The sequence below is a fragment of the Rhipicephalus microplus genome, unplaced genomic scaffold (assembly GCF_043290135.1).
Source record: "Rhipicephalus microplus isolate Deutch F79 unplaced genomic scaffold, USDA_Rmic scaffold_15, whole genome shotgun sequence".
In the NCBI taxonomy this organism is placed as follows: Eukaryota; Metazoa; Arthropoda; class Arachnida; order Ixodida; family Ixodidae; genus Rhipicephalus; species Rhipicephalus microplus.
Window position 1 is genome coordinate 20,088,296 of NW_027464588.1, and position 72,089 is coordinate 20,160,384.

General features: G+C 45.8%; 2 protein-coding genes across 3 annotated transcripts; both read left to right on the plus strand.

The window, feature by feature from the left end:
* Window positions 1-26,300: 26,300 nt before the first annotated feature.
* Window positions 26,301-29,342, plus strand: LOC142784611 (palmitoyltransferase ZDHHC2-like). The gene is made up of 3 exons (XM_075883036.1): window positions 26,301-27,239; window positions 27,981-28,220; window positions 28,623-29,342. Exons 1-3 carry the CDS (start codon window positions 26,998-27,000, stop codon window positions 29,041-29,043), a joined length of 903 nt encoding a protein of 300 aa, XP_075739151.1. The 5' UTR covers window positions 26,301-26,997; the 3' UTR covers window positions 29,044-29,342.
* A 19,030-nt stretch (window positions 29,343-48,372) lies between these two features.
* On the plus strand, window positions 48,373-68,773 carry LOC142784645 (uncharacterized). Of its 2 annotated transcripts, none has more exons than XM_075883074.1 (5): window positions 48,373-48,499; window positions 55,557-55,727; window positions 59,367-59,435; window positions 60,799-60,859; window positions 68,616-68,773. In XM_075883074.1, the coding sequence occupies exons 2-5, from the start codon at window positions 55,621-55,623 to the stop codon at window positions 68,718-68,720; spliced, it is 342 nt and encodes a 113-aa protein (XP_075739189.1). In that variant the 5' UTR covers window positions 48,373-48,499; window positions 55,557-55,620; the 3' UTR covers window positions 68,721-68,773. The 2 variants fall into 2 exon arrangements, with proteins under 2 accessions (XP_075739189.1, XP_075739190.1); XM_075883075.1 differs by lacking the exon at window positions 68,616-68,773 and adding an exon at window positions 65,455-65,560.
* The last annotated feature ends 3,316 nt before the right edge of the window (window positions 68,774-72,089 follow it).

The window sequence follows — 72,089 nt, forward strand, 5'->3', positions numbered from 1 at the left end:
AGCAGTACCCTAAAAGCAACTTTCACGGCAAATCCATACATTGGACTACGAGCGCAAATTCTGCTCGTGGTCCAATGTTTACCGAGCTTTACAGAGCTACCAGTGGCTTAAAACTAACAAGTGGAATCAATAGGTTCATGCAGTCTGGAAGATATTTCATCACGGGAAATAAGTGAAATAGTAACAAGTAGCATACTGAGAAAAAAGATGGAAAAAGCATCCTGCATGAAAAAAAATGAAAACGATGGCGTTGCAATTGCGTGCCTAACTATAGGTGCGCGATTTTGACTCGTTGAGAAGATGGGGAGCATTGCCTACGCGGCACCGGTGAGCACATTGGGGAGTCGTTCCAAATGACCATTGCCCAAACTGCGCAAACGAGAGACGGCACAACTTGTGCTGTTTTAGTGCTCAGTGGCGAAAGGCGTCTGGCACATGGTACAACGCCTCTTTAGCTTTCGCACAGTGCACATGGGTACAGAACGCGGGCTGTTTGCAAGACTGTTCTTTGCAGTGACCTTACGCGTACTGTGGCGGCGATGCTGCTTAGTGGAAGTACGGGACAAGCCTCCTAGAGGCGCCTACCCCTTACTCCAGAATATATGGCTCATTGTGTCGAATTGCCTAGATGAGCCGCTGAAAATGCACCACGAAGAGGCTTTCCTTCGACGATGGCACACGCGTTTCTTCAGAGTAAGAAAGTGACAGCTGAAGTTTCCAGTTCCCTACTAGTCATGCGCCCACTCTAGTACACATGCATACGTGGTACTCCGTTAAATGTGATTACCTTAATTTATTTTATTTGCCTTCGACTTGTAACATTTGGGTAAGCAGTGATCAGTTAGATCTTGGGGCTCATTTGTAAGATGTATACACTGTTTTACTAGTTTTCGATGTTTAGTTTGTGTGCGTTCAAGTTAAGTGTACAGAAAAACTCCCCTTTCTCAATTGCTGAACGCCAATAGTTCACCGTGCGCCTAGTAAGATGGCTGCAGTAGCCGCCTTCTTACGGTTGGGACGGCTTCACTCCTTGGCAAAACTTTTCACTCCAGCTTTTTTTTTTAATCTCCTTGGAAACAATACTTTGTTTCTTGGCTGGGAGTCATTGGAAGCAAAACAAGCGCATGAACTCATACCGACAGCGTAATATTCTATGAATGGTTTTATGTAAAGTCGGACATCACAGCTTTACAAAAAAGCATTCTTAAAACCTCGTGAACCTGCTGTCCTGAGCCGTTTAGCCTCATTAGGTTTGTGATTTACCGTTTCTCTTACGCAGCCTAATATTCTAGCATTTTTGTCAACAGCATTGACCTCCCTTGTTATATATTAGAACTTCTTCTCCGTGGTCAGCCTTGCATTCACTTTTTATTCTAGCCAATAAATACACAAAGCCAAAGGGGCTGGGAGACTAGGAGAATGAGGAGGAATAAATTTTATTATTCGAAACCAGCAGCTTTAGGTGACCGAGCCTAGGCCTCTCTTGAAAAGACGTCAAGGGCTTGCATGGGAGACTAAATTGTCAGACTTTTTGAAATGCTCTTTATTTTGTTTTTGTTTTTTATGTCTTTGAAAACCTACCCTGCAAGTCATGGCAAGAGAACTAAAACAATCAGGATGGCCACAATACTTATTTCTACGTGTATTTCTGAAAAGGTAAGTTTCTTTTCGGACAGTCAAGTCCTGTCAAAACTCTGGACGAGCGGCGAAATGAAAAGTGAAGACCTCGCTAGAACGTTCCGCACATTGTTTTGGTTGTACTTCGTATGTTTTTGAATGCGGTAAAAAGGCAGCCCCGGCAATCTTGTCCTTCGACAGTGCTTGAAAATCACTTTCCCAACAGAAATAAAACTAGAGGGTAGTTTCACATCTACTTCCATGTTGATGTTCGTTGTTATTGTACGACTTACAAATGAGAGTTTTGCTCTAGTATGATTTAGCAACGACTCACTCAAGCCAAGATTCCGAGTTTCGCTCCAAGCAACCATTTTTTAAATTTAGCACAAAGCGAGTTTTGACGATATTGTTGTGCAACGCTTGGTACTCCTCCCTTTCAACCCTGTTATCCAATTAGTCGCTCTCCGTGAAAATGCTTTCCTGGCAGCATATGCACAAACTACAGCTCATTCGTCATATGCTGTATTTCTATTCCCACATACCTCTTCTCAAAGCTACTTATCAGGACAGGAACCATAAAATATAATCAGGCAACCAACAATACAAACTGCTGCATTGCGGGGAATGACTTGAACTGGTATAGTGCATTACGGGGAAGAAGAAACGGCCGCGCAGACCGACACAAGAGGACAGAGTGCTAACTTCCAACTGGAAGTTAGCGCTAGAAGTTAGCGCAGTTGGAAGTTAGCGCTCTGCCCTCTTGTGTCGGTCTGCTCGGCCGTTTCTTCTTCCCCGCAATGCGCTATACCAGTTCAAGTACGACGAACCAACTCGCCCAATCTTCAACACTCGCAGGGAATGACCGTTTAGGTGATTTGTATCGGACAAAATACAACTAAAAGGTAATAAAGTATTAACCTAGTCAGGCACATTTTGTATTTTACTATTAAGTTTTACCAACATAGTAGTCGATTCGTACAACTCATTACATCGCTACATCTCGTGAACTTCAGTACATATCAACGCCTTCTATGTGCGCTTAAGTGATTATTTACTGTCATAGCCTTTTCAGTCCCGGTGTCTTCATTTGAAGACGTGAACTTCGAAGGCATGTCACATGCCACGTGTTTCTTTAATGGCTTGAAACTCAGTCTGTACACTCCTGCAAGCTTCCTGAGTGGACAACTATTGGTCATTTATTTCATTGCGCTGCATTTTGCTGCAGCGCAATGAAATTTGCTGGAATTTGCACTTTGAAAATGAAAATTGCTGAAATTTGCACTTTGATAAAGAAACTATTATGTTCAACGATCGTTCGACGCGTCGTGGTCGAGGAACAACGTGAGAAGTATTTTTCTTCCCAGTTCTAAACAAATACAACCAGAAAGCAAGGTGCAGTATGCATGCATTTTGGGCCTAACATTCGATTCCGTTTATGCAAGTATTGAAACTGGCTGATAGCAGCATAATTAGATAATTAGCTCCACACTCAATAACAATAATTACTGACACTCACACTAAACACATTCATTTGTATTTTTTGTCGTAATGTAATACTGAGTGTCTTGAAATTATGCCTGGTAAAGTTTGAAACATTTTCAACGGTGCACCATATTCTTGACTGAAATCTGAAGATGATAAAGAAGACATTGGTTATCTTGGGTCTTAAGACTTGGGGAAAATTGTAAGCACTCATGGTTGCTTTCCACGTAACCTTTGTCGTATATAGGGAGCACTTCAATTTCATGAAATAAATCTCCCGCAATCAACCATTGGAAGACTGAGAGGGTGCCTGGCTTGCCTATAGATGCGTGACGAGACATTTCGCCAAATTTGAATCTGGCGGACAGACTCAGGTCTTACTGAGAATGGCAGCGTGAAATCAAAAGAAACATCCATGCACAAACAAACAATTCCCACAGCATAGGCACTGTGGCATGTGCATGGTGGTTTTTATTTGTTGCTACTTACTAAAATTTATCTTGAATGAGAATCATCACTTTCGGATCGCTTTCGAACCATAAGTTATTAAGCCTCCGGAAGCGCTCGTAAAAGAAACAAGGGTGGCGCTCCTTGCTCAAGCCGCTAAAAACTGTCATACTCTAATAAGCACGTGGCTAATAAACACTGAACCATGCCTGTGTATTCAGGCATGTGGGACGGCTTTAAGCTCTCCCCTAGTAGAGTACCCTGTGCTCTAAATCGTTACCCCCTTTTTCTAACCCCCCCCCACCCCCCCAAACACTGTCTGAGAGCGCTGTCTCACCAGACATAGAGTTTTTAGCGGGACGGCTCAGTCCCTTGAATGCGACTCAGTGCTCTCCCATAGTGTACGAAGTACTCGAAATCGCTAAACATTTTTTCTGAACAGCAGTCAGTTAACAGCCCCACCTTAGGAAGGAGGGATTTGTCCACAGTGGTGGGCTCTTCGACCGTGGCGCCCAGCCGGGGTGGTCTACTGGTTAAGGTACTGAGCTGCTGACCCGCAGGTCGTGGTGTCGAATCCCGGCTGCGGCGGCTGCATTTCCGATGGAGGCGGGAATGTTGTAGGCTCGGGTGCTCAGATTTGGGTACACTACCCAGCAGACCATCTCACAAATCAGCGTCCAGATTTAAGCGATGTGCAAACGGGTATCTACATTTTATTCGAATCCTCTGACACCAATTATCCTTCAAAATTGTCAAGTATAGGGAATATAAAAAAGTTCTAGCCTTTATTTCCAAGACTTAGTGTTCAATCCTACTCGTCCGCCTCTGGTACCATGCTAACTTTCTTGGGTGTCCTGGCCCTTGCGCGGATTTATTTGCTAGACTGTGGTCCATTAGCTGAGCCGAGTTCGCGATCCCAACTGTGCACGCGTAGTCGCAGCTCTTGCATTACGCACTACAGATGTTTCGCTGCGGGCTTTCCATTATGGTGTGCTCAATGTGAACCCATAGGATGCTTGTATCACAGTCTTTATTATTAATTTTAGAGGCTGACGGTGAATCGCGAAAGGAACGTCAAAGGCAATCTTTACATGAAAAGCCAGTTTAAAGCGAAGATTAGTGGTGTTAGCGGAAATGCAAACGTGTCGCAGTGGTCGTGCTTGAACAAAGTCTACTCGCCATCGTCTGCATACCGTTCGTAAGCTTGCGGCCAGCCGTCGTCCAAGCATGGCGCCTAAAAAAAAGAAGAATGCTTTTCAACAACCTGGTGGTAATTCACTTTGTGGTGGTTCCACGGTTGACATGGTAACAGACATAGATAATCACGTTATTTCTGGCAGTCATTGTATTGTAAGCAGTCTAGAAGTGTGCACGTGACGGTCAGATATGATACCGTATTTACTTGAATGTGACGCAAGGCTTTTTTTTCTTTCAAATTTTTTCAATAATGTCGACCATTGCGTACAGAGTACCGGAATTATATATATATTTTTAGGGATAAAGCCCCTTACGCCGTGGGTCTTATGTCCCGTGTCATCGTAGTCGTCGTAGTAGCCAGTTGTATTGCATTTCATATCAATAAAAATGGTGTTACCGCTTAACCACGGAGTGAATAACGATAAGTGAGGCGAAGCGTCCGTCAGCCTGTCCGTCCATCTGTCCGTGCGTCTGTTCCGTGCATCCATCTGTCCATGCGTCCATCCATCCATCCATGCGTAAGTGTGTCCGTTCATACGTCCATCATTCCATACGTCCGTGCGTCCACCCATATGCGTCTGTCCATACATCAGTCCGCTTCAACCCCCTCGTCACCATTCACCTCGAGGGTATGCTGTGATTTTTTTCTTCCTAAGGTAATGAAATATGTGTATATATATATATGTGTGTGTGTGTGTGTGTGTGCGCGTGCGTGTGCGCGTGCGTGCGTGCATGTGTGTGCAAAAATAGGTAGCACGGATAGGTGGCTGAAATTACTCTTAATAGGCTTTTTTCTTTCTCTGCCAAGTGTGAAGGCAGCAAAATATTACCGTCATTAACGACATCTCTGCCACACGAATTCCGCAAATATCAATTTCTGCTGTGTTTTTTACTACTCCACTTTAATATGCATCGTACTTATACTGTGTGACAATTTCAATATTAACATAACACCGGAAGAGTGTATTATGACACCAGAGTAGGTAATAAAGTTCTGCTTATTACATCCAAAAAAGAGGGGACGAGTTCAATGGCGGGTTAAGCATCTCCGCCGACAAGGGTAGAGCCTAATGGAAGAATGTCATGAATTCGTTTAAGCCAGCCGTATATGTACAATGCACTAACCCAATTCGCTGGTGGGGAAGACAACCATGTAATTAAGCCGAATGCTTTTTGCCGCTTGACCTACCATCTGTTTCCCACCAACAGCTGCGCTGCAGTGAATGCACACCTGCGTTGAGCTGTTAGAATTCCTACACCACACACGCAGGCTGAAACCTCAGGCACGCGTTAAGAAATTTCTCCCGGCGCAATTAAGTCTCGTATAATCCCGTTCGCTGAACCGCGTGGCCTGATAAGCACTGTGTTTAACGTGTTTCTCTATTTGTCGGAGTTTCAGGCACGATTTCTGCATTACTCTGCCGCATACCTGTTTACCTAAGCATCCTTACTTGCTCAAGTAGGATCGGGCTCTCACGGGGTCATTTAATTCGCGGTGCCAGTTCGGAATGCCCACGGCATTCCTTGACAAAGCTGTCTATTGCAAGTGGTGTGTAAAAGCAGTTAGCCTGTCGACTGACCTATCGTCAGTTTACGGAAGCTTGATGCACGCTGTCGATGCGAACGGCATCGTGTGTACTTCGCTGTAAAGCCGTGCCACTTGCGGCGTCGTGCTGGGTAGATACCACAGAGTCAGTACGAAAACCCTGAAGTGATCCGGAAGGTAAAAGGAAAAAAAACTACAAATATGTGTCTGCGTGCGTGAGTGTTTTGGGCATTCCTCTTTCCGTGCCTGTCTTTTTTTTCGCTCAAACAGTCAAACTATGAAAAAACAAGCCCACATAGCCACACATGTGCTGCCATGTCATTGTAACAGCTCATGCTAGCTTCAGCGCTGACGTTTTCTTCATTACTTCGGTTAAATTCATATTCCTGTTGTCGTGTCTCGTCTACTGTTTCTATCAACACCCACAGCAATGTTTGAGTTTACAGCAACTTTATTCCTCGTGTTCTTTCAGTCTTTTTTGCGTTGTTATTTTTTTTCGGGAAAGATAGGTTTGTTTAAAGAAATAGAAAGGCGGAGGGGTTAGTCTGAGCAATAGCATGCTCTAGCCGGCTACTCTACACCGGGCAGAAAACATGGGTGGAAAAAGAGTAATGGTTGATAATTGTAAGACAGAGAGGTGAATATATGCAATATGTTTCAGCTGAGAAAAATGTTTTAGCCACGCATATAGCCCAATTTCTTTTCGTTCTTAAACGTTCATAATTGTTCATAACCGTTCATAACCATTCTTATGACCACAGTTGCACTGTTGGAGTCAAGCTAAAAGCCCAACAACGTCTCGTCAGTTACATAATGACCTATTGTGAAATTTTTCAATAAAGAAGAAATCTGTGTTTGTAGTTCACCTACGTATGCTGAACAATCACCAAATGTGTGCTGAAGTGTTTCTGGCACATTACAACGTTCACAATTGGGACCTGTGTCACTGTAGGCGTAGTTGTTTCTTTTATTGTTAAACTCTCCAAATGAAACTTGTGCTGAAAGAGCAAGATATCGAAGAAAGCCATTCATACAACGCTGGTGAAAATATTCTGTTTGTTTCCATACATGGATTGTTTGTTTGGGTATACTTGTTTCACGTGCCATGGCGAATCACTCATTTCGAACCATATTGTACACCTGACTACACTCTGAAATACAAGTTCACAGCGGCTAAAGTATTTTTTCACTATGTGTGACGTTTTCGTGTGACGATTTTTAATGGGTTCATGTGGTCATCTGGTGGGGCTTCACACATATATAGCAACATAAAAATTACAAGAGTGGACACTCGAGCCAAAAGCCGTGGAGCTACGCAAGTTCACCTCAACCGTAAGGTGACAACACATCACTCACTGCTTCAAGAAAACATGCGTACTTTTCATTTACTACAGTACCCTTTATAGTGCATTATCTATCTACGTATCAGGGGCCATATTCACGTTAGCCTAAGCTGCCATTCTGTAACCACCAAAACAGCTATTCTCCCACTCCTTTTTTGTTATTGTCACTTTCGACGTGCTGTACAAGAACTTTGAAAAAAAAAACTATTCCTGGCACCATAGCACGGCTGCCTAGAGTCAGGACCAATGATTAGACATACCATATAAATAAGCTAACAGTATACAACAGGGACAAACGTAACAGCTCAAAATAAATATATTAATTGGTCTCTTAGAGATAAGCTAATATGCATTCAGTGAATTGATTAGTCTTCACACATGCACTACTTTTACAAGTAAAGTAGGAGTCAGCTCAGCAGCATGGCCCACCCTTTCTGTTTCGCTCCCTGAGTCACACCACATTTTTATTATCCGGTAGCAGACATGTCTCGTCACAAATACTTCGTTTTAAAATTAAAAAAAAATTATGTTCTATGATTTACATCTAATTGCTTAGCCATTAATTTTCGCGTCTGCAACCATGCGAGTTGTACGGCCCTTGCGTACACTGCTGGTAGAGGACATACACACCCCGACACGGGCATGTATTACAGGTAACTATTGTGAATTATAGGATTAGACACAATAATATTGAGATCTAACAGACAACTATGCCAAGGACAGTATAAGGGGAGGTACTATAAGTAAATGTAATGTAATTTTGAAGACAAAAAAGTGGACGAGAAGATAGCTTGCTGGGGGCAGGAACCCCACGGCGGTCATTGGTTGTCGCTGTTTGGTGAAAGAAGTGCTGTCGTACTGTTACGAAGGACTATGTTCCCAAATGTTTCTGCTACCATTTTCCCATCAGTTTTCCTAGTGAAGCTGTCCTTTGTCGACACTTGCACACCCGGGATCCGTGGTTGTGTTGCGTCATGAACGACTATGTGCCACAGCCATTGAATAAATACCACTACTCATCACTGCATGGTCCGCCAAAAATGGAAGTGACAGTTAGCACAACAAAACGAGTATGTGCCACAGAAATATGTTGGGTTCATCGGAAAACTATCATCGTCATGAACTTGCATGTACCATAGATGTGGCGAACTAGAAGGCTAATTCAATACAATCACAGAAATTGGGTGCACGCAACTTCCAAAAAAATAATAAGAAGAGAACAGCTACAGCCTAACAGGTGTTGTGCTCGATACTACAGTCACACCAGAACTACGTGATCCTATGTGGTTATAAAAGGAGGTGACTATACGACCCTTTCAAAGCTCAACAAATGGCGTTTATTAAAGAGCAGCTTTGCAACATATTGGAGCATCTTAAACGAAAGCTTCTTCGTGAACCTGTGTATAAGAGTGGTATGGTCACGATACAATGAAATGATACTACTCCCATCAATATGTATTAACGAGACTTCAATTAGGAATACTTATACAACATATCTGAAAGACTTGGAAAAATCAAAAAGCGTTAGCTTCCAGCTTCGCTGTTGCATTGGTGTCCGCGAAAAGGACCTGGTTGAATTTTTTCCTGCTATGTTTGAGCCCTTACAACCGCCTAAAGCTGCGGACATTGGCCATAGGAAGCGCCCAATTTTGCTGAAACGCATAATATAGCAGTTGAAGTGGCTCCCAGGCTACCCATACTTTCACTTTGTCTATCTTTTCATCACACGTTCCTTTTAGAGCGCTTTTATACGAAAGGCCTTGGAAAAACTAATTAAGTTTGCATTTCCTTATGTTTCGCCATATTCACAAGTATGATCACTTTTCCTTGGAAGTATGTGCCGTTTGTGAGCAATCACCATCAAGGAACTGCCGCTCGTGCACGCCCACGACCCTGTAGAAACCGAGGTTTCAGATCATCTTAGGCCGCTACACCATAAGGTGAATTTGCAGGGCCGTTTTTATCTGCAGTTACCACTGCTAGAGCATGCAGGGCATCAACCGGAAGATTGACGACACGGATGGCCAGAAGCAAATAGACCCGCCGCAATACATGTGGCCAGTACAAAACGCTTATCTGACACCAGACAACGTCCAGGGTTGGAGCCAGAACCCATTTCAAGGGACGAGTCAAAGCCAGTGGCCTGCTTCAGGTGTTGTTTACGGACCTTCCAAGAGTGGCCTTCAGCCACCCCGTGGAATCGGGCCGCAGTTCACGCGCTCTGCTCTACAAGCAACGACGATGCAGCAGAAAGAGGCGAACAACAAACAATACACGACCATAGACCCAGCCCTGTCGCCAGTGGGACAACCGACGCGTTCGGGTCACAGCTCAGCGTCTTTCTCTTTCCGAGGGCAACACTCCCACCTGGGCGACGGCAGCTGTTGTGAGTCGACGTCCAGCTCCACGTCCAGCAGTGGCCACTGCTGCATCTGCAACGCGATGATTGACAGCGACTTGATTCCTCCTCGCAGTAAGCGCCGCCTTGCAAAGTCGGGAGGTGACAAACGAAAAAAGAAGTTTTCCTGGACAACCTGCGCCCCCGTGGTAGGTCTAGCGTTTGTCGCCGCTTCTTTGTTCCTGCTCGGCATGTCAACCCGGTTACGATCACACCGCGTGGCGTTCTCTTTCGCCGTCACGCAGCAAATGCGAGAAGCTGCCAATGAAATGCATAAAGAAACGTCTCCGGCTAGCGACTCACCAGCAACGAGCAAGTTGACTGAAGAAATAGGAAACAAAGGCACTGCAAAAACTGACCTGAGCACGACGACAGAGGGCGCAACGGAGCTAATCGAAAGATCTGCACCAACGGCCAGGGCTAAAACTCTGGCTCCAGGTCTGAAGAGGAAACACACCAAGCATGCTCTGAAGACGCATTCTTCACCCAAGCGGACTTCCAGAAACGGCAAGAAGAGCGGCCGGAAAGAACGCAAAAAAACTCGGGCCATTTCATTACGGCAAGCAGTGAGTAATTACATTTTTCCATTTTTAACGTTACATCTGTGAAAATTACGGCATCAAAACTTCGATTTAAATGAACGCTGGCATACTTCTAGGGGTCGTGGTCGAGTGTTGTCCACATTTATGTTGTATTTTTTGTGTACTACATGTAGAGAACATTGCAAGAGGCTACGCAAAATGAGGTATCTTGAAATAATTTCGCAAGTGTTTGTTAATACACAAAGACCTATACTTCAAAAATACGTGATCAATTACTGCCATTTTTACATCTTGAAGTGACCGACAAAACGCCAGAACGTGTGTATGTATCGTAGTAAAAATCAAGAAAAACATAAAATACTGTGACTTATTCCAGCATTCTTCTTGTGTTTTTATTAAGATTTATATTCTTAAGTCATGCTTAAAATTATCAAAAACCTCCTTGTTGCGCAGCCTAGCGAAAGAGCCTTGAAGCTGGAGTACGGAATATAGAGTCGATTTCTTTGCTGAAGCGGGTGCGTAGTCGGATGCTGTCGTGCGTCGCAGTACTCAAACTTAAAATATGTATAATATTATACGGCCCCACTCAGTTTTGTGCCGCTTATGACGTAAGAGGAACATCACCGTGAGGATCGGTGCTGCCGTCGCGGCCGCAGTGGACACAGTCGGGCCGTGGCACATCCGCGCGGAGTGCACGCATGCGCGGTAAACCACCACGCGCTCACTGTTTGCAGAATGTGAGCATAGAAGTTCGTATTCACTGCAGATAGAAAAAAAATCTTACAAATCTTTTGTGGCGTTTACCAATTTATCATTTCGGTATCAGACACATTGACGGGTAAAGGCCTGACCCCACGTACACGTCGCATCACGTCGGCGCGTGTCGTTTTGGCGCGCCTTCGAGCCTTCTCTCATATGGAGAGAGAGCGCGTTGCTTCGTGTAGCCACGTGCCCACTTCCTCTACAGAGAGATGAAGTGAGATTGACTTTATTAAACACATCCTGATGAGGCTGATAAGGGGCAATTTCGCCCCTAATTCAGCCTGGAGGCTCTACCAAGGATGGCGCTTGTAGCCGAAGGCTTGAAGCGATGTCCTGGGCTCTCTGGACCATCTTTAGTTGCTGCTTGTATTCGTTGCTCTTGGGGGCTTCCCGCCGAGCCTCATGGATACTTAGTTGTGCTGCGCTGTGGGTAGGGCACAGCCAAAGCATGTGTTCGAAGTTGCAATAGGGATGGTTGCAAAGGAAGCATGTGGGTGGTGTGTCGTGGTCGACTCTATGTAAGGGTCGACTCTTAGAGTTAGCGCTCGTGCTTTCTTAAGTTTTGGGTGTGGTGCTGGGATGGCACGTCTTTGTCCACGGTAATGTGAAGTAATCTCGTGGTATGTTGTTACCCTGTTATTACCCTTCTTTCAAGTGCCGTGTCATGCCCACCCCTCATGTAATGTCCCTATGGGACCTTTTGAGGAATCAATAAATAAATAAATAAATAAAGTATGTGAGTGTTTTGTCGTAGCTGCAGAGATTACCGAACCGCCCACCCCTCGACGGGTCGTTGTCCGAGTTCACGCGCCATGCGGATGACCTTTTCGTTGGGATTGCAGTGGTCGAGTCTCGGTAACTGTCCTAAATGGGCTGCTAACCAGGATACGTGACTTTGAGCTTTATCTTCTTCAATAAAATTTTTTTGCTCTTGTACTCTCTCATTGCTTTGACGGTGAGTTTTTCAGTGCTTCTAGCAACTATAGGCCAACCGCGAACGTTCGTGCCGTGGTCTTGGAGTCTCTGTATATTGTGGAATGGGCTTGGCGGCTCTGCAAGGCTAGCGCGCTCGTTATTTCTTCCACTTCCTTTGGACGGCTGCCGCGTTTCTGAGGTTTCCGTCTACATCAACGACCACTATTGCAAACGCCTCCCTGCTGTGGTTGCGGGTGGCATCTACGAATAGCGCGTGCGTGTCGTGTTTTTGCCTTGTTTACGAGCGCCCTCACTCTGTCCTTCCTTCGGCCTTTGTCGATCGTTAGATGAACGTTGCGGGGGATCGGCTCAACCCTAATGTGTTTCCTCACGTCATTTCTAAGTTTGGTTATTTTCTCTAGTTGTAAAATTGGGCAAATGCCCGCGTCTCGGCGGTTGAGATGGCCTGCCTGCGTCAATGACAGGCGTGTGATTTGTGCCCCTCTCTTAGCCTCAAAACTTTCTTTGACCGTGTTGTGCGGACCGAGTTGCTCGATTTTCTCGTTGCTCGTGCTATTAGGCAAGCCGAGTGCCGTTTTCAGTCTCTTACGGACCATGGAGTCGACCTTTTTGATTTCAGCCTTCGTAAGTTTCAGAAACGGGAAAGCGTATGCTACGTTACTTACGAGAAAGGCGTGATACGCCTTCATGATGTTGTCTTCTAGGAGGCCTGCCCTGTTGTTGGTGATTCTAGCAACGCCTCTTGCAAAACTGTTCATGCTTTTTTTTGCAAGGTGCTTGAGTGCTTCCGTGTTGTGGCCATCTTTGGCGCTTAACCATGGCCTTAGAACCTTAACCGTATATACTTGCGGTATCGTTTGGTTGTTCTCAGCTTTGAGAACTACTTACTACTCCTCTTTTTTGCGAATTTGGTTGAGGGTGAAAGAGGGTTAGTGTAGAATTGGGGGGGGGGGGCGCAAGTCCAGTTAGCCTAAGAAATGTTTCGGTTGAAGTCAGTGCTTGTTGAAGGATTCTTTCCAAGGCAACCTATGAGTGGCCACATGGGACCCATATTGTTATATCATCTGCGTATATGACATGAAGCACAGATGGTATTGGAGCGAGCTTCTCCGACATGTCCTTCGTTACATTAAAGATCAGTGACGAGAGCACTGACCCTTGTGGGGTGCCAATATCTCCGAGTCGTTCGGGTTCGCCGCATTACTCTCCTGTATGTATGGTGGCGGTACTGTTCTCTAGGAAAGCTTTGATGTAGTTGTACAATTTTTCACCTGAGTTCATGCGTGATATTTCTTGTAGTATGTCTTCATGTTTTACGATGTCAAAGCACTTGGCCAGATCCAGGGGTAATATGGGTTTGGGCGTGTGAAGGAGCCCGTAACGTCATCATCATCATCATCATCATCATCATGATCATCATCATCAGCCTGACTACGTCCACTGCAGGACAGAGGCCTCTCCCATGTTCCGCCAGTTAACCCGGTCCTGTGCTTGCTGCTGCCAATTTATACCCGCAAACTTCTTAAGCTCAAATGCCCACCTAACCTTCTGTCTCCCCCTAACCTGCTTCCCTTCTCTGGGAATTCAGTTAGTTACCCTTAACGGCCAGCGGTTATCCTGTCTACGCGCTACATGCCCGGCCCATGTCCATTTCTTCTTCTTGACTTCAGCTATGATATCCTTAACCCCCGTTTGTTCCCTAATTCACTCTGCTCTCTTCTTTTCTCTTAAGGTTACACCTACCATTTTTCTTTCCATTGCCCATAACGTATGTGCTCTCCTAACATCAACATGGAGTCCTGTTTGAACAGTGCCCTGCAGAATCCAATAATGTGTTATCGAAAGAGCACATTGCTCTCAATGTGGTCCGTTATGCAATTGAGTATTGCATACTCAGCTACTTTTCCAATGAAAGATGTGAGTGATATCGGTTTTAAGTTATCGATGCTCAGCGGTTTTCCGGGTTTCGGGATGAGCGAAACCTTGGCACTACGTCATTCTTGTGGCACTGTACCCTTTTTCCATGCCTCATTCATCTTCTTAGAAATGATCATGATTGCTTTATCGTCTAAATTTTATAGCAGTTTATTGCCGATGCCATCTGGCCTTGGCACCAATGTGCCATTGAGTTGCTGTAGAGCACCGTATTTCAGCTTCGCTGAATGGTTCATCTAGCTTTTCTTGCGGTCGACCTCCATATTGAGGGATTTTCATTTTCCCGGGCTACGGCTTTGCTTTCCAGAGGGAGACATTTCTTGCCTAGCGTTTTGAGGAGAGCTTGGGATCCACCACTGTCCTGGGCGGGCTTGTGCAACAATTGTTCAATTCGCAGCTGGGTGCCTCCTCTGGTGGGTTTGTCGCTGTCTGCCAAAATGTGTTTGAGCAGCCCCCATTTGCTTCCCCTCCGCATTTTGTCATCTGCTTCGTGACATGTGTTGTTCCACTCATGGGCGCAGGGCGTTTTGGAGTGAGAGTCGATTTCGCGGCCAAGGTCCGCGATTATCGTGCGCGTCTCTTGAGCTTGTTTTTACGCCATGCTTTTTCTGCAGCAAACTGGTCAGGTGAGAGTTCATGGCCTGGATGAATTCATCAGTCTCGACTTCTTTGGTGGCCTGATTTGCTGCCAATTTTTATTCATTAGGAAGGCTTAATACAATTGTTCTGTACTGCCTTTCTGCTCCTTTATTTTACGGAACTGGTTCCCGTCCGTGATTTGAATTTTCTTGGCGCTTTGACCTCGTTCTCAATGGTAATTTTCAGGATGCAGTGGTCGCTACCTAGGTACTCGGCGAGGTTATCCCAGGTAGCTCTGACGTTCTTGGTGAAGGTTAAGTCAGGCATTGTGTCCCACTGTACCGAATTACCTCTTCTTGAAAAGAGAGCAAAGTTGTTTATAAGCTGCAGGTTCAGTGCATTTGCGCTTTATGCTAACTTTGTGACTTTGCCTTCGTTTTTGTAAGTGTGTCACTCGGTTCCCCTGGCATTAAAATCACCCGCTACTATGAGCAGTTTGTCACCCACCATTTTTGCCGTGGAGGTAGGCAGTCTGTTGAAGTCTCTTTTTTTATGTGATGAAGAACTGTGAAGTTTGAGCACAAAGATGCTTGTTTTAACAGCCCAGTGCAGTAAGATTGCGCCAGAACCAATTCCAGGCTTTTTTTATGCGGGGGTGTCTCTTTCGGCGAACATCATGTCCTTCTGGATGAAGGTAGCCACCCTCGCACGTTGTTCTGCTCGGGGTGCAGGGTTGGCCTGGCTACGCCTGTATGCCAATGCTTTTAGCAGTTTTGCTTTCTCCGCATGCCTGTAGCAATATTATATGTGGCTTTTTTGTAGGCTAGCAATAGTTGTGTAAGTGGTGCTTTGCGTTTCTGAAGTGAGTTACAGTTTCACTGGGAGATCTTAATATTTTTACGGTCAGCGGCCATTTTTACTTGGTAGCTTATGTGCGTCGCGGCTCGTTACCTCCGCGAAATAGCGTGCTTTGACTGGTCACACTTTAGCTCTAGAAGTGATGCTCGGCACGCTTGCCGTCCCGCTGGTTTTTCCATGATTAGGTTCTCAAGAGCAGCCGCCACAGGTCGGTTGGCTACATCTTCTTAAGGCTCACGAACCTCTGGTCAGCTTTGTCAATGGAAGTCTTGAAGATTTCCATGAAGTTGGCAAGCGTGTTCGCCAACGTGTCAATTTTGTCATTGATTTTAGTTATCGCAGACTGTGTTTGTCAGTAGGGCTTTTTTATCACTCGAGACCACCTCGACCTCCTTCGTCGTATCGCTGTCGCTGTGTATGGCTTTGCCTTTGTGCGTGTTGTGGATCGTTTGTTGTATGGGTGTTGCCGGTGGTGCCGGTTAGCTCAACTGGTTAATTCTGTGGCCGCTCTCTATTCTAGCTATTGAGGCCCGGAGCTCTTCAAGCTCTTTCTTGATCACCTTGTTTTCTTGTTCAAGCGCTAGTATGCGAGAATCGGGAGCATACTCTGGCTGTGCCTTACCTTTCCACTGGCTACTTGTGCTTCGTGATGCACCTCCAACCCTGCTGACCCAGGCGTCATTGTTCGGCAGGTGCTAATGCTGCGTGGCTGCTGGTCTCGTTCTCGATCGGAATCTCGAGCACTCTTGAGATGGCAGGTAGTTGTCAGATCCCGACAGGGTCGAGGGGCACCCTCCGGAACGAGAACGCCCTCTGGATCGGAAACGCCTTCTAGATCAGGATATCCCCCTGGAAGGGGAACGGTCATGGACACTCGAGGCGTTCTCCCGTCCCGGCACCTGGTTGTGGCAGGGTTCCTTGAACGTGACGGATAATGGCGCGTCTTGACGTTGTTGTGCTTGCCGCTCTTGCTTTCTGCGACTTATCCTCCTTTTCACTTTGTATGGAATGTGCAAGCGTTTTTTGCATTCGCAATCTCCAGTGGGTTGACTGCCATTGCAAAGCTTGCATTTCGGCTCGCAGTCATGCACGCCGTTTTCTTGTACGTTTCACAGCAGTTGTGACATTTCTTGCTCGTTGCGTATGTGTGCCGGCAAACATCGGCGCGATGACCGACTCCTGCGCACGTTCTGCAAACATCGACTTGTCGCTTGTAGAGCGAGCAGGGAACCATGGCAGTACCGCACATCACTATGCTCAGAGCGTGCTACCCGTCGAAGAGGATTGTGATAACTTTGGTCTTTTCGAAGCGTCCTGCCTCGATGGCAGTAGAATTTCGGCCGTGCACAGTCATGCGTTTGAGCGTTGCATCGTCAAGGGAGAGGTCAACGTTCTTAATGACGCCCTTGCATGTATTTGGGGTGCGGCCACGATTGTGGCAACTTGAAGGAGCCTTGGTTTGTGTGGAGTTTCTGCAGATTCACGTATGATGTGGCATAATTTTGGTTCGGTGTAGAAATAACGATGATGTTTTGCATCTTGTTGGGGCAGATCGTGTCCTCCCGTGCTTGTTAGTCGGTGATCTTGGCGGCCATGATGATGGCTCTCGCCAGCAGAACGAGGTCGACTTTGGCTACGTCAAACTTGGTCTCGTGATTACCTTGATCTAGTCATTGGGTAGGCGGGGTAGCCTGGAAGCGGATACCACCCGGTGTAGAGCCGATTGACTCTTTTTGGATCCCCTGGGGTGCTTCGATTGGTTGTGGTGCTCGACCATCCCAGTGGCTAGCTCCTCGTTCAGTGGATTCGTCTGTCTTCGGCGTCGCATGGCGGTGGCCCATCCTGGTCCGTCGACGATCTCCGCGCTTACTTCTATTCCCTCCATGGTTATAGTGGAAGACATTTTCTGTGCCTGGTTGTCGTCTGTGGCGTGCGGGAGATGATCCAGCAGCTGCAGCGCCTGGCCGTGCCCTTGGCTACGTGTAATAACCGTACTCCTCGCCAACCCTAGGCATGGTTAGGGTAAGCAAGGACACTCGGCGCTTCGCAACTCTAAAGTCCTAAAAGATGTCCAAGAGTTCACTCACCGCCAAAAATGGCGTCTCCACTGAAACCGCAAAGCTTACTTGTCCGAATAAGCAGAAAGTCAAGTATCTTGGAGAATAAAAAACGACCAAAAAGATTGCCCGCAGCTTCCCTCGGGGGAACACTGAGGAGGATGCGGAGCATATATTTGGTTAACGGGGTGTTAAAGTGCGACTTACTTGGGTCGATGGCTAAATTGGTTAACGTGGTTGTGAAATGGGGTGTTAAATTGCGACTTATTTGGGTCGATAGCTAAATTGGTTAACGTGGTTGTAGGAGGCGGTGTTAAATGAGTGAACAAGTACACACGTATGCGAAAGGGCGGCGCTGGTCGAAGGGACGTCGATCATTGTGTTTGTGGATTCGTTGGAATTCATTTCACCGCGACCTTGGACGTCGACGCGCCGTACAAACCAACCGACGAGCGGCAACTGAGCGAGCGAGCGCCGACCTTGAGTATATATACAGCGCGACGGCGCATGCACTGTCAGCTGTTGAATGTTTTCGAAGCGCGACGGCGCATGCGCGTCCACTGGAGAATCAGGAGAATTGTAGAATGTTCTCGAAGAGGAGAAGCGCGCGTGGCACAGATGGTGGGTGACGGTGCATGCGCGCGTCAGCTGTCGAATGTTCGAGAAGGGGGAGAAGCGCAACGGCGCATGCGCGCGCGTCAGCTGCCGATGTTCTCGAAGCGTGACGGCGCATGCGCGCTACAATATACACCTAGCGAATGTTCCTGAAGAGGAGAAGCGCACGCGGTGTGTAGAGGAGGAAGGGTGCACAGATGGTGGAGGAGTGAAGCGCGCGCGGTGTGTAGAGGAGGAAGGGTTGCACAGATGGTGGAAGGAGGAGGAGGAAGCTTGCGGACGGCGCCGCACTACAAGCCTCGAGTATTAGATGCTCCGCATCTAAAACATTTAGGGAAGCGGGAGCAGACGTTTTCACGTCCACGCTCTTCGACGCCACCTAACGGTCCCCCCTTTCCTCAGAGAGAGGGCGCGGCGCCGCGTCAAAAGGCTTTGCGCTGGCGCGCTGCGACGAATACGTGTAATTAGGCTTCAAAGAAACACTAAAGGCAAATAATAAATCGACGTTGATAGTTGAAATGGCAGTCCAGAAACCTTGTAGTGTTACTTTTGTGCCACGGAACGGCCTGTTTGTAAATAAAATCCCGTTTGATAGTCCGCATCGGGTTAGCACGCTTCAAATTACCCGCCTCAAGAAGCAGACCGGCCGGACTGATTCACGTCACTGTTGCCATGGACAACCTTGCCAGTCTTTACTGCGCTAGTAGAAGCAGGCCGAAAGCAGCGGGAGCCACAGCAGCAACAACGGCCATTGATCAATTTCCCGCCATTGGCTCCGAGCATGCAGACGTTTTTTTTGTTGTTGTTGTTGTTTCAACTGCGCCCCGCTAGATAACACCGCCTGTCCCGTGTAACAACGTGAAACTTGAATTTTTGAACCACTCGCGTGATTCTCCATAGTAGCGTCAGGCGGTCCTTTCTTCCATGAATCAAGCAAAAGCGAACTCGCTACATTCTATTGCGTCTGTTGATGTACGGAAGGTTCTTTATTTATTGCAGTTAGATCAATTACTAATGATTAATTTTAGGCGGTCCTTCTGATGTCATCCGGATCATTTTCAAAATGTCCTTTTGCGGTGCTTGGGCTCTTGTGCGTTTACTTTAATTTCTCGGTAAGTAGGTTATTGTTGTTGATAATATTGTCGTTTTAGGTGTCATACATTGAGCTTTCACTCTGACGTAAATTGTTATTTGATTTAGGGTTCCTTTAAGATTTACTTTGCACCAAAAATAAGCACCATGAAAATGGCTGTTGCTCCCTTTACCGCAAATGGCCATTGCTTTCTTGCGTGCAGATCCTTCCTAAGTGTAGCCATGCGTTCTACACGTATTGTCGGCATGCTCGGCGCGAATTTTTCTACCTACCCAATACCAACATGTGTTACGAGTCCAATGGGGTGAACGTCTGCACCAGAGGAACAAACAGGTTCGCCACCCTGGAACACTGCGTTCACAGTTGCGTTTCTACCACGCACCCGGCTGGCAAGTGCTTCGGCAAGCCGATGTTCACGCGTTGCGCAAGGTATGTGTAGGACATCTTACGATATGTCTCGAACTGTGTTTTTACTACAGACCTGAACTGTGAAGGGAGAGCAGAACAGGAAAGGAATCTATTTGGTACTGTCAGGTTCTAAATACCATTTGCATTCATGATCAACACGTCGTCCAGCAATGTTAAGTTCTGATCGTACAGTATGGTTAGTGGTGGCGTGTTGCAGTTCTTGCTAGGTGTCATGCAGCCACGGAGTACTACTCGAGACCCCACAAGCATATATGGAAGCCACCATAACAATTAGAATACGTCTTATTTAATATTCCTGTGGACTCCATAAAACTCTCTAACCAATTACTGCAAAAACCACCTTATTTTATCTTGTTTAGCCCGTTGTTCAGCATTCGTTATTGCTCATCTAACCAGCCACCCGCATGATACCATTTCTGAAACCTCTAGCGTCAATGAAATGTGAGGATGGCATCTCAAGCAGAAGTGGATTTAGCATGCGATAAATACAAAAATACCACGTCGTCGTGGTCGCAACGTTGCTGTCTTATCCTACACCACCTCTACTGATATGCTACAAGTATCTCATCACTCTGCCGCACGCTGAGGACAACTCGCACAGATAATGTGTTTCCCTATAGTACATTTAGCACGATATGGTAATACCGTAGCGTAAACGGTACAATGTATGCAGCCCTGCTTCTGAATTCCGCCGTGTCATTCGCTGTGTATAGGCGAGATGTCGTGTCCGACTGGTGGTACTACGTTCACAGCAAGTGCGTGCCCTGGTCCTTTTCTTCTGGTGGCTGCCCGGCCAACGGAAGTATGATGTTTGCAACGGTCAAAGAGTGCGAGAGGCGTTGCCGAGATCCACACCATGAACCCCGCTGCGCAAAACCTGACCTAGTGGCCTGCGGTCGACGCCACCTCAAGTACCCGTACTTCGCCCACGTGTCGCCCGAAGACGGCCGCATGAGATGTTACCGCTCTTCGTCGGCCACACTGCGGCAGCACCAGTGCCTCGTTGGTGAAAAACGGTTTCCTAACTTCGGAACTTGCGCAGTCACCTGCCGGCAGAAGCCGCCATCTTACTAGCAAAGGCGACAGTGTGCACCATTGTCGTGCTCTTGATCATGTTTCTCCCAGTTCTTGCGCAGCCCGAAACCCCAGTTTTTCGCTCGGCGTTCGTGTACACGATGTTCAAGAGCCATTTTTTCATGCAAATTGGTGTTCATGAACGATGTCACATCCACTTGGCAATCGTTTTTTTTTCACTCTTCTAAGCTGAAAATATATTTAATCTTCAATAGATACAACTGTATTATGGTTTTCAGATAAGGAACATGTAAAAATCGATGGTTCAGATGTCCGCACAAATGAAATATATCAATGTATTTCACTATATCCTAAAAGCAGGTAAACATGACATGTACATTTCTACTGCAAATCACAAATATTCGAAAATTGAGAAAGTCGTCAGGAATTGCCAGCTTGCCATGGCTAATCACCTACTGTAGTTTTTTATTGTTGGGAACATCGCTACACATAAGACATTTAAATATCGACAACAATGAGGTGATGAGCAGTGTGGTGGAAAAAAAATAGATGGTAAGCTTGCCTTTTTTACGCATATTGCGCTGATTTGGGCTTCTAGGCTGAGGACTGGAATGGCAACTGTTAATGGCTACATTTCAGTGAACTTAAATAAAAACTGCAGGCTACATAAAGGGCGAGGCAAAGCTTCATGTAAGTCTGTTTCAAATAAATCAAGATGCGTTATTGAGTCTCATGCTTGCATGTGGACCCGAAAAGTGTATAGCACACCTTGATATAAACGGAAATGGTAGTCATTGAATGAGGCAAACAATTCGCTATATACTCTAGAAGCTTTCATCACTCTAAGAGTGTATTAAGTTAATTAAGAAAACATTCAGAATAATACAGTGGCAATAGCACAATTTCCTTTTTGCATTACCAATTTTGGATACGTCTCTGTAAACATCTAGGTTTATTAACACATCAATTGTAAATATAATGAAGGTTCGCATCGCTACTTTCTCTTGTTAACACACGCACATCTGTGACAGCTTCTGAACCCAGTAACATCCGCATTCTACCACGGTTATAAACAGCATTAATAATTAAACGCACACACTTCCTTAACAGAAATGAACGAAATAGTTTTTGTTAGTTTTGGGTTAATGGCAGGTTGCGGTGGGATAAAGGATAAAATGAGGAAGTAGATAATCAAAGGTGGCCTTCTTTGCCTTTTAAAGATAATTTCAAAAGGCCTCCTGAATGTCGGATCCCGAGCTGCGGAAGGCAGCCTACGAATGCTCCTTGGCCTCACTATAGGCATTGAAATATTGAGGAAAGGCTGAACACCGCTTGATGCCGTTTGTCTGCACTGGAAGCGAGCGAGTGGAACAACACTATTAGGTTCACAATAGACGCGAGTTAACTCAGCGTCACCTGACTAGGCCCATTCGGGGACGGTCAGGTCTCGCGGGCCCTCTGGACGGCCAGGATTTGACGCAGGTTCTTCTAGACGGGAAACTGGAGCCCAGAGAGAGGGAGGAACGTTAATGTGTGTCCGCCCGGTACTAAAAAAAGACGCGGAAGTAGCGACGTGCTCGTGGCTCAGGAGACGGAATACAGCGATGAGAAAGTGCTACTTCTATAACTCTACAATGCAGCATGTCATGGCGCCTCTAGAAAACCTGTCAAGTTGTAGAGAATGAAAGATGGGGGGAAAAAGGCGTCCCTGGTCCAGCATGTAGTGAGGGACAGGTGTCACGTCCAAAAGGATATTCAGCCCAGTGTATCAACTTAATGCAGCACCCACGTGAAAACGGCTGTGCTTATGGGCACGAAGAAGTAGATCTGCATGTGTCGTCACTGGCAGCGAATATCGTTGAACATGGTGGCTCGCTGTGATTGTAGCACAGGTCAGTGACACAAAGCAGGTAGCACTGTATACGTCCGGAAGGACCCGGTAAGACCAGGGCAGTGCACAAAGCTAACAAAGCAAAGCATGACATCGGAACTTCATGAGGACAAGATTTTACTAACAACTTACTGCAACAACTTCTAATTACTCGAGATAAGCACCTTCTCAGGGTTGCCGTTAGCGGGTACTATGCGCCGAATTGGCTGCTTTGCGACTCCGTCTTGTGACGGGAGTTCAGGTTGACCCCATGTCTAGTTTTTGACTACTTTCAAAGTTATGCCTTGGTACATTAACAAGGCAATATTCATTGTTTCCTGGTAAAATTCACTCTTTCGAAGATATTCTGTCCTGTCAGCCGACGTGCGAAAGCGTCCTCACTGCAGCAGGCTCAATGAGCATCAATGCAGTGTGTGGTGTGCATGTATATACGGAGTGGCGAAGTTGTGTGCGCCTTGGAAAATGCGTGGACGCAGCCCAACATCTTTGCAGGTGCAAGTTTGTCGCATTCCTGTATACACGCCGTGCCTGTTCAAGAGTGAAATTGATAAAAGCACTCATGCGTAACAATGTGAAGCTGGGCTGTTCATCTTGAATCATAGTGTTACGTGAAGGATAGTCGCTTGCACTGTTGACCATTTAAAAGGTATCTTTACAACAGCGGTCGCACTGCTAACCAGTTCAGGTCAGAGCGGGAAGCGAGAGATCTTCGTTCTCTTTGTCGGGCGCACGCGCGCATGGTTCAAGAGGCTATAATTATGCATGCAGCAATAGTATTTGAGGACGGACGGTTGTTGCGTAAACTCCACTAATCAAATTCAGTCTCCTGCTTTAATGTTGAACTTTCGTAATAACTTTTTGTGTGCAATGAATTACTCCATCTTGAAGAAACTCTTTTTTTGCATAAACCACATATACGCACGCACACTGAATTTAGGACAATATCAATTCACTTCTTTGAAACCTATTTGCGCCTTGAAGACCGAAGTAGAGAGAAAATGTTGATATAGTTTTGCTTAATGGAAGGTATGTTTTTATTCTTAAATAATAAAAAATTTGTACTGATAGTACTGTTCTTGTTCTATCTGGCTATATATTTGACGATAAAATTTTATTAGTTGCCTACTTTGGCTTTAGCATTACCTCTGATTTTAAAGTCTAGCCAAGGCTAGACTTTGTAGTGACATGACGTCCAAGGCTTGGACGTCATGTCACTACAAATCTGGGCACTAGAGACAATGTTGGCTGTGATGGAAGTGTGCGAAAGCGGCTAGAAGGGGAGATGATGGAAACGACATGGCGCGCATAATTAAGCATTAAGTGTATTGAGCACTGTACGTTCCAGAACTTAAAAGAGCACCAGCGATTTCGCTGTATTTTATAGCCTAGCATGTATACGAGCCAAGATGTTCAACCAAATGGTCACTTTTCGGCAATCTTCGGCTGCAGGCAAAGCTATTGTTGTACTGTGAGCGTTCTTACTCTTGATCTGCTCAAGTTCTGCTTCGAAATAAATATATTTATTTCGATAGTTATGTATTTATTGACTGAGCTGATGCATTCTTCGGCATCACACCAACATGACACCTCATGGAGCTGTTTAGGCGTCCGCGAACCAAATACACACATGAAGTTGTGAAGCAAATTTCAAATGTGAACAGAGTACTAACGTTGCCTCGGACTACAAAAGCACCCTTAATCAATCAAAGTTTCATCCTGAGGATGGGTTACAACCTGAAAAAAAAAACAGCGGGACGATTGCAGCTGTCGTGCTTGGGCATTCTATAGGAAACCACGAACATACCACTAGTTAGCATTCCAAAACGCAGAAGTATCCATTTTCAAAGTAGAAGTTTCACGGCCGGACTATAGCTGTGCCACGCTCACTCTTCAGAGAAAGGTAGCGCAAAGACATGTTTGGAAAAGCGAGGGTCGATTCTTTCAGCGTATATCCAGTCTCGGCTGTGGACCTTATTGTATTGCCCTGATGCACACATTCCAAGATTTCACCCCGACTTTTCAATGCAGCCCACACGCACACTTCCGGAACAGCTTGGGTATAAAATACACATGCACATGCGTCCGGTACACATAATACCAGCGTCACTAGCGCAGCTGAAACTTTTGTACAGTGTTATCGCTTTTGAAAAAAAAGTACTTGCCGAGCAGCAGGTTTTACGGCAGCACAACTGCAGCTTGCAGTGGGAGTTCGCAAAAAACTGGCGTCCCCGTTCATTAACATTACGGAAAGCGAGAAAGGACACTGCACAAATGAAGGTTACACCATTTGTTTTCTCTAGCACTTCTTAACAATGTCATTGCGCACAAGCTAGGCCCTCTAAACCTAATTTTATAAATTGAGCCTATTCAACGTCAACTGGATACGCATGACGCAAGTCAATCGTGCCAGCTGTGCGTCTTACCCTATTCGGCCATAAGAGGATGCAAAAATCACATTTTAGCAAACAGGAACAGGCATACGGGGCGGGCAACACCCACATTACTAACAACTTACTGCAACAACTTCTAATTACTCGAGATAAGCACCTTCTCAGGGTTGCCGTTAGCGGGTACTATGCGCCGAATTGGCTGCTTTGCGACTCCGTCTTGTGACGGGAGTTCAGGTTGACCCCATGTCTAGTTTTTGACTACTTTCAAACTTATGCCTTGGTACATTAACAAGGCAATATTCATTGTTTCCTGGTAAAATTCACTCTTTCGAAGATATTCTCTCCTGTCAGCTGACGTGCGAAAGCGGCTAGAAGGGGAGATGATAGAAACGACATGGCGCGCATAATTAAGCATTAAGTTTATTGAGCACTGTACGTTCCAGAACTTAAAAGAGCACCAGCGATTTCGCTGTATTTTATAGCCTAGCATGTATACGAGCCAAGATGTTCAACCAAATGGTCATTTTTCGGCAATGTTCGGCTGCAAAAATCCCATTTTAGAAAACAGGAACAAGCATACGGGGCGGGCAACACCCACATTTTTTTAACTTGGTCAAAGTGACGCATTAAATGCCCTTTACGAGTCCAGTCTTGCAAGAGACTTCATTGCGAAAGACTTCTGAATCCCAGCAAGGTCGGCTACCTTCGTGGCTTCTTTGCCCGATGGGAGCTCCTGCAGCAACGCATCCGGCAAAGTGCGCGCACTTTTGCGGCGTCGGACACAGGCCAACGACGACTGCTTTCAGAGAGATCGGTGCCGTGCCTGCGTCAATGTTTGTCGCATACTACCGGAGCACCTGCAAACGTTACAGCGGTGCCTGCGCTTTTTCCTCGGCTCTCCAGGTAAGACGTTTGCTCGTTATTTCTGTCCGACGAAGCGCCAATGCTTCAGCACGTTTCGGCTATCAGTCTAAAGGATTAATCTGATCACTCTTAGTCAGATTTGATTGTTATCGCTAAGCTAAATTATTGACGTGCTTTAGTGCAGACAACAAAATAGATCACAGCGTGGCGTATGTATTCCGAGTGATTAGAGATTTCAAAATATAAAATAAATATTTTAAAATATTTGTCAGCTGTCAGGCAGATAGCTTTCTCTAAGCCAACCACCGGGGATGGAAATACGAGTAAAATGAACCACAAAGCTCGACGCCATCCTGAAACTAAGGAGAAGCAGCGTGAGTTTCATGCTTGCTTTTGCATGTTCTTTTCAAATGAGAGCGAAAATGTGTTGACCCTGTTTACTACGAACTAAAAAAGAAAGAAAGGAATGGTCGCACGTAAACATTCTAGGGACTGCGAAGTTTTCGCGATTTATTCAAGTGGTTTAGGTGGCCAATCTTCATGGACTTAATAGACGCGGCTAGCACATAGTGAGCTCTTCCAACGTAGGGACGTGCAGACTTAAGCAACACTGCCGAATCGTGGGCAGTTCTGGATTGCCCATAGCTAATCTCCGTGGCTGATAGCTGATCCTCGTTGTTGGAGTTTCTGATAGCGGAGCAACACTTCACTTGGTTGGCTTGATTGCCACCCAGTTAAGAAATACATGGCCAGAGTACTCCACTTTTCAAAATTTAAGTGGAGGTCTAACTTCATCTGCATTTTCTGGTTGCATGATGGCAAACTATTAGTATATATTTTGTTATACTAATATATTTTCAGTTTCTTTTTTTAGTTATAATACATCAAGAGAGTGAATAAATCTTCCCCATGTCACGTTCTTGGTAAACTCTTTCACGTAAATAGGAACATCATCATCATCACCATCATCCATAACAACGCATGCTGCCATCGGTCGACCGGCCGGTTACTCTCATCGAGGACGGTAGCAACGCCCGTCGGGGCAGCTTCTCAAAGCCCCGTCCGCTCGCCTGGCTTCCCGTGTTGCTGGTGTCGGCGCTGATTTCCTGTGCCTACTACGCCTATGTTCTGGTTTTCTGCCGGCTTATTGTCGCAGAAGAGAGCACAGCCAAGGCCGTAACGTTCGGCGCGAGATTTCATCTGCTTCTGTTCATGTGCATCTGGTGAGTCGCAGAGTGCCTAACCAGGACGTTCGTTTCTCTGGATCTGTGCACATGTTCTGGGTGTCACTCCTATACGTCTTCTTGCGCTTTGTTTTGCGCGTGCATGTTTCTACGGGAGTGAGAATATTCGAAATAAATAAATACTGAACGCAATATATTTACAAATGTACACAGGGAGTCCTCCAGCCGAGAGGGTGGAACACCGCAACCAACAACAACACGAGTAAAATTGCAATCATTATCTTCAAAGCCTCGATTGATGGAGCATAATTCCTTCTTGTTCGTCTCGACTTTTAACAATGTTAACAAGCTTATGGCATCTGATATCAAGGTAACTTGAGGAAGAATGTCATTGCCAACGTCACATAGCTCATTTTCTTTGCTATACAAGAACGTTGAGATCAACTACACAGATCCTGGGAAACGTGGTGCGATCGCTTTCGCATCAGGCTGATCACCTGCGCTCGTACCATCACTGCGTTCGTACGGAGCAAAAGCTTAACTTCGTAACAAACTTTAATTTGCTGCATCTCACCACCACCGTTTGGCATGCGCTTCAACTTCTTTCTTAGGAATTCAAATGAACGTCATGTTAGTTTCCATAGTCGCTGTAATCCAAACAGCCACCTCATATATCATCTTTCCCACCCTCAGTCATCTATACTCTGCACAAGTGTTTTGCGCTGTTGAATTTAGTATAATTTATTGTTTACGTCGTACTGTTCACGTGTCGTTTTACAGGTCGTACGCGAAGACGACGGCGACGGCGATTCCCGACGTTCCACCAGCGTACATGTTGTGCGTGGACCAGGAGCAGGTTCTGGCCAACTGTCAAAACGAGCGCACGCGGCATGGTCTGCTCGAGATGCTGGCATCACAGAAAGGCGTGTTCACTAGGGGGCCAGACGGTTCCGCGCGTCACTGCGTGTTATGCCATTTCCTCAAGCCGGACAGATGCCACCACTGCTCCACGTGCCGAAGGTGAGCCCGCGTACACTGTGCACTTTAACATAAGACGTCATCTGGTGCCTATAAAAAAGATTACTGCATCAATAAATGATTTTGTTAGCGATGCATGTTGACGCTGCTTAAAAAAAAGTCAAGAACCTACCCTTCGTTTGAGTCTCGTGCTCCTTTGATGTGTGATCTTTCTGTTCATAAAGTTTTCTCGTTCTGAGTGGCGTGTCAACTTTTTAGTCCTACAGTAAATGTGTATATGGACGCGTGCGTGAAATTAGTGACCCTGATAGAGCGGTTTTCCTCTTTGTCTGTCATTCCTAAAGTGCCTACAGTACACAGAACTGAGGATTAAAATGTTTTACGACCTCTCTCGCAGTTTATCAATATTCCACAAACGCAGACCTGCTATAAATATTTTCGCAGATGCATCAGGAAGATGGACCATCACTGCCCGTGGTTCAACAACTGCGTCTGCTTCAGCACCTACAAGTTCTTCTTGCTCACTCTCTTCTACATGGTTGCACTGTGCCTATACGGCTTGGCCACCCTGACAACCCACTTGGTTGAATGGTGGTCGGACGCGTGGCTTCGGAAGCCGTACGCTTTCCACGTGGGCTTCCTCCTGGTCGTGGGCACCGTGCTGGCCATCGCTCTCGGCTCCTTTCTCGCCATGCACCTTTTCATGGTGTCAAAGAACAAGACGACGCTCGAGAGGCTGAGCGACGCGACGTTTCAAGAACTCGGGGACTCGTTCGATCTCGGGAACCACTACGAAAACTTCGTAGAGGTGTTCGGTCCGCGAAAAATCACTTTGGATGATTCCAGTATTCACGTGTGTTGGTGACGGCGTCCGTTTCCCGACCAAGCTGCACCCCACGCGAGACACGGTCGAGCCTCGGGCGTCTGCCGTCGTGGTGAACTATTCTGCGGCTAACTACTGGATGGGGTCATCCGGTTTCGATAGCAGAGCTGACATCGTGATTATAGAACGATAATCGATTGAGGCCTCTAGAGACTCTTCTAAGAAACGTAACACGACTGAATTTTGATGGTTTTTTCTTTTGAATTACGTTCTCATATGACTCACAATAAGCGCATCGCATGCTCTTTGTTGCCAGAGCGTGGCGCTCCGTCTCCTTTTGTGCCAAGCTACACCACTTCTGTTCATTATATTTATCTTTGTTATATTATTTTGGTACATCTGCGAATCGAATAAAGGTCTTTCATAACCTTTCACGCCCCCCCCCTCTTCCCCCTTCTACCACTTTCCCCACCCCGAGCTTCGCACAGAACCAACTGAGCACAAATAAGGATTAATTTCATTTAGTAAAAATGACACCTCTTTTAGGATTCCCAAGATAGCCACACCGCTATCTCGACTCCACCTCATATGTCAAACAGGTACCATGCTGTGATCCAACGACATGCGCAGACCACTACCCTTCTCGTACGTAAAACCGCCTTTATGATAGGCCGAAATGAATACAGAAATGCTTCAAACGTGGAACGCACCCACTTTTGAGAAATGCACAATGAACTTATATGAAGTGACTAACAAAACTTTGTATATATATATAAATATATATATATATATTTATATATATATAGTAGATTCTAGTGAAGAGGAATGCCCACTACCCAAGCGACATGACACGTTCGCGCGAGGCGCGAGCTGGGCCTGCCTGGTTGCTGCTGCGACGACGCCCGTATATTCGGCCAGCTCTTGCTGCTTCTGTCCTGACGCTGCTACCTCTTATCGTCTTGCATTTACATTATATTTTGGCTGCTGCGGTTTACCCCGACCCTGAATTTGCGTAGCCGAAAGCTGCCGTCCGTCATGCCTGACGACGCTGTCTCCAGTCCCCCCCCCCGTGCTTCGCCACCCAGGGGCTGTCCCGGTGCTCAGCTCCTGCGTGAACCCGACATCTTCAGCGGCACAGACGAGAAAGACGTTGAGTATTGGCTGGAATCCTACGAACGAGCCAGCGCTACCAACAAATGGGATGATGCCATGAAACTGGGTACCGTGATGTTTTATTTAACGGATGTCGCCAAGCTGTGGTACAGAAACCACGAGACGGACATTCCTACGTGTACGACCTTCAAGACCTGCATCACAGCTGCTTTTGGACGCCCTGGGGTGCGCAAATTTCGCACAGAACAATGCCTACGAAGCCGGTCCCAACAAACTGGTGAGACATTCACCAGCTACATCGAGGACATCCTCGACCTCTGCCAGCGTGTTGACCCGACGATGCTGGAAACTGACAAGGTACGACACATTATGAAAGGCATTTCCGACGACACCTTTCAAATGCTCCTCTCGAAAAACCCGGCCAGTGTCTCGGAGCTCATCGAGCTGTGTCAGAGTTTCAACGAACTCCGACGACAGCGTCTTCTCACGCGACACCCTAACGTCCCGGATGACACCCTCTCAAGCTTGACAACCACCTCTGACCATCACTCGCTGCTATCGCAGATCAAGGAGTTTGTTCGCGCTGAGGTCGCTCGTCAGCTGTCGCTGCTATCAACAGCCGGCCAACCACCATCACATCTGCCAGCGAACATTCGTGAGGTCATCAAGGAGCAAGTTTGCGCGGCTCTGCCACCTGCCCGTGCCACTTCGCCGTGGTCGACCCCTGTGGCCTGTGCCGAGGTGAATGCACCTCTAAGCTATGCTGAGGTTGCCGCAAGGCCACCTCTCCGGACATTTAGGTCACTACCATCGGCTGTGCCCACTCCTCGGTTCACTCAGCCAAGGTCCCTCCAGAGTAGTGGACAATGGCTTACACCCGACAATCGGCCGATATGCTTTGCCTGTGGGTTGCCTGGCCACATTGCGCGATACTGCCACCGGCGTGTCCCTGCCTATCACCAGAACTATCACCACAGCTTCGAACCTGTCTCTTATGTGCCACAGTGCCCTTCGTTCGCAGGCTCTCAGCAACCCGACCAGATGTCATCATACGCCGACCACCACCCACCTGTTATCTGTCGCTTGCCATCACCTCGACGCCGCTCGCCATCGCCGATGCGTCGTTGCCCTTCATCGCCGGAGCGGGAAAACTGATTGCCGCAGTTCCACAGGCTGGAACTGCGACACCCGCGAAAAACCAAGGCCTCTCTCTTCACCGACGAATGTACTGGACGTATATGTGGACGGCGTCGCTGCACTCGCTCTCGTCGACACTGGTGCCGCAGTTTCAGTGATCAATGCCAGACTCTGCCACTTGCTCAAAAAAGTTATGACGCCACAAGCAAGTACATCGCTTCGTACAGCAAGCGCAGAGCACGTCACGCCGGCCGCTGCCTGTACTGCTCGCATTGCGATTGATGGCCTTATCTATGTCGTCGAATTACTGGTGTTAGATTCCTGCTCCCATGACCTCATTTTGGGCTGGAACTTTCTCTCCGCTAATAAGGCCGTCATCGACTGTTCGCGCGCTGAGGTGGCATTTGAAGTGTTTAGCGACGCTACTTTACACGACGCTGTTGAAACCGGAGACAAACTATTTGTTGCTGAAGACGTTACGATACCGCCGCACTCTTTCGCCCTTGCCATGGTGTCTTGCAACGTGCTCGCCGAGTCAAGTGCCCTTTTCACGCCATCTGCCGTTTTCGTTCGTCGCAAATGTTCCCCGCTACCTCATGCCCTTTTGGAACTTCATGACGGTGTCAGCAGAATGCTCATCTCAAATCTGCTGTCATCTCCTGTAACACTACTTCGGGGCGAGTGCGTCGGGCGTGTTTACAGTCTCGACCCTTCTGCAATTATTGACATGCCAACTGGTTCTTTCGCCAAACAAGAAGTCGCTGGATTAACGTGTGCCTCTACGCCGCAGAACACTAGACCTGACATACTGAGCAGCTCCATCGCCGACACGTTAACAGTTTCGCAACGTGCTCAGCTTCTACGACTCCTGAACAAGTTCCGTTCTTCCTTTGACTGCCAGCATAGTCCCCTCGGCCGCACATCGGCTGTGTGTCACCGCATCGACACGGGCACCAATGCACCACTGCGTCAAAGACCCTATCGCGTGTACGCGACAGAGTGCCACGTTATCAGTGACCAAGAAGCTGACATGCTCAAGAGTGGCGTCATCCAGCCTTCGAATAGCCCCTGGGCATCTCCAGTCGTCCTCGTTAAGAAGGACGGGTCAATTCGCTTCTGTGTTGACTACCGTCGTCTTAACAAAATAACTCGAAAGGACGTCTACCCCTTACCGAGAATCGACGATGCACTTGACAGCCTCCAAGGTGCGGAGTTCTTTTCTTCTATTGACTTACGGAGCGGCTACTGGCAAGTCCCTATGGCGCCTGAAGATCAGCCTAAAACGGCCTTTTTCACACCTGATGGCCTTTATGAATTCCGCGTCATGCCTTTCGGTCTTTGCAATGCGCCCGCAACATTCGAGCGGATGATGGACAATCTTTTGCGTGGCCTTAAGTGGAAAACATGCCTGTACTACTTAGACGACGTGGTTATATTTTCGCAAGATTTTCCCACGCATCTCTGCAGGCTAGATGAAGTACTACAGTGCCTAACTAACGCCGGCCTTCAGCTCAACCTGAAAAAATGCCGCTTCGGTGCAAGTCAGCTAACGATCCTCGGCCATTATGTCTCTAAAGACGGTAATCTTCCTGACGCCACCAAGCTTCAGGCAGTGGCAGAGTTCCCTAAACCCTCACCTCTGAAGGATCTGCGAAGCTTCCTTGGCCTCTGCTCATATTTCCGCCGCTTTATTTGGAATTTTGCGATGATCACCGCCCCCTTGACTGAACTTTTAGGGATTGACTCGAAAAGTTACACTTGGTCACCCGCCTGTGATGATGCCTTCAAAAAGTTGCGCCACCTGTTAACCTCACCGCCAATCTTGCGTCACTTCGACCCGACTGCTCCGATTGAGCTGCACACCGATGCAAGCGGTGTTGGACTCGGCGCCGTTCTCGCGCAGCGCAAATTGGGATTCCAGGAGTACGTAGTTGCTTATGCAAGCCGTACCCTTACCAAAGCGCAAAATTATTCTGTAACAGAGAAGGAGTGTATGGCAATTATTTGGGCTCTAGGTAAATTAAGACCGTACTTACATGGTAACTCTTTCGACGTTCACCGATCACCATGCACTTTGTTGGTTATCCACATTGAAGGACCCCTCCGGCCGTTTAGCTCGCTGGGCTTTGCGGTTGCAAGAGTTTGACATGCGCGTTGTCTACAGGTCTGGCCGACGTCACACTGATGCCGACGCGCTATCGCGTTCACCTGTATCATTGGAAAGCTCTGCTTGCCTATCTGCCGTGGACGAAACGGTTGCGTTTCCAGCAAACTGCGACATGGCGTCTGAGCAACGTAAGGATAACTGGATCAACGCTCTTCGGCGATTTCTATCAGACCCATCGACTTCTCCATCTTCTCGAACATTGCGCCGTCAAGCGGTTCTTTTTGAGATCCGCGATGACCTCCTTTACCGCAGGAATTACAAGTCTGACGGCCAAAAGTGGTTGCTGGTCATACCTCGCCATCTTCGTGCTGCAATATGTTCAGCTTTCCACGCTGACCCTCAGTGCGCACATGCGGGCATCTTCAAAACATACGCTCGGCTTTGCTTCCGGTTTTATTGGCGAGGCATGTACACCTTTCTGCGCAAGTACATTCAGTCATGCCCGCAGTGCCAACGACGGAAAGCTCTGCCTCATCACACCTCTGGTCCGATCCAGCCAATCCCTTGCCCAGCCAGGCCTTTCGACCGTATTGGAATCGATCTGTACAGACCTCTTCCATTCACGGCTTCCGGTAACCGTTGGATCGTTGTCGCTGTTGACTACTTGACGCGATACGCAGAAACAGCCACTTTGCCTGCTGCCACAGCACGCGACGTATCATCTTTCCTCCTGCGGAACTTCATTCTCCGTCATGGCGCACCGCGTGAACTTTTCAGCGACAGAGGACGTGTGTTCCTCTCTAAAGTCGTCAACGCACTCCTTGACGAATGCTGTATCATTCACCGGACTTCCACCGCCTACCATCCCCCAAAAAATGGCTTGACGGAAAGATTCAACCGTGCCCTTGGCGACAAGATATCTAAGTATGTTGCCTCAGACCACTCCGATTGGGACCTGATTTTGCCTTTTGTGACATACGCCTACAATACTGCTCCACAGGCGACTACGGGCTTTTTACCATTTTTTCTGTTATATGGCCGAGACCCTTCCACCACATTAGATACCATTCTGCCCTACCACCCCGATTCCTCCGAGTCTACGCCAATCTCTGAAGCTGCCCGCCGCGCCGAGGAATGCCGTAAGCTCGCCCAGTCGTTCACAACCATCGACCAATGGAGACAAAAATCTCGGCGTGACGATAACCACCCGTACCCTAATTTCATTCCGGACACCCTTGTGTGGCTTTGGGTTCCAGCTGTCCCTACAGGTCTTTCTTCGAAAATTGTTTCAAAATACCAGGGACCCTACCGCGTTGTCTCGCAGACTTCACCTGTTAATTACATCATCGAACCCGTGACACCATCCACAGACCAGCGCTTTCGGGGTCGTGAAACTGTTCACGTACAGCGGTTGAAACCATATTACGATCCGCTCGTACTCTGTTCTCCTTGAGTTGCCAAAATGGCTCTTTTTCTGACGGGGAGGATATGTAGTGAAGAGGAATGCCCACTACCCAAGCGACATCGACACGTTCGCGCGAGGCGCGAGCTGGGACTGCCTGGTTGCTGCTGCGACGACGCCCGTAGATTCGGCCAGCTCTTGCTGCTGCTTCTGTCCTGACGCTGCTACCTATTATCGTCTCGCATCTATATTATAATATATATATACAGACTCTTTGAGCGTCATTCACGCTGGATCCGACGTATTGTACGCAAGAAGTGTCTTATTTTCAGCTGGTGGAGCAGCAGGCTGGTCAGTGAATCTACAAGCTGAAAACGTTAAGTAAAGATGCTGCCGTAAAAAATGTCTCTCGCATATATATATATATATATATATATATATATATATATATACTTTGAAACTTTTAACCATTTCGTCTGCGGGACAAAGCCCCAAATATCCAACAGCAGCCACAGACAGTGCGTCTAAGATCTACCCCTGCGCGCATACCCTCTGCATGCGCCATCTTTACCAGGACAGCAGGACAGCGAACAAAGCCCACACCAGTCTTGCCAGTTCTCCTATCATAAAAATGGCGATGAAAATCTGCCTAAACCGTACACGTTTTGGGTCAATAAAGAATGTTACACGTCAGGGGCGGTAGCCTGCAGCCCGGGGGCGGAATGCGGCCCGTGGAGCGGTAATATGTGGTCCTCAGCACGACGTCAAAACTTGCTATCTTCTTGTCACAGGCCGAAATCATTATCCACTTTATTTCTAACACGCTTGTTGGGCATGCCCCAGGAAATAAGCTGTGCAGATGAAGCCGTAGCAGTTCTGACATCAAGTGGGATTTTGATAAGTAACCTATCTTTGTAACCAACCCTTCTGAACGGTCGTAGCCAGAACGCCCTTCCTGTGTGCGTTTTTGCTTTCTTCTGAGTGCACGTGCGTTTTTTTTTCTCTCTCTCTCTACACCCTCTTTCTTGACCCTATTTCTCCAACCCCAGTACTGGGTAGCAAACCGGATGCCAATATCTGGTCAATCTCCCGGCCTTCCTTTTCTCTCTCCCTTTCTCTCTCTCTCTCCCTCTTTGCAACCTTTTGACATGTATCCTTAAAGTTAACATGATATCTGTTCCAGCTTAGATGCATAATTGTCTACTCCCTAAATTTTTCTCTTCAGCAACAAAGCCCCTTCTCTCACACCCCGGACCACACAATGTCACCTTGATTCGACCCGGCCTTACGCCTCAAAACGTTTTTGACCCCTGCTATAAGTTCCGTCGTCGGTGAAGTTTGACTACGCGAGTGGACGCAATGCCATTGGAGGGTGGAGTTCATGCATCATTTTATTAACTTACAATTGGCCGAATCGTACCTCTGATCAGCATTATTTTTTTACCATGGCCTGTAGCTCCAGCCCGTGTGCTTCTCGGACAGTTAAAACAAGCATCGAGGAATTGAATGATTTCCCTTCCGGCTATTCATGCGTGAACTTTAGGCCTTTTGAACAAAAACTAAACAACATTGAAATACTCCAGGCGCATTTATTTCACTCGTGAGGCTCTACGCCCCCTTAGCACCACCAGGCAATCGTTCACATATCTAAACAATTTTTGCTCAAAAATTCTGATTAATAGGCACTGCAATGCTTCTTTCACAGTTTGCTAAAATCATTGTGCTTAAAATGGGAGCTATGCTGCCCATACACTTTGCATCTGACTTTAGAACTGGTCTTTAGAAAAGTGTCTTGGCAAGATAAGAGTTACCTAATGGTCACGTGATTGTGGAGGAATATAAACAGGTAGTGGGGATAATAATTACTTAGGGGGGGCATTTGTACTCAGGAAAACTCCGAATACAGATAGGCTCTAAAAACATTCTAGAAAAAGCAATTCTAAAAAACTTCCAGTCAAATGCCCGGAAGAGCTGCAAAAGTTCGGAGGGTCTGACTCCTCGATAGCATGCTTTACGTTCCTGAGAATGTCAGGCTGAAGAATAAAACTTAGAACTTATGCCAGAACAATAAGATGAAATACGCAATCACTTCAGGGCGATCCACAAGTTTCTACGTCAGTCACGCGTCCAAGGGCTTTGTAGGGAAAAAGCGACGCTGCTTCACCGGTGAAGAATTGACTCCGCATACACGCCGGCTTGGTCATTCAAGACTGTGTGAGGCGCCTCCCCGTTTTGTGTCTTTTGTGGTGACATTGGCGGCATCGAACATTCTATTTGACTGCGCTCGAAGTTTGACAGAGAAAGAACAAAGATGGTACACAACCTGCAGAAAGGTTCTCACAAGCACAGGACATTTGAAGATGTCATTTTTCCCGGAAGGACCCATGGCGGCGAGGAGGAGTGTGTAATGGATCCTGATGTCGTTCCATCAGGACATTTGGTGATGGACCCCTATAATTCAAGAGATGTTCAGGCGGAACCATTGCCGGTAATTAATGCTAGGCTAACCTCGCCTTTGCAGCATATCACAACCACCACCTCCTCTATTACATCATACCGCTACCCGCGAGCACGTCAGCCGCGCTGCCTTCAGGCCCCAGGATACCCAACCCATGGGCGAAGAGATGGAGGTTGTACAAAACGCCTATTTGTCACTACCTCAATACTAAAGACTGGACTAACAGGTGTAACCTCCAACCCACCCAAAACCACCTGAAGAAGGAAGCGTGTCAGACGCCCGAAAGTAACATACACGAAACATTGATGCACCACCTCTATCCAACAAAATGTGGACAAATGTGCCCGCTCTGCAACGTACCGGATGTCTCGCACTTGCTCTTGGAATGTCAATGCCATGCAAACAACACAATGCGACCGAAGAAGAGAGTGAACTAAGCACCAAAAACGAATCACGACCACCTAATCGTAACATATGGGAGGCCAAGCTCATCCTCGAGGACCCGGAAGATCAGTGACAACTCGTCGCCAGGGCCAAGAGGGCAGTCAAAGCCAGAGGTTTCCGGGACTATAGGGAACCCGTAGGGTGGCAGGCAACACTGCGGGTTGGCGCAACTATGTACTCCGTTCTGTCGAGCAATAGGCCAGAAGTGCGACTGTACTTGTTTAACCAGTGCCTGGCGGCCGAACATCTCTGCCTGCCACAGCAGCGGCAGATGCTCAACTATTTCACCAAGGCTGTGGTTGATTAAGGTACGCCCCGGGGCCTTCGCAGAACCTTATGGGGCTACATTTCCGGATGAGTAACCAGAAACAACCGAAAACCACGTTGATGTACTCCTCTACCCATTGAGAAAAACGGGTGGGTTCTGCGGTCGGCACTGGGAATCGAGCACGGTTCCTCCCGCATTGGTAGCGGCGCTCTAACCTGTAGCCACCGCTGAGGGGAATGACATCGGGCTCGGAACACTGTTTCGGCATTAGATGCTTATTTCTCTCTGTCTCTCGGCATCAATGGAAAATGCAAAATCTGACTTCGAGGGATTTTCATTTTTCCGAAAAAATTCAAGCACTTCATCAGAGTTCCGAACCACAAAAGGATCAGTGACATTTATTGCCACACAAATGTCGCTGGAGTAATCCAGAAGTTTCATTGTGCCGCTTAACCTCCTCTGTGACATTGTGACAATTTAACGGTCGGGAACATGGTCTTTATGAATTTTTACCGTGAAAAAAAACACATAGGAGTCTTTGTTAGCAGCAAGTACTTTTTTTCAGACAACACGAATTGATCTCATAGCACTAAGCAGCGGTCTCGTGCCAGCGGCAAGTTACATATTTATCAAGTTTTGTCCACATTTACATTACATTTACTTCTGGTATCATCCCCTATACTTTCCCTGGCATCATTATCTGTTCTCATTATTAATATGTGTTTGACAGAGAAAGCGAGCCCTTAAATTTACACTTCTTTCTTACGATGCCAGCGCCTGCTTTTTATTCTTGGCTTAGGCAATGTTTGCAGCTTTGAAGTGCTTCGGACTCGCTTCTTTTGCTTTCTCACAGTATATTGACATATATATAACGACAAATGCACCTTTTTAACGCCTAGCATCCGGGAAAGCAAATATTTGCAACTGTAAAATTTGTTCCGACGCTTTAATGATGCATAAAAAAACCGTGATGTGCACTTACCACAAATTTGACAAAATTTGACAGTACTGTGGCCTGGCGACCCTTTACGGAGTAGAAATGTCCAAAGAAATGCAGCAGAATTTGACATTGAGTGTTACCTTTTTTTCTATCACAAAACATGCTGAGTGAGCGCTCTTTTTTCCTGGTGCAGGTGAAGTATCAGGAGAGAAAGAGAAAGAAAGAACTATTTACTGAAAAGCAGAGAGTTTAATCGGGATATGCGAACGGCTGACTCGGTGTGGCGAAGGGAATTGAAAGTAGGGAGATAGAGAAAATCACATAAGGTGTTGAAATAGAATAAAAGATGATAGAAGACGTCCTCGTCGCATGTGGACGCAGCTGTTGTTACCTTTCAGGCCTCCCTGGGCGTTTTTTTTCACAACTGCAACAGCAAGAGAAATGTATAAGCATATAATGAAGAGAGAAGGGCCTTATTGATGCCTTTTTTTGCTGTCAAAACGGTACGTATGCAGACTTTTCGGGATACGACTAAGATAGGAAGTGTGCAAGCTTAGACGATGTATAAGCAGCTTTATTTCTTGCAGTAATGCACCCAAATGCATTGTGACATTCACTTCAAGAAGATAGTTTTTGTTTAAAACGTCTTATGTGACCATTTTACTCAAAACCGAGTTTCGCTCTACACATTTGAATTTCGCGCGTAAGGAACACTGGTCTGGAGGGCATCATTGCATGAAAGACCGCGGTTTTCCCTTTGGCTTGCGACAAAGTAGACTCGCTGCTTTATTTTAGGCACTGTATTATTTTATTGGTACGCATTTTTGAGTACGGCGTAGCGGGCGGAACAGGTGCTTAGAGGACAGTTGATTGAAAGACAAGGCCTTTGAGATTTGTATTTTTATACAGGACACCGCAGAGAACACAGAGTTTCATACAATAATACCTAGAGGGGAATCTGGCGATAGTGTCTACGCTGGCGCCTTCAGCAGCGCTTGTACCCTCATGGGAGTACAGTGTACTAGAATATTCTAGTACACTATAATGGGTCTTATGGGAAGTACAGGCTTCGGATCTGCTTCGAGTGGATCACGTTCTTGAAATTCCCGACACTTGTTTGCTGTATGTAAAACAAAGTAATTTGAATGCATGTCTAACTGAAACTCGCTAAATTTTTTCTACACAAACTTTATTGCAAAATGTTCTTGTGACTAGGTGGTAAAAAGTAAAACCTGGACAAATTTAACCACTACGGTGCGCATTGCTCTGCCATAGCGTTCGAGATTTGGCATCAACAAGTGTAAATAATTATTCTTCAAAACATTTCAAAACGAACACTTATGTTTTGCCTTCGAAAGTACGTAATAATTATTTATGTAAATAACAGTGCAGTATTAATTGAGAAACACTTCACGTTTCTTTCTGCTGCGATGTCAAGTGGTCTGCCCCCAGCGCACCTCTCGTTTTGTTGTGAAGTCGAATCGGAAGAGAGTGGTGATGCGTCCACTTCATGTCGCCATTGTTTTGCAGTTTATTTCAACGAGTTTTGACCAGACGCACTAACAACAAACGTGAACGCGATGTAATACCCTGCACTAGCATGGGACGCTACATCTATGCACAGCAGTGAGTAGACGACGCTTCACTCATACTGTCAATCCAGCGTTGCAATAAATTGAGAGGCCTAGCAGTTTTCAGCTTCTTTTAACAACAAAGGCGCAGCTTCAGTCAATCGCACCCACACCACTACCAACTCCACACAAAGAACGAAACTGAAACTGTTGAAAAAGATTCGCAGACAGTTTGCTGGCTAATATGATCCTATTCGAAGCCTGTAAATAATTCCTCTGAGGCACGCAGGAAGAAAAGGTTCCTTTCCTTCCTTCGTGCTCTGAGGGTACACGATTGCAGCGCCAGATTCCTCTCTAGGTATCATTGTATGAAACTCTATGGCGGAGAACGCTGTCTCATTGAAAAAAAAACATTAGAATAGAAAGTACAACTTTTGAAGTGTGCACCTTCTATTATAAAAATATTGGTATTGTAGGCACATACACAATCTCACTTTTTTTTAAAACTAAGAGAAGTTTTGGTTTCAAAGACGACAGCTAGCGCCAACATAACGTCACGGTAAACAATTATAGTACCGCAGGGGCGCCTGCGCAAGTAGGCGTTTGGTGTGTAGCGACACCACGAACCCGAGCTAACGGGGGAGTTTCGACTCCCTCCCACGCCTAGCCGTGCGTGGCTTTGCCGTGTCCGAGGAAAAGGGGATCCTGGGGGTTGAGCCGACGTTGGGTGATTGGACCGTTAAGGCCCCCCGGCAGAGGCAACACACCCCTTTGGCCCCGGCTTCACGTAGACGGCACCCCTGAGCTGACCCACCCAGGGGAATCGGCAGTCGCCTTTTCCTATCTCTCTCTCTCTACATCTTCGTCTTTATCTTTTACTATTTATCTGTCCTGTCTTCTACTCTCTTCCGTTTACTTCCAAACTTCCTGGCGGCTAGGGTTAACCCTGTGCAAATAGCCTACCTTGGTCTAGGCGCATTGGGTTATAGTGGCGTTGTACGGCTGGCGTCAGCAGGTTTCAGCATTTGTAACCTTGTAGCGTCCCCTCGTTGGGCTCTGTGGTGGGCGGCCGCCAACGCTGCTGAACAACAATAAGGAAGACATGCATGGAGCATTCCCACTACTGTCTGATCGTACCGGCTTAAAGCCGGTACGCACCGATGATCTCACCAGAGAAGGATTGGCCACCCTGGTGCAGTATCTGGCCACCCCCTCCCGTAGGCATTCGTCAATTAACTCACGGCCCTCAGTCCCCACCAGCTGCGGAGCAACTGACCACGGCGGCGGTCAGATCTGCAAAGCAGCAGAGGGTGCTAGGAATCTCTGGATACGGACAGGCCACCATTGGAACTTGAACTTAGCAACGTTTAACGTTAGAACGTTATCTAGTGACGGAAGTCTAGCTGTATTATTCAAAGAGCTAGAAGGCATTAAATGGGATATAATAGGGCTGAGTGAGGTTAGGAGGACAGATGAGGCCTATACTGTGCTAGAGAATGGGCACGTCATTTGCTATCGGGGCTTGGCAGACAGAAGAGAACTGGCAGTAGGGTTCCTAATTCACAGAAACATAGCTGGCAACATAGAGGATTACTATAGCATTAATGAAAGGGTGGTAGGCATTGTAATTAAACTGAATAAAAGATACAAAATGAAGGTAGTACAGGCTTACGCGCCTACATCCAGCCATGATGACGCTTCAGTTGAAAGCTTCTATGAAGACGTGGAATCGGCAATGAGTAAGGTGAAAACACAGTATACTATAGTAATGGGCGACTTTAATGCAAAGGTAGGGAAGAAGCAGGCTGGAGACCAGGCAGTAGGAGATTATGGCATCGGCACTAGAAACGCCAGAGGAGAGCTACTAGTAGAATTCGCAGAACGCAATAATCTGCGTATTTTGAATACCTTCTACCGAAAACGAGAAAACCGCAAGTGGACATGGAGGAGCCCTAATGGCGTAAATAGGAACGAAATAGACTTTATAATGACTGCACACCCAGGAGTCGTGCAGGATGTGGAAGTGGTTGGCAAGGTAAGATGCAGTGACCATAGAATGGTACGGGCTCGAATCCGCCTAGACTTGAAGAAGGAACGACAGAAACTGATACGCAAGAAGCAAATCAATAAGGTAGCACTGAGAGGGAAAGTACAGGAATTCAGAGTGTCACTGCAGAACAGGTACTCTGCTCTTAGCGAGGAAACCAACCTTAGCGTAGATACAATGAATGATAATCTGACGAGTATCATCACGGAGTGTGCAGTGGAAGTTGGAGGCAGGGTAGCTAGACAGGACACCGGCAAGCTTTCCCAGGAAACGAAGAACCTAATTAAGAAGCGTCAAATCATGAAAATGTCAAGTACAACAGACAAAATAGAACTGGCAGAGCTTTCGAAGCTGATTAATAGACGTAAAGTATGCGATGTAAGAAGGTATAACATGGAGAGAATTGAGCACGCTCTGAAAAACGGAGGAAGCGTGAAAGCAGTGAAGAGGAAACTTGGGATAGGCAAAAGACGGATGTATGCACTAAGGGACAAAGAAGGCAAATTAACTACCAATATTGATAGGATAGTTAAAATAGCAGAGGAGTTTTACAGAGATCTGTACAGTAGCCGAGACAACCACGACCTTAATACTATAAGAACTAGCAGTAACCCAGACGACACCCCCCCCGGTAATGATAGAAGAAGTCAGAAAAGCTTTGGAGAGCATGCACAGAGGCAAAGCTGCTGGTGAGGATCAAGTAACATCAGATCTGCTGAAAGATGGAGGACAGATTGTGTTAGAAAAACTAGCTACTCTATTTACGAGGTGTCTCCTGACGGGAAAAGTACCAGAGTCTTGGAAGAACGCTAACATCATCTTAATACATAAGAAAGGAGATGACAAGGACTTGAAAAATTACAGGCCGATCAGCTTGTTCTCTGTAGTATACAAGCTATTTACAAAGGTAATTGCTAGCAGAGTAAAGAAAACATTAGAATTCAATCAACCAAAGGAACAAGCAGGATTTAGAACAGGCTACTCAACAATTGACCACATTCATACTATCAATCAGGTAATGGAGAAATGCTCAGAGTATAACCAAGCACTATACATAGCCTTCATAGATTACGAGAAGGCGTTTGATTCAGTAGAAATATCAGCTGTCATGCACACACTGCGGAATCAGGGCGTAGATGAAATATATATAAACATTCTGGAAGAAATCTACAGGGGATCAACTGCTACCATAGTGCTTCATAAAAAAAGCAACAGAATACCAATAAAGAAGGGTGTAAGGCAGGGGGACACAATCTCCCCAATGCTATTCACGGCGTGCTTACAGGACGTTTTCAGAAGCCTAGAATGGGAACAGTTAGGGATAAGAGTTAATGGAGAAAACCTCAGTAACCTGCGCTTCGCCGATGACATTGCATTGCTGAGTAACTCAGGGGACGAATTGCAACTCATGATTACGGAGTTAGACAAGGAGAGCAGAAAGGTGGGTCTTAAAATTAATCTGCAGAAAACGAAAGTAATGTACAACAACCTCGGAAAGGAGCAGCGCTTTGCGATAGGTAATAGTGCACTTGAAGTTGTAAAAGACTATGTCTACTTAGGGCAGGTAATAACCGCAGAGCCTAACCACGAGCTTGAAGTAACTAGAAGAATAAGAATGGGGTGGAGCACGTTCGGCAGGCACTTTAAATTATGACAAGTAGATTGCCACTGTCCCGCAAGAGGAAGGTATATAACAGCTGTATCTTTCCGGTACTTAGCTACGGAGCAGAAACCTGGAGACTCACAAAGAGGGTTCAACTTAAATTGAGGACGACGCAGCGAGCAATGGAAAGAAAAATGGTAGGTGTAACCTTAAGAGACAAGAAGAGAGCAGAGTGGATTAGGGGACAAACGGGAGTTAAGGATATCATAGCTGCAATAAAGAAGAGGAAATGGACATGGGCCGGGCATGTAGCACGTAGACAGGATAACCGCTGGTCATTAAGGGTCACCAACTGGATTCCCAGAGAAGGGAAGCGGGATAAGGGGAGACAGAAGGTTAGGTGGGCAGATGAGATTAAGAAGTTTGCGGGTATAAATTGGCAACAGCAAGCACAGGACCGGGTTAACTGGCGGAACATGGGAGAGGCCTTTGTCCTGCAGTGGACGTAGACAGGCTGATGATGATGATGATGATGATGATGATGAAACAATTATAGAGGGCGACACCTGCGCCTTGTGGGCCACAGCGCGCGCGCGCTGCAAAAACGGAAGTGTGGTCGCCGGAAGTATCGCTGTTCGAACGAAATATAAATCAGCTGCTGGCTTCCGCGGGAAATACCTCGGTACCTCAGAAGTTACTAGGTAGCCCACAAACTCCTAATTCTCGTTTAGGTGCTTCAGCATTCGATTTCGTTGTTGCGTTGCTCCTTGGGCCAATGAAACCAAAAAGCGAGCATAAGTGGTAGTGTATAGGTGTTCTGTGGCGAGCAGTGAGCGACCACTTTGCAGCGGCTACGGTGCAAGGTTTGTCAGCTTTCTTTTCTCTTTTAGTTCATTGTTTTTTCATCAATTGATTGATTGATATTTGGAGTTTGTTCTGCCAAAACCACCATATGATTATAAGAGACGCCGTAGTGGAGAGCTCCGGAAATTTTGACCACCTGGGCTTTAACGTGCGCCCAATTCTCAGCACACGGGCCTAGAGCATTTCCGCCTCCATCGGAAATGCAGCCGCCGCAGCCGGTATTCGATCCCGTGACATGCGGTGCTTTTTCACCAATCGGCAAGCGTTTTGCTGCGCGCGAATTTGCTCTCATTAGACATTGCTCGGAGTATGATGCCCCACAAAATTATCTTTGCCGGCCAAAGCCGAGTACGTACGGCAAAACCCGTCTTAGCTGTACGTACTCGGCTCTCCAGAGCGGAGAGAGAGACTAGTTGGGCTAGATCACTTCGTACTTTTCAGAGAGTGCTCTACAAAGTGCTCTCCGGCACTGAGTCCCTGTCGAGCTCGAAGGAGCGACCTCGACAACCTCGTAGCTCACTCGGCCGCTGTACTTAGTAACCTTTCCTGTGCTCACTGGTGCTTGTTTTCTTGGTGTCTGTTGGTGCAGTGACCTGGCTGTACTCGGACCATTTCGGGCTTGCAGCGTGCCTTGGTCGCGACTTGATCTGCCAGTGATGCCGTGGACACACCAGGTGAGCTGCTTGAAAATTCCAACTTTTCTTGCTCGGTTGTGGTAAGCATCGCCGGTTGGACCCTATGGCGAAATGTTTGCATAATAGTGGATCTCTTTGTTTTCGTTTTTCTAACACAACATGAGAAATTAAATCAGTATACGATTTCAACTGTGTTACTCATTCGACAGTAGTATGCAAAGCATGCAGCACATTAGGGCACCGAATGTGAGAGTGGAACAAAATTTGCTTTAGGAAATATGGTATGGTACGAAGAATTAGTAATGACCATTACGTAAACATGAAATAGATATGTTCCCATTCAACGTGAACTTGGTTTACAGCGCGACACCAGAAACACGGACACAAGGAAGCAGGCAGTCAAAAGAGAAAGAAAGAGACTCCGGAGCCCTCCACTATGCCGTCTCCCATGATCGCATGGTGGTTTTTGGATGTTAAACCCGACATATCAATCAATCTATCGTGAAAGAAAAGACAGCATTTTGCACTAACGAGCTCCTACCAGTGCCGTCCTGTCTTTTATTTTTCTTTTTTCTCTTTTGCTCCTCCCTTGTGTCTGTGTTTCTGTTGTTTCACTATAAACCAAGTTCACGATAATTCCCAACCAACTGGCCCAACATTCTGTCTTGCCAAGATATGTGCCTAAATGGACTGATTTTCTGTGGCTGGTATATCTTTGCTTATATGTTGCTTTGTTGCACATTGTTCTGTGTATACTTTATGTGTACTTTCTTCTTAACTATTAGCATTCTTAATTGTATCTTGAGATGCGCAACATTACTGCCTCCACTGTAAATGGGTTCTTCGGAAGCTCACAAGGCCAGAAGAGGCTCATTTTAGGCTAAAATGAATTTTCTTAACACCGAAGCTGCTTAAGCCTGCCATAAAAGCTTTGGACGGCACAAAAAGCTATCGTCCTCGTTAACCATTGCCTCACCCAAAGATAAATACCGTGGAGGCACGTTTCAACATTGCTGAAGCATCTGTGCGGAGCGCTTCAGCGGTGCATACGAGAGAATAACTTGGGAAGAACTGGAAAGGCAGTGGCCACTGTGTGAAAACATCTCCCACTCCCCCCCCCCCCCCCCGAAATGACGGAAGTCCTGAGCGAACGACAACATGCCCATAGATTAATGGGAGGTGCGAACACTGTATTTCAGTGAGAGTTTCTGTCCCTGGAGCTAGGGCATCCGTTTTGTGTCTGTGACTCACTGTGGTTTAACTCGCTCAAGCCTCTCTTCGTGGAGAAGCAGCCAACAACACCTAGCCTTGCAACTACCTACAAGGAAGCAGATCAAACTTAAAAATCAGCCAGATTCACTGTTTCAGGCCTTGCATGACTTAGCGGTAGCTTTGCCACTTTTTTACACTTCGAACTTTTATTTTTCTGATGGTGGTCATCGTAGCTTCATGCTGCGAGTGGTAGGCCACAATCTTATCGTTTCTGGTTGAAATGTTCTGACGAACATTCCACAGAGGAACTTCTGTACTCTGCCACCTGAGCCTTGGTTTAATTGAAAAGTCCTGCTTGAGACGGTTTTAAATACTCGCGGTGGCTGGTGATCTTCATATAGTCTGCTAGAACATGTTTGTCATGCGACAAACCTTTAGTAATGGCAATGCGAGATGGATTTGTTTAGTATGTGTAGCTTCTACACTTAAAATGTTGACAAATAATGATTTCTTGTAAATACTTACTTCATTCTCTCTGTGGTATTTTTTTTGTGATGCAACGCTGCACATTAATTTTTTCCTCTTGACTGTGGAAAAAATCTTTGTACTCGGCTGTGATTGGGGACAAGATTCTTGAAGTCAAGTTTAATAAATGTTCAGCCTGAGGATTTCTCGTAGCACCGATATTAGCATGTTCATCCATTAGGCTTGCCTCTAATGACGCCAAATATATGTGATGTATTAATGTAGTTTACCAGCAGCTTTGCAAGTTGAGAGTAAACTTTGCAAGTTGAAAGCAAATCAGCCACCGAGACAACCTTGTGACTTGTGCGCACTTTCACTGCAGTCTGAGAAGCTTAATACATTAAATTTGTTTAATTCGTTATTGGTGCTAAATTCATAATTGGCCATCACAAATATTCTGTAGAGTGTGGAAAAAAGGCTTCAAGCACAGTAGAACTTCCTATTCACAAGTAGAACAAGAGAGATAGCATGATGAGTCTCTCTTTGCATAGTTTCCTTTGGCCTTGGCTTTGCTTCTCATTTTACGCCACAGTTGTTGCTACTAGAAAAGGAACATATGTGTCCTTAACATTGGCTGTAAGTCATAAAATTGCAAACAAATTTAAGGAATTTCTGTGGGCTTTTGTAGGTACAAGCTTGACTGCTGACCCGAACGTGGCGGGATCGTAGCCTGGCCGCGGCTGCTGCATTTCTGATGGAGGCAAAATTGTTTGCGGCTTGTGTACTTCAATTTAGGTGCAGTTTAAAGAAACATAGGTGGTCGAAATTTGCGGAGCCTTCCACTACGACACCCCTCATAATCGTATAGATTAATATTCTATGCACAGATGCACTTCTAGCTGATTTAAGTGCATTGTCATCAAGGACTGCTATAACGAGTGTCTAGCCACTCCGGGTTAGACCTGACACCCTCAGTTCTGAACTGATTCACCACCTTCTGAGGGCACGTTCCTGAACATTAAGGACATGCCATGCCCTCTCAATCGCTGCAGGCTCCCCAAGGTGCTGCTGCCTCCAGCTCTGCTTCAAAGACGGCCGACTGCCAGCAGAGCCTCGCACATCGTGGTCACCTGGCAAACGAGCCAGTTAATTTGTACGTTGCTTCAGCATGGCTACTGCCGAATGGCTCACCTCATGGCCTGGAAGACTCTGAAAAAGACAGGCTAGGTCACGTAAACTAAACGCAGTTTGCACTAACAGCTTCTGTTCAGGTACTACCAGTTGGCTTTGCTTTATGAGGTTTCTCATGTCTGCATCTGCTAGTTGGCAGTGTCGACATGAGGACTTAGTTCGTTTCTTTATTCATGAAGTCAAAGCTTTTCCTAAGGGAATCTATTTAGTTTGTTTTAACTTTCAATGAGTGTGTAAAAAAACTCTCTCAGGCAGTAGAATAACTGCGGCATTCCAGAATTCTTGTTTAGATTGGTTAAGAGAAGTTGCTACTGGGGGAGTGTTGCAGTATGTGAATGTGCACAAGCTGCTAACCTACAGAGTAATGCATGAGACCCAGGTTATTGAGAGGTTCTTTTTATGGCAAGTTAGTTAATGTGTGATGTCTGTGATCCTACAAAGCAAATGGGTGTCCAATATGATGATCGTTTGAGAATGCTTTTTTTATACCGCACAATACTTTTGAATGAACTAGCGGGGGTTTTCCTTTATGCTGTTCAATACTCTGATATTTGTGGTGCATTAAATTTTCTCTGCTTAGAACTACAGTATATTCATTTTATTTGTAGCATCTCTTTATTGTCCACTCTGCTGCATTCTAATAAACTCTGTATCTTGAGTTTTGTATTTATTATTAACCTTTCTTTGTTCTGTGGGCTTTAATACTCGGACTGTGTGCTACTATATTATGGGAACAATGCACATAAATCTATCATATCCTTGCAAAGCAGTTCTCCTTGGTGTAAATGAAACGTTATTTTTAGGCTTGTGCAAATTTTCAAAATGCTTCGAATATTCGAACGAATAGTAGAGTATTTGAATTCACTTCGATTTGAATTTAAATATAGAATGTTTCTAAGTATTCGCCTTGCCGTTGACCTGCCTTGCCAGAGAAGTCGCATTCGTATGGAATGAAGAACAGCAAAAATCGTTCGACGAGCTGCGGCAACACCTTCAGAAGCCACCAGTCCTCGCACACTCTCATGATGACGCCCCGACAACAGTGCACACCGACGCTAGCAATGTCGGCTTGGGAGCTGTACTTGTGAAGTGGCAGGATGGCGCTGAACGAGTATTTGCTTACGCGAGCAGAACTTTTTCACTTGCGGAAGAAAACCATTCCACCACGGAAAAGAGTGACTTGTGGTAGTGTGGGCCGTTATGAAATTCCGCCCATATCTGTATGGCCGTCCTTTTAATGTTGTCAGCGGTCATCACTCCCTCTGCTGGCTTGCAAATTTAAAGGACCCTTTAGGACGGTTTGCGCGCTGGAGCCTGAAGCTTCAAGAAGTTGACATGACAGTGGTCTACAGATCGGGGAAGCGACACTCAGACGCCGATTGCTTTTCTCGTGCGCCATACGAACCTGCAACAGCAGATGATGACGATACAGTCTTTGTCAGGTTGTAAACACTGTTACTATCGCACAGCTGCAACGAGACGACCCGGAACTAGGACCCATATTTTGTTTTTTGGAAGGTCACGCTTCAACTGTTCCTAGACTGTTTGCGAGAGGGCTTTTGTCGTTTTGCTTGCGCAACGACGTCCTGTATAAAATGAACTTCACGTCACACGAAAACGGCTACTTACTCGTCGTGCCAACATCTCTAAGGAGTGAAGTATTACAGGCATGCCACGATGAACCAACATCCGGCCACTTGGGTTACACGCGTGCGCTGTGCTGAGTGAGGCAGAAATACTATTGGCCAAGACTGACGGTGACCGTTCAACACTATGTTCGGACGTTCCTTTATTGCCAGCGCAGTAAAGTCCCACCCGTAAAACCAGCAGGCCTCCTCCATCCTATTGACGTGCCTGTTTCTCCATTCGCTCAAGTCGGAATAGATCTTTTGGGCCCATTTCCCGCCTCATCGGCAGGTCGCAGATGAATTATAGTAGCCACCGACTACCTCACTCGTTACGCCAAAACCAGGCCTCTGGAAAGGGGCACGGCAAGTGAAGCAGCCCGATTTTTCGTTGAGAATGTGGTGCTGAGGCATGGCGCTCCTTCAGTGGTAATAACTGACAAGGGAACTGCATTCGCAGCCGAACTATTACGGACAGTTTTAAGACTTAGTGGCACATCCCACCGGCGAACAACAGCGTATCATTCGCAAGCGAATGGTCTTACGGAGCGTCTCAACAAGACACTTGCGGATATGCTCTGCATGTACGTCGATGTCGAGCATAAAAACTGGGACGAGATCTGGCCGCATGTCACGTTCGCCTATAATACGGCTTATCAAGAAACAAGAACGCCATTTCGCCTTCTTCATGGTCGTGAAGTCGCCATTACGCTGGATGCTATGCTGCCGCACGAGTGCAAAAAGGTTGAGACGGATGCTGATTATATCATCCAGCTTGCCGAAGAAGCCCGACAACTTGCACGCCTACGTATTAGTCGCCAGCAGGACTACGATTCAAGATGGTACAACCTTCGTCACCGTCTAGTCTCATACAAGCCAAGAGAGAAAGTTTGGATATGGACTCCTATTCGGCACCGTGGCCTCTTGGGAAAAAATGTCAAGACGGTACTTTGGGCCCTATAATGTTCTACGACGTCTCAGTGACATTAATTATGAGGTTGTTTCTGATACTGTGCACTAATCCTTAAGGCGTCGAAGGTGTGCTCCAGAAGTTGTGCACGTTGTTTGGATTAAACCTTATTTCTTTGAATGAACTCGTGCGTTTCCAATGAGTACAAACCACTTTGATCATAAAGCATTGGGACGATGCTTTCTTGAATGGGAGGCTAATGTCACGGCTAAAGGCTGGGCAAGAAGACGGAGGACTACGAAGTGATGAGCGTAGACAGCACCCACGGTTGCTCCAAGGAAGACGACGTCGAAGCGGCTGCTTTTTTGATCTGTTAATACAGACCTCGTTTCTCCTGGTCGCACCGTCCTCTATCCTATTATTTTCACGTCGCGACAATATGAACGGATAGATCTATATTTGTCCCCTTGTAACCGCCTGTAATAGTAGTTTCACTGCAATGTAGTGATGTTAAGCCGTGAAATCGCCTTGCTAGGGGAATTTAGCTTTGCCGCGAAGTCCTCCTTTAAATTTACAGGGGCCCTACAACACTGGTTAAGCATGGCCAGCTGACGCTGCTAATCGGTAGTCGAGGCAACCGAGAACATGTGAGCCTAATATTATTGCGCAGAACGTGACCTAGAATTCACAAATTCTCAATCGGATAAAAATTGCTCTCTTCTTTCAGCAAATGACGCCACTATGTCAAAAATCGCTCGTCACAGCCATTGTACCAGCCATTGGCTGATTGGAGCATGGTGGTTATTGGGGCCGCTGTGGGTAGCCACGTATTCAAAGAAAAGAAAAAGAATGCACAAGGTCACGACACACACCCGACATATTTTCTTTCCCTATGCTATCTCTCGCGGCTTTGCTTCAAGCGCTTTCGTCGAGACAAGAAGGGAGAATGAAGTTGTAGCATGTGGGAAATCGCAAAACTTCGTTCATACTGGACAGGCTCTAGAAGTTGTTGCAGCGGTTAATTCGCGAGGCAATAAGCTTCTTTAGTGAATCCATTCCATGGCTACTTGAAAAGTTGTTGAAAAACCCTTTAAATGAACACATGATCCTCAAATCGATTGAGCATTTTTTTAAGCTTAAAAGCTTGCTTTGTTGACTTATAGATTCTAACTGTAATGAATAATGTTACGTATTTTACAGGTTATCACTTGCATCCTACTGAAAGTCAAATCCTGCTACTTCTCTAAGTTGTCTCGACTTCATTTGAACGGGAAAGAAAACAAAGCACTTTTGCATAGAGGCCTTATGTATATTTTTAAAAAATTGTGCAGGACAGTTAGGTCATGATAAATATGCCCATTTTTCTTTATACATCGTATAGTCTATTTGATTCGAAATAATTAGACCAAAATCACTATTCGCTTCAAACCTAAAATTCACTATTCTCACCAGCCTAGTTATTTTTGATGTAACACCTTCTACGGAGGTACTCTTGGGCAAATTGTAGGCTACGAATGAATGCATGACTCATGCGCTAATGCGTGCAAAAAAAATTAGATGCCTTGTCTCTAGGTCCTAATTGCTGCCACCTCAATAATCTTCTGTTAAACAAGGCAACAAGAATTTCTTAGTGGCAGCTAACACTTCAAATAAGGAGGTGTGCATATGATTCTTATTAAAATTATGTACTTTATCCAACTTGTAGCAACACCCCTCATCTTCGCACTTCAGACCGAAGTTTTTCTAGACTCCGTTTGTAGTACGGCACGTGGAAATGAGAAATTTATCTGTGAACCCTCGTTTAATTGTGCTAATCGAGTGTACCGATTTATGTGTCGTGATATTAGAGAAAAAAAACCGTGCATTCCATTATTGTAACAGTTTCTTGGGACCGTCATGCAGTCAGACCTGGCCTGTTGAGTCAGACGCGTGTGGCCATCGGAATATTGGCATTTTTTTGCTGCCACTGTTAAGCATGGTGGCTTACAGCTTGCGCAATGGAACAACCAGATTGTCTGAGTGCATGTAGAGACTGATTTCTTTAGTGCTTTTAGCCGCTTAATGGAATTCACCACCTGCCCCGATGACCTGGCCTATAACGAGGGCTTACCGTAACTGCGTAGCTGAGCCAAACCCAGTTTAAAATTTGCACGTTCGCAAGAATTGTTCGTCCAAATTGCAGTTACTGAATTTAAAATTGATGTTATCACGTGCTTGCATCGGTGAAGAAAATACTCAAACTGGTGCAAATGGAACTGCATATTTTAACACCTGTGTCCCAGAAAATGAGACAACCTGTGCAATGAAACGATCGTCAAGCATAGTTGTCAGTTTTTGTCCGTAATCTTAATATCGATGGAGCATTTCTTCTATGCATGCATGGTCAACTATTGCAGTGTTATCGCTGGAATGTTCGATAATGTATATATACTTGCTGAACTCTTGTTGCTTGCATACATCGGAACAGCATAAGCAATGAAAGGTTCCAGAATATTTTGGCGTGACCTGTCGCCATAAGCGGCTATAAATGTATGCTTTAATAATATAAGAATAGCTGCACTCTAACGCCCCAAAACGACGTTATGATTATGAAGAACAGTGTAGTGGGGGCAAGTTGGACCAGTTGGATTATGTTCATAATTGAAAATTTTGTTGGAGTGCACCAAAGTACGAACACACAGAACGCTGTACTTGTCAGCCTCTTCTGTCCGTCCGTTTTTAGTGCGCTTCAACAAAATTTTCAAATATGAACGTAGTGGGGGCTTTGAAAATTTTGACCAGGTTCTTTAATGTGCTCCTAAAGCCAAATACATGAGCCTCGCACATGTTTGCATTAATTGAAAGTGCGGCCAATACCGTTGGTATTCGGTCCCGCGACCTCAGTGTTAACATTCGAGCGTAATCGTCACTACACCACCATAGTCTGCATGTGTTGATTTTGTGAAGGAATTTGACTAGAGCAGGAAAATACAGATGCACCTGTGACAATATTAGAAACTGTATATTAGTCAAAAATGCAGTTAAATGTACATACAGTTAAAGGCAGTTAAATGTACGTACAGTAAAATGTATGTGCATGACACTCCAGTGAGGTTACTACAGTAATCCCTTAACTCGAAGCCGTGAAACCCAGGGAAAATTTCGAGATAAGCAATATTTCTACTTAAGCAAAACGTCGAAAATATTTGCCCAGGTCACTGCAAAAGAAAAGCCAGTGTTTTTGGGAAAAGCCCCACTGCACGAGAGAGCTGCTGTAATAAGGGCACAAGAATTCGTAGGGAAAAAGAAATCATCACCGAGGACCAAAAAACTGTGTAATTCTCGTCTGTTTCGCATTCTTACTCAGTCCGAGAAAGGCAATTTACAGTTTCTGAACTCATCGTATGAGCCGTTGGTCGCCACCACTGCATTCGGCCTTGTTGCAGAGCAAGTGTAGTATGTTACGCGTTTCTGTCGTCGTAGTCACTTCTCGGGGCTCTTCCTCTTCTGCGTGGTCATCTGCATTGTTCAAGGCCATCTCAACGATATCTGCATCCGACAGCAGACTGGTAACGGGGACGTCCGCCTCGTTAGAAGCTTTGCTCAAAGCCTTCCAAAACCGTTTGCTTGTTTTTAAGCACTGTCGAGAGAATTGACAAGGGGGTGCCGAATTCTTTGGCGATGCACGACTTGCTTCGACATGCTTTTTTCACTTCCTTGATTAAAGCGACTTTTCTCTCCAACGTTAGCGATTTGTACTGCTTTGAGGGGCAGATCTTGGTTGATATTTGGAAGCATTCGTTGTTACAGACCAAGCACTGAATATTCGTCTCGCGCAGATTGCTGGAAACACAGACAACTACCTCGAACATGCAAAGGCTAGCTTACGTGCTGACGGTGCTGACGGCACGCTGCACACTGTGCAGGAGGCGTGCACAGGTGCACACACTTGATCATTCGCATAGTTGCTTGAGAAGGCGGATAGCAAACAGCTGCGACAGCGGGAATTTCAAATTCACCCTTCACGACCGCGTTTAGCACGTATAGTAAGAGCTAAGCATTTGCACAACGTCCTCGTTTCCTGTTGGGAGTGGTCTTTGCCTTCTTCCCTCCGGGTCAAGATTTGGAGATATACGCTGTCCCCTGCAAAAACCTTTCAAGAGGGGGCAAATACATGGGGCCTATGGTGGGCTGGTGAAAAGAGGTTTCGACTTGACCGAGATTTCGAGATATGCGAGTTCGAGTTAACGAGTGTTTACTGTACACCCAGATGTAACAAAATATCTCTTATGACGAAGTAAATAAAAATTGTCTTGCGATAGACATACTGTTAGAAATGAATTTCATAACGAACTTTCAGATATAGCAAACTTAGTTTTCCTGTAAGATGCAATTTTGTTATGATGAGATTTGAGTGGTTTTGTTCGCATGCAATGTAGGTAATGTATACTGCACACAGGCAGCACCTTTTACCCAAGTTAAAATGGCACTGTCCTATGGCTTGCTTCAGATGTTAAACGCCTTTTGAGCTCTGATCAGGTTAAAAGTAACGCATGCGCCTCATTGACCTGCTTGTTGCTGCAGGCACATGCAAGCAATACAGTCAGCCCTGCATCCAAGACCACCAGTACCCAATTAAGCGAAGTCCATGCTGTGGGCCAGCCCAGGAGCTTTTTTGGGACCCCCGCAGGGCCCCTGCCAACAGCTTCGCCTACTTCTCGTAAAAAGGGGTCCGGTAAAGAGAGGCTTCGCCAGGTGAGTGGCTCATAAATGTACCTTAATGAAACGAAAATAAATTGCTATGCACTCGATCTGTAGCACTCACCTGCAAAAACGAATGCGCACTTTCTCAAACCAAGGTGTCCCAGACCTAGAGCCTTTTCTTAGGGGAGGCCCCTTTTTTTGGGAATGTAAATAAATGGACACTATAGAGAAAAGCGATTTTTCGCATATTAAAGAAGTACGAATTTTACAGTCTCAAAAACGCCACTCTTGCTGCGACACGACGCTTGGTAAGTGAGACAACTCGCGAAAAGAAAATATGGGTAGAGATGCCGCAACAAAATTCATGCACCAGACCGGGGCGTTGTAGATCTCGAAGGCTTCTACTGGGTCCTACGTAGCTTCTAATAGGTAAAAATGAAGCACATTGTCATCTGCGAGTGCTATAAACCTAGCATACAAAGTTTCAGAATACTTATCTAGCCCATGTCTTGTAATTACAAAAAACACACTTGAAAATTTCTGACATCACCTGCCAAATTAAAAAATAATACAATCTTGATTTTCTCCACTAATAATGAACTTAGGTTAGTGAAACATATGGCATTAGAGTTCTTTGAGTGCAGTTTGTCAATATAAACCAAACTGTCGCTTCTCTTTAGTGTCTCTTTAAAATGAAATGTTTAGAGTTATGTTATATTTAGACTTAGTTATATTTAGACCTATGCATAGCATTTGTCAACATGAACTTCAAGTATTTAATCTTTCTCGTGCAACATGTAGGTTTCGAAACATTAATCAGTTTATTATGTTAGGAGCAACATCTTTTTTTCAGAACTGGAAGTTGCAGCAAATTGACAGGCAGTGTTTCAACAATGTGTAATTGGTACTGACTGAAAAAAAAAGAATGTTCAAAGTGCTCTTGAACAGAAGTTGTATTGCGAGCTAATCTTGATGTCATTTCCGATGGAGGTGGAAATGTTGTAGGCCCGTGTACTCGGATTTGGGTGCACGTTAAGGAACCCCAGGTGGTCGAAATTTCCGGAGCCCTCCACTACGGTGTTTCTCATAATCATATGGTGGTTTTGGGACGTTAAACCCTACATATCAATCAATCATCTTGATGTCGAATAGAGATCGGGTTTTTGAATTCAGCACCGCCTCCGTGCACCCGAACATGTGTGAAGCAGTCTACTCTTAGCTGAAAAAGCTAAAAGGTTGCAATTTCTGAAGTAATCATTCAGATTTCACAGGTTTGTGCTACAAATAGGCTGATGCAATTCTTTCTACCTTTTGTGAATCTTTTGCCACATTGCATGCTTCTTTAAAATTTTACATTTCCCGATTATTTTAAACTACTGGTCAAGCCAGCTTAGGCTTTGCAACAGTTTTGCAAGCTGGCTGTCCAGGCTTGCAGCTGTCTCAAACCTTTCCCATGCCGGATGAGGTTTGCTACACTTGCAGTAAAGCTTGACATGGTGTTAGAATCGCAGTTCTACAATGAAAAGCGCGGCTCTAGCAGAGGCCACGCTTAGTTGGTGTACTGTATTTCTGCTCCTAGATTCGGTGACAAGTTCAATTTCTACCATGGCGTCCCCGTTTCGACAAGGGGATGCCACGGCCGAGAAGGAACTTGTCACTAAATGTAGTACCAGAAATGCAGCATACATGAAAATACAGTATAACATAAAAGCACTGAGGCAGCTTTATATTTTTTTTCTTGAAGGCAGATGAACATGGACTTGCACCCTACACCGACATGTCAATCGCTGTGCTGTCTAGCTCGTGAGTGGGACTAAATCTACATTCTACTTTCATTGTGGAGGCGATCTCCAGTTGCTTCTATCATCTGTTTGGGGCCTCTCCGACCTACCAAAGTTATTTCAGACTGTAATGTAGATTGTTTATGTGCCTGTTTCACTTAAAGTCCTCCCACTGCAAGCTTTGAAACTGGTTTGCATGTTTTGCTCGTAAAATTCCAGAACTTGAGGTAGCAGGGACTTTACTTGGGCTTGTCTTTTGGTAGCTCTGTTTAGCACACAGCTTGTGTGCTAGGCTTTGTTGGATTGTTCACTTGTTGTTATTTCAGTTTAGTTGACAGGGCTTATCTTTGCGAACCGTGAAAATGCTCTAGGCATGTGATTCATAGTGCCATACCTATAAGACCAGGGCACGCTAATATGTAAACATACCCAGAGTACTTCTTGTTATGCTAGTTGGTAAAAACATGGCTGAAAAATAAGGAATGCAAGGCAGAATATGGCTTAGGTTTTACTTGTATAGAGTCGAACCTGCATATATTGAGATCTCGAAGATATTGCAACTATACTCTGTTTCAGAAGTTCCCTTCAGCACTGTGAAGGCTGCAGGGCCCCCTGCCAATAAGAAAGGCAATCAGCCTCTCTACATGTATTTATCCGCGCTGTGTCGGCTCATTGAATTGTCCTTCCACGCTCATTGCATGTAAGGTGGGTGGTTTATGAACTTTCAAAAATAAGTAATACTGTCAAACTGGCCATTACTCTTCCACTTCAGGAAGTTTGGCGTCTTAACTATATGATTTGTGGCTCTACGGAAGATCGGTAGACGCTCGTGCCAGCAGATATCTTCTCTTTGTGGCTCTCTGACGCTGTTCGTGGCTCTGGTATGACTGCTTCACTTTCAACGTGTTCCTTCTAGTCTCTCGCTGCAATGTTTCTTGTCTATCTTTTTTTGTTTCACCGAAAGAGCATCTGACACGCGCGGAACGCTGTGCGAGGTCGCATGTCTGATATTTGGCGATGCAGTGTTTTTCGCCTGGCGGCACAGCCCTGGCATCGGCGCGTTAGGCTTATCAGATATGGCTACACAAGCAGCATATCTCGCTAATAACGACAAAATGTACCTGATGCTTCATCCTCAGAGTAAGATCAAACAAATCGATGGCTCATTTGACCATTTATTTGTTGCTGTCAGTGCGGTGGGCGTTTAGCAAGTGCAAGTTCAAATCAAGCGGGCGCTGCCATGTTGAATTGTAACCATAGTTACTGCCGGTAGCTGACACAAAAAATTAGATGTTCAGGAAATAAATGCGTTGAAGAAACACGTCGCACACACCAAGCAAATGTCAATTTTAGACAACCCTGCCAATTTGAAGGCACTTGTATGAGGAGCTACGTTTTGCTACGCAAGCGTGTGACTTTCTTACACCCCGTAGCTTTGGTAGTGCTGAACCAAAGTGGTGTAACAGAGTATAGTTCAATATATCGTATGATTCAATAGAGAACTTTAAAAAGGGTCAGCTATATTTTCAGTGCGCAAGCTTATTTTACCGCACTGCTTTATGTTAATGCAAGAAAGGTAGGTTTACAGCAGTGTGTGAGGACTCTTTAAACTCTTATTTTTAGTGTTCAGTAGTTACATGTCCAGGTTATATATGAAAGCAAGGGTCATGTGCAAAAGTAATACAGCATCTATGTAAATAGCACCACTACCTACATGTGCAGCTATGTGAGCTCTTTTGGCGCCAAAAAGCCATTAGTCTGCCTCGGCCTGAATTTCGGCCTTGTTCTGTTGGCATCGCTGAATGTCACTTTTCGGCTTGCTACAATTTCGCATGTGGCATATGTTGTCTCATAGCATAACATGTGTTTAGTAACTCAGCCCTGCATTCTTTTTCGTGTGCACTTTCAGTTCTGGGCACAGGCCTTGGAAAAACCTGACACAGCACTTCTCTTGTCACCCAGCCGGCAACGACCACAGGTGGGTTTCTGCTCCTTGTGCCGTTGCTCTAAGGTTTTGGAAACATTTTGCAGTACAGTATCGTCGGGAGAGTGCAACGCTGTTTGCATTATGCTTCCGTGTTTGGGGCTTACGTACCAGTGCCTTGAAGAACTGTTTATTTTTCACAGCAACCAGTTCTAGGTACAATAAAATGAAGTTTATTGGACCACATTTGAGAGTACTCAACGTTGTTGGCCAGGCAATAAAGAGCACGCTTCTTGAAGTCATCATTGTACTTACTCAATCTCATTGTCGACTCTAATGTAGGTCGACCTTTTACAATTGCTCTGCATAACACACCCACAAAAGAAAATCGTGAGCGCATTCAATAGACATTTATGTACCATGTCGCTGAAGAAAAACTGGGATTTCAGTTTAGAATGGTGGCTTCATGGCAGCACCTCAGACCTGTACAGACAAGCTAGCTTTAGGGCAATTGGCAGGGATTATCTGTAGAAAAGCTTCTGCGAATCATTGCTTAAAGTACTGCTTGCATGCAAGGAAATGTAATATATTTCACAGGTACGTCCGGAAGATAAACTTAATGTTGTAACCATGCCACAGCATGCCCGATTTCTTGTTAATTTAGGTTTCGGTTGTAAGTCTACCATGGAAACTAAACATATTTTGGTTTCGATTGAAGTCAACTGCCCACAATGGATTTCAGATTTAGATAAAATGGGTATATCTACAATGGTATAAATACGGTGCTAGATAGGGGAAGGGGAAGAGATGCAGGTAAGGTGGGCATCGGGGTTTTTCGTGCCAGTGCAAAGGAGGCAATCAAAAGCGAGCAGCTAAGCTAAAACTGGGCTCTCCACATGGCCGATAACAAAGGCAGCTGGCGTTCCCCTTATCTTGCAGATAACATGAAATGATTGCCAAAGCTGGGCAAAATGACTGGCTACTAAATGTGTGTTGTCTCCACACACATGCTCAATATTGGAGGGGACACGACCGAAAGGTAGAGACATTGTGTATAGGCACTTGAGCTGCCTGTGCAGTTTATAAGCACTACGAAATTCTTTCAACAGCAAGTGTTTCACTTTTTGTTTCTGTATACGTTGCTCGGAACGGTGGCTTGACTGTAAAAGGAAAGTTTGGGGTGCCTACACCATAGGTCGGTAAAACAAAAGTGGAACTCACTCACTCGCTCCAAATATACATTTTGTGTTTTGCACTCACTCGGACCCAGACTCTCCAAAATATTGCGCCCCGATTCGTAGCTTGATCTGTGTCTGAGTGAGTCCAAGTGACTCGACTTATGAGTGAGTTCGCCGACCTATGGTCTACACCACCATGCGCTTCTTCAAATCTGTGCCTACAATTTTTCTTTCCTCAGGTGGCTGATGGTGGTAGAGCTGATAAGAAGACAAGCAAGTGCTCGTCAACAAATATTAAAGGTAAGCTGCACACCTCTGTCAAAATATGCCGCTGTGAAGTGCAGGTTGAAAGAGAGTATGGTTTCGCTTAAATACTGTACGACATTGTAGAAAATAAAGGTGTTAGATAAGGGAAGCAGCATGGAAGGCAACCCCGTGGCAGGCTGGCAAAAAGGCAGAGCAAGGAGAGAACGTGCAGAGGGCGAACACATAAACCGAGCTTCGGCGAGACTGCTCTCCTGTGTTTATTGCAGGTAGTTTTATGGAGGGGAAAGAAGGGTGATAGGCGAGCGAGGCATGGGCAACATGAGTGGCATGCCTTCACTGGGTTGGTAGCAGGAAAAGGGCATAGTGGAGGCCTATCTCTACCCAGTGTCATGGACAGTGTACTTGCATGACACCAGGGGTCTCATGACACAACAAAAGGGATTTTTACAAACTAAAAGTATATCAATTACGATGCCACATGGTTTGGATGAACAAAAGGAAATGCAGTCGGTAAAGATGGCACACTTTGTTGGCCAAAATTGTGCCCAATGAGAGAAACCAATGCTCAAAGTGCAATGAAAACAGCAGGGATAGACGCCAGTCACCTGAAATCTGAAAATCCGTCATTTCTTGCTCATCAGTGTAAAACTTTCTGTGTTTTTGCAGAGGAGTGGAAACATTCAGAGACATTCGCAACCTGAGCAGGCCAGTACCTACCTGTGTAACAGGTCGTTGCATAAAAATGAAGGGCTTGTGGCTTTACACTCTCAGAAAACATAGTCTTGATGTTTGAAACTGAAAATAGAAGCGAACCTTTCTTGATGGTCTAGTGGCTAAGGCACTCTGCTGTTGACCTGCAGGTCAGAGGAACGAATTCCGGCCACGGCCGCCGTATTTTCGATGAAAGCGAAAATGTTTCTAGCCTGTGTGCTTAGATTCAGGTGCACGTTGAGAACCTCTGGTGGTCGAAATTTCTGGAGCCCTTCACTAGGGCTTCTCTCATAATCATGCGGTGGTTTGTTTTTGGACATTAAATTCCTACAAGTGGGCAATAAAAAAAATCGCCACCATATCCACAAAGTGAGTCACCTTACAGGAGCTTACTTGGTGGTGCATGGGGCGTTTCTTGGCAAGACCATTTCTGTAGGAATGCTTGTTAACGAGCCAGCGCGTGATGGGTACGCTGAAGGCAGCATTGTCGGGCACGTTAACCACCTGTTCCTTTATGCTATACTGGCCGCTGGCTACAGTCGAATTCCTAACGCTCGTAAATAGCAGATGTGGAGCTATCTGGCGTTTTTCAATGAGGTTGAGAGCAGGCAAGTGTTTTTTTCTTTCCTTCCAGTTCGGAGGCTGCGCGAGTTTGCACGCGACCAGACCAAACACCGCTGACACCCTCCTTTTTTCCTCTCTTTAACATTCGTTTCTCTCCTCCACTACTCATCTCCCGTGTGGTGTTGTTTAGGTAACCTCCTGAGAGAGAGACAGTTATGACGCCACGCTTTTCTCTTTACCCTTCTTTCTTACAAAGCCACTTTGTGGAGAAGAGTGGGCAGGTTATTGAAAACCGAAGCCTTGGGTGGCAGCTTGCCATCTAGTGAGCATTTTGGAATTGCCGGAGAGGCAACCTTAAGCGGCGACCGCAGAAGTGCACACACTGGCAACACTAGTGTACACGCCGGCAGCCGCCGTACATCAAGCCGTCAGCAAAAGGAGCAAGCTGCTAATAAAGCGAAATGTGTCCTCCAATACTCCAACGCCTACAACACTGCTCAAGGGGGGAGGCTACCACAGAAGGGGAACTTTTTTGTTTGTTGAGATCTCCCAACGAAATTTCAGGGTAGTCTAATTTTACAGCCATTTGAATAACCACAAAATTTCATGCATTTAGGTTCGCTGGTTCCCAAATTACAGCCATTTATTAGGGTAGTGCGCAAAGGTTTTTCAGTCAGGCGCCTGTGAATTTAATCAATGGGCTAGCGCCGTGAAATTCACTGTGATGATTTTTGGATGCATGCATTACACTATGACAGAGAACTTTTTTTCAAATTCCTTGCAGAAAATTTTTAGCAGAGCAACAAATTTGGTGTTTGCCATTGAGGTTTTAGCAATGAAATTTTAATTATCATAAATTACAGATGCAACAAATTTAAAAAGCTGTTCTGTCACAGTTTTGGCTATTTATTAGGGTACATAATAAAACAAATCTGATAGAAATGAGATGAACGGTTGAAGAGATATTGCCAGACAAAACAGCCTCTCTGGCCAAAACAAGTCATTTTGAGAAAACGGGCTTTGAAAGTTTCGAACTCGTATTTTGGTCTAAAATTACCCTACAAAGTAGCTAGAAATGTTTTTTAGGACTCTTTTCCTCTTCCGCTTTTCCTGCTTGTGTTGCAGCCGTTCCTGAGCCTTTTTCACAAGGAAAGGGTCTTTCTCCGCTGCCCATTGGTTGCCGGTATAGCGCTGAGGTTTGGTTGCAAAGCAACACGTTCGCTTTCTTCCGCAGCTAACTCCTCGCATGTCCAAGAACCTGTTGGCACAGTCGATGACGCCGTTGCACAGTTGACGACGCTGTTGCACTGTTCGAGGCCGTAATCGCTGCAGTTAGAGAGCGCAACTCGTCAGGCGCACTTGAGCACGAAACCCCAACACCAGCCTCACTTGTGACGACGGAGCGTTTCGCGGATGGTGTGGCAACGTCGACGTCATGATAAGCATCAATGCAGTCATCGTCTTGAAAAGACGAAGAAGAAGCTGCTCAGCATCTATGCGACTGTAGCCCAGCATTGGCGCGTGAACTAGCCTCACCATGCAAACGAGCCTCATTGGACGTTTTCTTGAACAGAACGCGTGCAGAATCTCAAACTTTGCCCAGCTCACTCTTAGCGACAGAACAACAATCAGCGTCCCGTGAAGAAAGTGAAAGATCATCTCATAAAGGCGGTAAAAGATTTAAGAGCACATGTGAGAACCGAGCGAAATGATGGCAAATGGGACACACAATGCACGCCCAGAGAACAGGGGTGCTTGCAAGGTCGCGCCGAGCAAGCACCACTGTTCTCTGTGTGTGCTTTGTTTTGCAATTTTTCGATTTTGAAAGAGCACGTCCCTCTTAAGGCATTCCTTGTGAACAACTTCAGGTCCTGCATGGTTTCACTGAGAGCTTGCACTGCCATCTGACATGCATAGCCGCGTAGTCTGAAGTGCCGAGGCGCTCTAGTGCTTTGTGTGGAACTATCGCTGTAGAAGTTTCACGAGCCCACATCTGCATCCAGACACTTGTTGAGCTTCTATTTCTCATGAAGTCATTGAAGGTGTTAACGACGGCAGTCAGTCGGTCGCTGGTTCTTGATGTCTAGATGGGCTAGTTGTCTGGCTTCTCAGGCACGCTGAAGGTACATGGTGATGCCAAGCTTTTCTTCGTCGGTGATGTTGGGTGGTATGACATCGAGCATGATTGTGAGACTATTATCATGAGACATTTTGAAAGGAACCATCTGGGTGGTTTCTTATAGTGCCGTGTTGCAGCCAAAAGTTGCACGGGTTCAGAGTGTCCCAATTTATGTATTCGACGTTGACTTACATTACTACCGTCTTGACAGCTTTCTACGGCAATGCAAAAATTAAGAGTTGGTAGAGCTTTGCTGTCGTTGAGTTTTTCTTTTTAGTCTGTGTGTGTGCATTGTTTTAAGACTTCAACTTTTCCTGTGAACCTGCGGCACGTTCTGTACAGGTCTGGCTTTTTTGGTGATATTAACGCGAATTAAGTGCACTCAATTAGGCTTTCTTCTAGTATTACGTTGGTGGCACGAAAGAAAAAAGTAGCCTTTCATTCTTTTGTAGCACAAAGGTACAAGAAAAGCTGTCCGCATTTCTCGAATATGCCTCTATATTGAACTAGTTATTTCAGAGTGTCGTGCTCTAGCTAGGAGTGGTCAGATGTGCCTTGGACATTGTAGAACAACATAGTTCTTCTCACATAGTTACTGAGGCATCCTTTTTGACACGTCAGCTGGGGCTTGCATGGGGTGGGGAGTCCTGTTTGTTTGCAGCTCAAGACGTGGTGACAGCTCTGCTCTTGCAGCTCTTGATTGCTCTGTCTAGTGACAGCCTATGTGTCTCTGGCACGTGTTTTGCAGTGGGGATTGTGAGCAAGTTCTGTACGGTTTAAAATCGCTGTTATTGAAAGTTCTGCAGCAGAGGAAAAATTCATACTTGTCCCAGATTTGAACCCGGGACTACCTTTCGAGGACTATCGCTCTTAATATCTGAGCCCGCAAGGAATCTAGTAGATATCGGCCTTAGGGTAAATTAAAAGCCGTTAGCACGGGATGCAGACATTCTAATTTTGCATCCCAGAGTTATGAGTTGACTATTGATTTTCGCTGATGCAATCAGTACCACTGGTCAGCATAGATAACAGCATTTTCACTTTCGCTCGGTAGTGAAGTGTAAATTAGTAGAACAGAATTGCTTCATATTTGCTTCATATGTCCACTGTGTGTACGGAGGGCCAGAATTTTAGAAGCTAATGGGTGCAATATGAGAATTCTCTTGTAAGCACATTGCCTGTAAGCATTTTGTGCTTCCTGTCAGCTGAGCCTGTTCATGATGGCCATCTGCAGGCCGTGCAGCTGCACTGACAAAAGACCAGTGTCGATCGCCGTTTACACTGGTCCAGCCTAAGGAAATCACCGGCTGCCAGGTTTCACGGTTAGCGCGTCTCGTCAAATCGTCTGTGCGGACAGGTGCCAGCAATGAGTCTGAGCAAGCGCGAGCGCTTCCACAGAGTAAGCAGTTATTGTCGTTGTCCCTAACACGTTGTGGTGGCTTAGTGGTGTAAGCACGACGGTGCCATTTTAACTCTTAAAAGGAACACTTGAATGAAACAGTGAAGTGGTCTGGAATAATAAAATTCAAGGACTCTGTAATGTCACGAGTATTGCGTTCGTAAGTTCAACATTAGGGGAAGAAAGCGAAGTAGAAGTGTCGTATGCAAATTTCTCGCTGAAGCCTCCGCCCGTAACTTCACCGATTTCAAAACGATTAACAGCTATGCAGGACCGAGTGATGGTGTTTGGTGTGGAAATGGCAAGGCAGTTCCTGCACCTTCACTTTCGTTTCATGCTTTTTCTCACTTGCGATGCGTGGCCTCATGATCAAGTGGTGTCTTCAGGAATGTGGAATTGTACTTTACTGATACAGTAAACTCCTTTTTAATGAAACCTGAAGGGACCAGGAAAATGTGTTTCCTTTAAGAGGAGTTTTGTTTATTGAGAGATGAACAAGGTTATAATATTGAAGTACAAAAACAAACATATTACCGGCAGTTGTTTCAATTAAGCAGCAATTTCATTTAAAAGAGTTTCGTGTGAAAAATAGTCTTTCTTTAGTGTCCCTCTAAGCTGGGGTGAAACCTTAGAAATGAGTTAGAAAATTTGGCTGTAATGTAGTAATATAAGCTATGGCTATGAAATTTGCAAGGAATCATAAAGACAGATGCAGCTTGGCACAGGGGCTCAAAATCATTTCATCTTGTATTTTTTATTTTTATTTTTTCTACATAGCAAATTTTCAAAAAAATAAGCTATCTGCAGAGCATTGCAAAGTTGCAACAGTGTAACCTAAACACTGCACAACAAAAGCTTGATTTATGTTTTTGCATATCTTATTGCATGAAAACTGCCACTTAGGAATGTCATTTTTTGTATACTAAAATTCAAATGCACGTATGCTACAGATTCTAGTTGCAGAGGAAAAAGTTGCAGTAAGGAGGGCGTGCAGATTCTAGTTGCATCTATCTAAATGACTCAACACACATTAGAATTTTGTTTGCCTATGCTCTATATAGTACCTGAAAAAAGGTACACAAGCCTCTGAAATCCTTTTGAGAGAAATGCAGAGACCACACGAAAATACATGCTCATTTCTCATCAACATTTCCAAGCCCAAAAGTAAAAGTTATTTTTGAAAAAGTGAGTACCTAAGTGGGATAAATTTTTTGAAAGCTAAAGAAATTTTCCATCAGGTGATGGCAAAATCGAATTTTTCTACTGAACAAAGTCTCTCTGCACCATCGAGTGGAAGACTGTTTTAGACACAAGTTGCTTTAGTTAGTATGGTATATTTCCGTGAATATGAATTTTCGTGGGCTTATATCGAGCCCATTTGTTATGTATAAGGTGGAACTTCGACTGTATGTCAGCTGGTTTGGCGACCACCCGCATTTTACATCGAATCTGTTTGATCCCAGCAAAATTCTCATAGAAGCAATGTAAATAACCCTTGGTTATATAACACAGTTTTATGCGGACCCCGCAGTTTTTGACGAATTTCAGTTTCCATCCGAAAGAATACTAGTACCAAACGTCGTCGAAACATTCAAGAGTGCAAAACATAAGCTTGTGTTCCCTCTGGCTGGAGTAGTTACCTACAAGCTATAGCCACAAAGAGTAGCTTCAGCTGGCCGAAGAGCTGATATTTTTCTCGTTTTCAATCCGTAGAAACTTGCTTTGCTCGACATACAGCTGATCTCTTTGCTTTGTCGCAGTCACAGGCTCGCGCATGCATAAGGGGGTGACACAGCTGTTTTCACAGTGCAAAATTACTGTCACTTGATGTCCATCTTCGTGATAATAGCGAGAGATCACTAGTTGTAATTTACAAGCCAACAAATTGCAATGCGCACAGCTCAGTCGTGCACGAAGGCATTATACGCGAACTCATGGTCTGTCGCCATTATGTGATAGCAATGACACTGCGACTCTTCTGATGGGAGGCTGTGGACAACACTGTTTCAGTTTCGTTTTCTCGCACTGGCTTATACAAGTTTGATAATACGACGCCTGGATTATACAAGTATTGCATTTTCGCATGGTCCCCGAAAGTTGTATAACGGTGGTTCCACTGCACCAGACTATTATTTTTAAATGATTCACTAGAATTTCATGGGATCATGTTTTTGATAAACTGGCTACTGATAGGTGGTATAGTTTAGCATGTAACGCAAGATCATCTCTTATCTGACAACCACTTGCGATCATGATAGAAACTGATATCGCTAAAAGGGCTAGTATCTTCCAAGTGGTCTCGATCGTCAAAGTGATCTCTGTGGTCTCTGTTGCTGGTTGTCGAGGTGTATAAATCGGCCAATTCCGCCTAATGCCGAGGCTAAGTTTAAAAAAACATTGCTGAAGAAAAAGGATATGTGCCCAGTCAAAGCTCTCGTAACTGTAACACACAGAGTTTACTGCAAATTTCTTGCTGAGTGCATTGCTACAACAAGCTTTATATATCTGACCAAGTTTTTGGAGCAGCTTCGGTCCCCCATCGCTCGGCTACTAATGCCTAAAAATTCACAAGTTGATCATATTCCATGACAAAATTAACAAGTTGAGCAGTAAGGAGGGCGTGCAGCGATTAGAATGGAAAGGTGGGCTAGTTGGTTTCATAATTGTTCAGCCAACTGGGAGTGTGGGAGGAACACACACACACAAAGCAAAGAGGAGGCACGCAGCATGAACGCTCGTGCTGTGTGCCTCCTCTTTGCTTCGTCTGTGTCTTCCTCTCACGCTCACAGTTCGCTGAACAATTATGAGCAGTGATTAGTTTGAAATTTGCCTTCTTTCAGCTGCGCAAAGTGATGCATTGCCATTGTCAGCTTGAAAAACTCGAACGTGGTAAGGTTCTCACAATGTTCTGGCATCAAGGGTGTAAATTGTAGATATCACACCCTTAGAGTATCCAGATTTATCTGCGATATCTAAACATTCGTCGCTCTCTACAGGTATTCCTGCCAGTCCTTTGTCTTATTACTGCCGGCAACGAATTACCGACATTCAGGCTAAAGGAATCTCGAGCAAAAAGGGGTCAGAGCTGCCACAGCACATAAAGCCATCTATACCACTGGCGGAGCATAACGACTCAGAGCGGAAGCCAGCACGCCCATTGCCTGTAGATGCACTTCCAACAGGTACGCAGACGTTTTGTTCATGCTTCTTGACATCAATAATGCATGGTAGGTACCCTGTTTATAAGAGATACCTCGTATAAAAGGCGTAAATCGCTGTCTAGAGCATGCCTTATAAAGGTGTTCATCTGTATATTCAAATCATTGCAGCCACATAATGTCTAACTGAAGCACGCCCCACCAGATACGTTTGACAGAAAACAGTTTAAACTTTTAGTTATGCAAAAATAAAAATTAAGTGAAGATGGTATTTCTCACAGCAGCCTGTTTTTCGTCCCCAACTTTCCGGGAGAAAAAATGGTACATACCTGTTGTTTCAATGCAAGACCACGGTTTCTCTGCTGCTGTTACCAAAAAATGCACGGGCCTAATCCTGTGCTTTAAACAATGGTGGGACAAGCAAACATCTTGGAGCATATGGGGCAGACATGGCACCCCCCCCCCCCTCTGACTCTTTCGTGCGTAGGCGGTTGTACTCTTTCCGAATTTCGTGGTAAAATTTTGTTTTTGTTTTCTTAATGAATATTATTGCATTTGAGTCCCAAGCTCACAGTAAATGATTTAATGATCAAGTACACACATTCTACTTAACCTTGCCCCCTCTGCCCACCATTTCACCAAACACTCAATCCCGCACTCACGTGCTTGGCACTTTTGCAAATGACCGAGAAGACAAACAGGCTGTGCTGTAGGTTTTTTGCCCTTCTTGTCCACAGGCAGTGCTATAAAGTTTCTTATCACTGTCTGCAAACACTTTGAAAGATGATAGTCTTTCTTGGGGACCTTCGACCGAAAAATTTTGGTCTGTCTGTCTGTACATTTGTCTCTTTTGCCCACCTATATTGGTCTGTTTGTCTGTACCTTTGTCTGTTTTGCCCACCAATATTGCTTAAGATTCAGCATTCATAGTTATGCGATGGTCAATTAAAAAGCAATTATTACGCATATCTGAGGCGCCATAACAACACATCGATGTTTTGTATCTGTGCCTTCATACTAGAAGAGGCACACACAAGTAACTATAAGGACTGTAGCGTTTATCGCGCTGCACTGACAGTGCAATGCGATGCTCAAAAAGTTAACTGTTTCCAGCACTTTGCCAAGACCAAGCGGTGGTGGCACCTGCCCGTCACTTTGCGTTCTACACCTTATCACCTCCGAGACAGGCGCGCATCTTTCTCTGCAAGCGCGCACGCCTTCGTTTTCGAAAAAAACTGCTAGATGGTGCTCTGGTCTAATATGCCTCTATGCACTCGTTCGCCTCAGCTACACGCTTAAGGCACTCTAACGCAGCGCCTCCAGAATATGATTCACCGATTTTCTTGCGCAGAACATCAAATAAACGTTTTGTTCACTCTCTCCAGACACAAGACTATCGTCTTTCGATGACATTTGCAGTTAACATCCAGATTCGGGACCAATTTTTGTAATCGTAAGCACCATCTTTGACATTTGAAAGGGAAGTAGGTTCTCTCTGCACTGCTCGCTCCCCTTCAGTAGAAAAGGTGAGATACCGCAGACGTCTCTGCTCCTCGTGGTTATGAATGTCTGCTCAGTTCAGAATAGGAGTAGCCTTTGCCACGGCAAGACGCACGCTCGTGATTCACACACACGAAACTACTGTGAATTCTCCTCGATGGTGGCTTCCTCCGCGTTGTTCTTGTGCTCTCTTATGACCCATTGCTTCTTGTAAGTGTTGCATATTTAGTTGCCTCATTCGTGTCTCGGACTCCCTGGTGCTTCTCTCGCACCCCTTGTCTTCGACAACCAGCCCGGGCACCTTCGGACGCTGCCCCGTCGCAGTTGTCTTGTGGATGAGGTTTTCGGCTGCTGACCCGCAGGTCACGAGATCGAATCCTGGCGGCGGCAGCTGCATTTTCGAAAATGCTGTATGCCCGTGTGCTGATTTGGGTGCACGTTAAAGAACCCTAGGTGGTTGAAATTTTCAGTCCTCCACTGCTGCCGCTCTCAAAATCATTTGGTCGTTTTTGGACATTAATCCCCACATATCAACGACATCAACCTTCGGAAGATGCCAGATGTGACACCTAGCTGAAGGCACGTGTCGCGTCTGCCACCTTCCAGATAAGTCACCCTGGCTTGCCCTAGGTAAGTCGCCTTGGCTTGCTTTTTTTCAATTCCACCACTTTGTTTTTTTTCCTCCTGTGCTCTCTCACAGAGGTGCCGTGTTCATTTTGTTTTTCGACCGGGCCACTTTCGTCGACGCTGCGAGCCTCTTTCTCACTGCTCGTTCCATTCTCTTCCTTCTCCTCCTCTTTCTCACCCCTATCCTTCCCGTTGTCTTCCTTCAAATACGGATCCAAATGTGCAGCTTTCTAGCCGCTGATGTCTGCATTCTGCGTGGTCTCACTTTACTTTTGCCCGACGTTGTTGTCGGCTGTACCTTCCCAGTTTTAAGTGCTGCTGTCGCCTCGTGTATTCTCATCTCCATTCTCTTCAACAAGCACCTCTTCACCATCCAGGGACAATACAACCTCATTACCGTGCTGAGACTACTTGACCCAATTTTAGTAGTACTGAAACAACTCGAGCTCTTCACCTACTTGAAGTCATCCCCTTCACTCATTTCCATGCATTTCAGGCCACTCATGTTCGCTACACTCCCATCATCCCCTGACCCTGCCTCATAGCTGATATTCTTCATGTCAGTGGCGTCATGCAGGTTCGAAAACCAAGTTTTGGTAGGCATGGAATCCCTCTTGGCAGTGCTGCTGTATGTAAGGTCATCTGACGATGCCTCATCGATTGTGGCCCGCTAGTTAAGACCCCTCTAGCCTCGAGCGATGTGTTGGTCCCTGTGTTGAGCCGTGAATGCCTCTTGCAGTCGTGCACACTCGAGATGTGTCTGTCACAAAAAGATCGCGCTGTGCGCCGGTGTGGGAGCTCCAAGCCCTGCCTGCCCACTGTTTCACAGGCTTCGAGTTCCATTGCGCCTCTCCCACAGGTACGCAACTTTACCATGCCGTCTGCGGTTAGAATTAGCTTTCACGAAAGCGTACTCTTTTAGGGGCGAAGCTTCTCAAGGCTTGGGTCTGTCCATTCCTTATATGTGTGTATGTATTAGTAAGTAGCCACCGATGGCACATACCCACTCTAGAGCGGGTATGTGCCACAGGGGATGCAAGATGGGAGATGGCGGTACTTAAAGTGTTCACTAAATGGACAGACGGACAAACAGACTAGCAGACGGACGTGCGGACAGGTGGACCCATGAAGAGACACAGATGGATGAACGGACTCGCAGACGGATGCATGAATGGATGCACGGAT

Coding starts and splice junctions, on each gene's coding strand:
- LOC142784611 (XM_075883036.1), top strand. CDS start 26,998: ATGCTGCCATCGGTCGACCGGCCGGTTACTCTCATCGAGGACGGTAGC. Junction 27,240..27,980: donor CTTCTGTTCATGTGCATCTG/GTGAGTCGCAGA, acceptor GTCGTTTTACAG/GTCGTACGCGAAGACGACGG. Junction 28,221..28,622: donor CACTGCTCCACGTGCCGAAG/GTGAGCCCGCGT, acceptor ATATTTTCGCAG/ATGCATCAGGAAGATGGACC.
- LOC142784645 (XM_075883074.1), top strand. CDS start 55,621: ATGCTGTGGGCCAGCCCAGGAGCTTTTTTGGGACCCCCGCAGGGCCCC. Junction 55,728..59,366: donor GTAAAGAGAGGCTTCGCCAG/GTGAGTGGCTCA, acceptor GTGCACTTTCAG/TTCTGGGCACAGGCCTTGGA. Junction 60,860..68,615: donor CTCGTCAACAAATATTAAAG/GTAAGCTGCACA, acceptor CGCTCTCTACAG/GTATTCCTGCCAGTCCTTTG.